The sequence below is a fragment of the Tenrec ecaudatus genome, chromosome 11, assembly GCF_050624435.1.
Source record: "Tenrec ecaudatus isolate mTenEca1 chromosome 11, mTenEca1.hap1, whole genome shotgun sequence".
Lineage (NCBI taxonomy): Eukaryota > Metazoa > Chordata > Mammalia > Afrosoricida > Tenrecidae > Tenrec > Tenrec ecaudatus.
In genome coordinates this window covers 51,287,868-51,359,466 of record NC_134540.1, presented here as the reverse complement: position 1 = coordinate 51,359,466, position 71,599 = coordinate 51,287,868, and the positions used below count along the sequence as shown (strand labels likewise).

The following is a 71,599-nucleotide window of genomic DNA, read 5'->3' as shown; positions in this document are numbered from 1 at the left end:
AGCTAAGGCTGCTGCCGTGGACCTACCATCCCAAAGCAAGAGACGCGAGAACTAGAAAGGTGAGGCTCAAGGAGCCATTTGTCCCTCCATCCTTCAATTAACCCCACATGTGTTTATCAGCCAGGTTGACACTAGAAACTGACTACCTCAACTGCCTAGTCCTGCATCATCGTCACAATGTGCCCATTGTCTCAGCCATGGTGTCAGTCCATCTCCTTGACGGCCTTCTTCTCCTTTGCTGCCCTCTTCAAGCAGGGTGTCCTTCTCCAGGGACTGGTCTCTCCTCACAACATGTCCAAAGTATGTAAGACAAACGCTTGCCATCCTTACCGCTAAGGAGCACGCTGGTCCTACTTTTTCCAAGACAGATCAGTTTGTCCTTTTAGTAGTTCATGGTACTTTCAAAATTCTCCTTCAGCACCACAATTCAAATGCATCGATTCTTCTTTGGTTGTCCTTATTCAATATCCAACTTTCACATGCACATGAGACAGCTGAAAATACTGTGGATTGGGTCCTCAAAGAAACATCCTTGCTTTTCAAAGCAAAGTAACACCCCAGCTTTCCAACACCCTTACAGAGTTCTAGTCCAGCAGAACTCCCTAACGCAACCCTTCTTTTGCTCTCTTGACTGCTGGCTGTTTCCATGAGCATTGACTATGGGTCTGAGCAAGACAAAATCCTTGACAGCGTCAATCTTTTCTCCATTTAGCATATTACCTGTTGGTCCAGTTGAGTTGTAATCCATACTGAAGACTATAACCCTTGACCTTCATCAGCAAGTGTTTCAAGTCCTCCTCACTTTCAATAAGCAAAGTTATGTCAACTGCATATCCTCCAATTCTGATGCCACATGATTCTTCATATAAGTCAGCTTCTCTTGTTATTTGCTCAGAACAAAGATTGAAAAAGTATGGTGAGAGGATACAACCCAGACTTACACCTTTCCTGATATTTAACTATGCAGCATTTCCTTGCTCTGTTCATACAACTGCCTCTTGATTTATGTACAAGTTCCACATGAGCACAAGGAAGTGTTCTGGAATACTCTTTCTTCTCAAAGTTATCCATATAGTGTGCTATGAGCCATACATTCAAATGCCTTGGCACAGTCAACAAAACACAAATAAACGTCTTTCTGATAATCTCTGTTTTCAGTCGAAATGCATTTGACATCAGCAATTATATCCCTTAATCCAAATCCTCTGCTGAATCCAGCCACATAGTGGAATGCTTGGCATAGTCAATAAGATGCAAGTAAACATCTTTCTAGAAAATTGTCTAATTGTGGTACATTTACTTCTTATGAAAATCTATTTTCAATTAATACTTCGTTGCAGGACATTAGAACTAAATTCTAGCCACTTTGTATCTTGAGCCTTGAGTCTTGTTTTCTATTGCATTTTAGTAGAGAACAAATCAGAATCACAAGAAAAACTATGCTCAGAAAAGTCTGAGAATGCCTACACTGAGTGGTAGGTTAAAACAAGTTCTCCATATTGACATTGAATTCTACATGCAGTTGTGGAAAATAAATATCATTCATGCATTTAACAGTCATCAGTTGAGTGTCATGTACCATGCTTGGCATAAGGGAAAATATGGTTTTGTTGTGAGAAATTTGAAGTATATGGAAAGGAAAGAAAGAAAATAAGGCAACAACTGAAGAGGCAGGATTTTGGAAGGCTTCTTGGAGAAGCCTTGAACTCAAACCTCTAACCCTTCCATTAGCAGCCCAGGCATTTAATCATTGAACCACCCCCACCAAACACAAACCACTCCACCATGCAAATTCAACTCACTATACCCCGATATATGTACGTAGGCTTCCAGCATTGACAGGAGTTGACAGCCTCTTCTTTCTCCTGCAGATAGGCTGGTAGGTTTGAACCACCAATCTTGCAGTTAGCAGCCCAACGCCTGCATAGGAATGGTGACCTGGGACCTCGGAAGAGAACTTCCTGGAGGGCTCTGAGCACAGAGAGGATGGAGTAGACTGAGTGGGACCTGGGGTGGGGCAGGGTTCTCTCTGCTCAGAGTCCTCCAGGAAGTTCTCTTCCGAGTTCCTAGGACTGAGCACATACAATTGTCAATTACGGAGAACTTTTGTTTCAACCTACCACTTATGAACCTTGATGTTCACAGTCAAATGCTTACTCTTTGGTGCCAGGGACTCAGGTTGTGCAATTGTTTGCCAAAAGCTCCTCCTCCAGCTTCAGAGCCTCACTGCCTTTTCCTAAGAGAAGAGGGAAGTGGTTCTCTTTTTATGCTAAGTCCTGGGCCAGGCGGTGGACAAGGCGGCTTGACCAGTCAGGACCGCCTCTGCCAGAGACAGGGATCTCCAGCCGGCTTCTTCCTGCTCCCACCAAGGCCTCCCTCTTGCTCTGCTGCTGGTAGCAGGTGCATTAGCCTCCTTCCAGTTGAGAAAGATCACCACGGCACTCCTTGGAGTCTTCGATCCCTGGCAGTCCTCCAAAAAGCTTTCCTCCCTGATCTCAGCACAGCCAGCTCTCTTCCTGTGTTCTCGGTGAAGGTCTACACAGCAGACTCAGTTCCCATCTGAGAGTTTCTGTACAAATGATTCGGTGACAATGGTCACCTTGTATACCAATGTGTCAACATCCTTTTAATTTTTTTTTCTTGGTCAACATCTTTTTAATCATGTTCTGGCTGCTCCATGGTTTTCCTGCCCTTCATCTCTGATCTCTTCTTTAGAGCATAGATTCCCAAATTTATGGCCTACCGCCTCCTTTATAGGAAAAAATATATATATTTTCAATGACCCCTGGCCATTAAAAAACTTTTGTAGGATAGCTTATGATCCAGGATAAAGTGCAGGCAGCTGCTCTTATAGCTGCCACTGTACAGTTGCAGGACGACACATGGGGCATTCTCACCCGCTTTGGGAATCGCTGTTTTAGAGTTACTATTTAGTTTTTGGTCTCATAAATTTTTTTAGGGAAAAAACCCCCCAGGGACAAGGGAGCAACAAGTGATCTAAAATCCATGGCGAGGAAAATGTAAGATGCCTGGCAGAGCTTGATCAAGGCCAATGTAACCGAGAGAAATTACTGAAACTCACATGAAGGCCAAACATGATAGTGGGACAAGAGGAAAGTAAAAGGAAATAGAGGAAAGAACTAGGAGGCAAAGGGCATTTATAGAGGTCTAAATACAGGCATGCACATATGTAAATATATTTATATATAACAATAGGGGAGTAGATCTCTGTACATATATTTATATGTTAAGTATCAAGGTAGCAGACAAACATTGGGCCTCTATTCAAGTACTCCCTCAATGCAAGAACACTTTGTTCTAATAACCTGGCATTTCATGATGCTCACCTTCCTGACATGCTGAAGACAAATGGGTGCATAAGCAAATGTGGCGAAGAAAGCTGATGGTGTCTGACTATCAAAAGATATAACGTCTCAGGTCTTAAAGAATTGAAGACAAACAAGCGGTCACCTATCTCAGAAGCAACAAAATCCACATAAAAGAAGCACACCATCATGTGTGGTCATGAGGTGTCGATAGGATCATGTCTCAGCCATCAAAGACCCAGAACAAAAAATCATATCGATGTGAATGAGGGGGACCATGGAGTGGAGACTCAAAGTCCATCTATAGACAATTGGACATCCCCTCACAGAAGGGTCACAAGGAAGGGATGAGCCAGACAGGGTGCAATATAGCACCGATGAAACATACAACTTTCCTCTAGTTCTTTAATGCTTCCTCCCCTCCACTATCATGACCCCAATTCTACCTTACAAATCCAGCTAGACCAAAGGATGTACACAGGTACAGATCAGAGCTGGAAACACAGGGAATCCAAGAAAGATAAACCCCTCAGGCCAAATAATGAGAGTAGCAATACCAGGAGGGGAAGGGGAAGGTGGCGGGAGAAAAGGGGAACCGATCACAGTGATCTACATACTACCCCCTCCCTGGGGGACAGACAACATAAAGTGGGTGAAGGGAGACATTGGTTAGTGTAAGACATGAAAAATAATAATTTATAAATTATCAAGGGTTCGTGAGGGAGGTAGGGTGGGGGGAAAGGGATGGGGGAAAATGAGGAGCTGATACCAAGGGCTCAAGTAGAAAGAAAATTTTTTGAAAATGATGATGGCAATAAATGTACAAATGTGCTTGACACAATGGATGCATGTATGTATTCTGATAAGAACTATATGAGTCCCCCAATAAAATTATTTTAAAAGCATGTTTTATTGACATATGTTATTCAATAGTTCAAGCATATTAAGAAGAGTTGTATGGTCATCACCACAACCAATTTTAGAATATTTTCTTCCTTTTTGGACTCATTGTTTTTAGTTCCCAATTTCTCTCCAACCTCCTCTGACACCCCACCCCACCCCCAATTAAAAACAAAACTTTGTATTGTTATTTGGATGATGGCTTACAGAGAAAATCTGTTGTCCATTCAACAATTCCTCCACGTTTTGTCTCCTCGCAGTGTAACATCATTTCTCCCACGGCAGGGCAGTGAGTTATTTAATGTGGCTCTTCTAGCTGACGTCTCTTAACTCCCACCAAACGCCTTTTTCCTGCATGGATCTGGTCAGAAAGGAAGTCATTTTTTGGATGTGGGAGCGCTGGGGAAAAAAATGAAACAAAAACTTTTCACATATAGATTCAGGGCTTAATAATACATCCTCGATTCCCACCGTTTGAGAGCCCAAGCAATTGCATAGGCACGCTGCTGGCTGGGAAGCCTGTACCTCCCTTTTGCCCTGTGAACCTCTGTCTCAACCTCGCCCTCTAGTGGGAAAGCAGTTAAACCTGAATGACAACCAGCGAGCTGGCGGTTGAGAGGCAGGAGCCCTGCAAAGCAGGGGAAAGCAAGCTCCAGGAGGAAGGGCTTCTCATTTAAGACACTGAAAGGAAGCCAGTATCACAGGAGCGTCCTGTTAATTAGACGGCCATCTACGGAGCCACCAACCGCTCTGTCATGCCAAAAAATTGACTGTGCTTCTCCACAGTGAAGTACAACTCACTACCTGTTGACTGAGACAAACCTACCAATGAATGAATGAACCAGTGGATTAAGATGTAGCTTTGACTTAAGAGCCAGAGACTTGGAGAAGGGCAGCTATCAAAGCACAGAGAGGTGTTGCTGGTACTTTATTGATCCATCGACACATTCACTTCTTCAACCAGTGTTTCTTGACTATTCCCACCCAGAGCTGCCTGAGAAGAGCCCCATAATCTGCTTCCATGAGATCTCAGGCCGGAACGCCCCATGGTGCCCGCTTTCCTCTGACGCCCAGGTGCTGCCTGGAGTTGGAAGCAGTTCTGTGGCTACTGGTTCAGTGTTCGCACGGCCCCAGCAGTCAAACTAGATGGAGAAATGCCCCCCTTCCTGCCCCCTGAGGCATTAATCATCTAAATGGAGCGCTGTGTAGGAAACAGGAAAACAAACAGATCCTTATTTTACAAAAGGTCAAGAAAGTCTGTCTCAAACTGACTTGACGTTAAGACCTGGCACGAGCATGCAGAGCAGGGAGGAAGCTCCAGGTGGAAGGTGTTCTCATCAGAGACACTGAAGGAAGCCAAGGGTGGTTACTTGTGGGGCTGCTAACTGCAAAGTCTGTAGTTCAAAGCCACCAGCTGCTCCACCAGAGAAAGGCGGGGCTTCCTGCTCCTGGAAAGTGTTACCGTCTCGGAAACTCACAGGGGCAGTGGGCCCTGTCCTGCAGGGTCACTAAAAGTTGGCATTGACTCGATGGCAGTGAGTTTGGTTTGGTAAGGCAGACATGTCATGTGTAAGGAGAGGACTGAAAGGGTTCTGGGCAACCAATGGCATGTCCCATGGACTTCACATGTGAGCCGATCAGTAGTTCTGAGAGCGAGCCACTAATCCTGTCCTTTGAATTTCAAGATGAAAAACCGGAGGCATGGGGTTTTGCCCAGGCTTACCTAGCGAGTAAGTAGCATGGTGGTTCAGTGGTAGAATTTTTGCCTTCCGTGCGGGAGACCAGGGTGTGATGAGTACAGCTGCCACCCATCCATCAGTGAAGGCTTGCAAGTGGCTAGGATGCTGAAGAGACTCTATGGCAACTAACAGGAAGTCCATCTTCAGCATCTGAGCTCAATAATCACCCAATCGTCCATTCGGCTGTAGGCAATGTTCAGGAGGGTCTGTTGTCTTCTAAGTGCAGTGGGGCATCTTTGTGAGCTTTCAAGCAGGGTCTCTGCATGACCGCTTATGTTTGAACAAGATGGCATTGACTGCTAATTGATACTAGATTACAGAGAGGCAGGAGTGGAAGGAAGGCAAGTGCAATCATCTAGCAGGGACTGGTGAAAGGATCTGAAACAGGAGAGGGGGGTGGAGATGGATGTGAGGTGGGAGTGTGGACGGTGTCGAAAACGGCACCCAAGCTCAAGAAGCTGAGTGCTGGTGGGGCCATTGACTGAGATGGGGGGGGGCGTGGAGCAGGTTGAGGAGACTAAGCAGAATTTGGGTTTGCACACCTTGAGTGTGAGGTGCTTGGGATCCACATAAGTGAGGTTGTCACATTTTCTGTTGGATAAACCACAGAACCTCCCATTTAACAAGAATAAAACAGAACTCTTATTTCATCCTGCATTTGAGAGGAGGCAAAAGGCTCACAACACAAATGTATCGTTTTTCGCATTACTTAAGCGCTATGTAAGTCATGGGAATGGAGGTTACCACCTAGGGAGGGACCGTAAACAGAGACGAGTTCCAAAAGGCAATCCCCAAGGAACTGGAAGGTATGGTGATTGGCTGTGTAAAGAGAAGACGTGTGTGTGTGTGTGTGTGTGTGTGTGTGTGTGTGTGTGTGTGTGTGAGAGCAGCTGACAGAGTCAAGGAGGAAGGCAGACAGGCAGGCTAGGACAGCGCTCACACTGCACTCTAAAAAAGAGAGTGCTCAAGTCTGAGACCGTCTGAACAACCCAGATGCTTGCTTTACACCCATTGCTCTACCCTCGAGAACCATAAGGACCCTATAGGACAGGGTGGAACTGCGCCAGGAGTTTCCGAGACATTTATAGGAGGAGAGAGTCTCATCTGTCTCCCTCAGAGCAGCTGGTAGTTTCCAACGGCTGACCTTGTTGGATCACAGTCCAGTGTGTAACCAGGACGCCACCAGGGCTCCCTTACTCCAGAAAGTAGTAGGTAAATCTTGGGAAAAAAAACCCAAAAACCTGTGGGCACTGAGTTGATACCAACCAACTCCTGGCGACCCCCTATGTTACAAAGGAGAATTGTACTCCATTGGGTTTTCTTTGCTATAATCTTGAAGGGAACAGGTCGCCAGACAGGTCTTCTGTAGCACCCCTGAGTGTGTTCAAGCTTAGATTCCTATCCAATAGCAAACCAATCACACCACCCAGGGGCCAGAAAGTAGAGGTGCACCTCAGAACAGCCAGCGCTGTACCCCAGCACTTTCCCCTGTACTCCTCAGCCTCCTGTTGGGCTCACAGGGCGATTCCACAAGTAGAGCGTGTGTGTCAGCTTCAGTGAAGATACCTAAAACAATCTGGGAGAGAGATTTCATTAATGGGAAGGGCAACTAAGGCATTCTTATACTTGTTGTCATTTCAAGTGGCTGGATTTTTTTAAATTGCATCTTGTCACTGTCCCTGATTTCATCCACATCTCCTCTTTCTGCTTTCCACTGGAAGCATTATGTGCAGAGTAATCATTTTGTCCCCATTGTAATCCCAGGACAATAATTCTGGTTATCAACTAATATGCTAATTTAAATGTTCTCTTTCTAATTCTTTCTGGGTTCTTGAGAATCATTGTCATCAACATTACGACTTTTTTGACTCCATATCCGTGAAAGGAAAGATGACCGCTAACCCTAATGGTCAATAATTTAGCAAAATGCTCCCCGACTTCTAGTCTGATGACCCAGAAAGAAGGGTCACCACAGGGAGCACCGATGGCATAGTGGTTATGCTTTGGGCTACTGGCCGTGGGTCAGTAGTTCAAAACCACCAACTGCTCTGCAGGAGGAAAGTAAGGCAACCGCAGAATGATGGCTAGCCCAGTTGACACATAACCTTACCCATCACATGGCTCTGTTTCTTCCTGCCCCTACCATGACTCCAGTTTAGAAAACCATAGGGGCAGGTGGGAGGAGGGACAGTTTCTCTCTGTCACACAGCAGTTCTAAGTCAAGAATTAGCTTGAGTTAATCTGGGTAGACTAGAGAAACAAATTCATAGACACTCATGTGTGTAAGAGAGAACTTGATATCAAAGAGCAATTGTATATTAAGAAAATATCCTAGCCCTGTCCACATCAAGTCCTATAAGTCCAATATTAGCGCATATGTCCAATACCAGTCCATAAATTCTTCTTTAGATTTATGCAACACAAGCAATGATGCCAAATGCAGGAAGATCACAGGTCAGTGGGTGGAAAGTCTAGTGGATCCAATGGTGGTAGAAGCATCTCAGCACTGGCATGGGTCTCTACATGGCTCCTCCAGTTCCAGGGCTCTGGCTCAATCAGCGTAGCTCCATGTGGCTTGTCAACAGGAAGAAGCAGAGCGTGTCTCCTGCCTCCAGGAAGGTATTAATCTCCCTAGTGGCTCCAAATGAGGTCATCAAGCTGCGACCTGCTTGACAGGCTGAACTGCACCCCTTCATCCTTTTGTTTCAGGTTGACAACAGATTATGTAACTACCACATGGCTCAACTGCATAGAATAAATGATGTGAGCAAACTTCCAATCAGCATTTAGAGAGTTAAGCTTTGTGTTGTTCCTGGACTTAACACTAGGTTTACGGACATTGCTTACAAACCTACTTCTATGGACATATCAAATTGACACGTGAGCAAAACTGCACGTTTTCTTTTAAAAACTTATTTTCATTAAAAACAACATGAGAATATACTATTAAATTATATATGAAACTATATGATATAAATTTATAATACTTAACATGATACAACATTTCAGATAATGGGCTTGACGTATCATAAGGGTCACTTGGGTGAGTTAGTATGACAGTCTTCGTGGCTAGTTGTTTGTCTTGACTGTTAATGTTTACTTCCTAAGAACGTCTTCACTATGTTTGTATTTATTCCTGAAGTAATGACTTCATGAATGAAACTAGCTCACTGGGATTAATACTCATTACATTTGTTTCAACTGGATACATATTCATAGAGATAAGTATACCACACACAATTTCAAGATTAGAAGCCTTATAAGAAAATGAATTTGGATATATGTTTGTCTCATTAAATAGATATAAGTCAGCATAAATAGGAGGTAGATGTAAATAATTTCTGTAATTTTCATAGAAGAAATCAAAATGCTTCAAAATGGCATGTCCCATAAACCTCAAGGCGCCCAAGAACAGAGGAATGAGACCCGCCAATGAGGAACGATAAGGTGGCCACTCAGTCGATCTAGGAGAACGGGGTTGCCCAAAGCTGAGGGGACAGAGTTGCTGACCCAGTGGGCCTGGAAGACAGCGCTGAAGCCCAGGTTCAAACGGCCTTCACCTAGAATCCAGAGAGCATCACAGACTCCCAGATTCTGGAGGGCAGGGCATTGTCCAGATGGTCTTAGCGAAGAGGTAAGGTAGTTCCTACAGCCGGATTTTACATGGTGCCCATTATCCCCGCCCCCACCCCCACTCCAATTTCTCCCATTTCTCATGGAATACCTATCTACCTTGTACCTTTCCATCATTGCATTTGGGAGCAGACAATTTTTATTCTGAATTCACAGATGAACAGTAATTTTGTCTCAGAATCTCATTTAGGGCTTTTGAGATATGCTGGGGTGAGGCTTGAATGTCAAGCCTCAAGTTGCAATATTGAAAGATTCTATGGACAAAATATTGAACGATTCAGGAAGCATCAATGAAAATGGAAAGAATTCACAGAATCACTATACCAAAAAAAAGAACGAATTGACATCCAACCATCTCCAGAAGCATATGATGATCGAGACCCAATGGTACGAAAGGAAGAAATCCAAGCTGCACTGAAGGTATTAGTGAAAAACAAGGCCCCAGGAATGGATGGAATACTATTGAAATGTTTCAACAAGCTGGTGAACTACTGGAAGCACTCACTTGTTTCTGGTAAGAAATCTGGAAGACAGCTCTTGGCCAACAAAGTCACACCCTCTTCTAGGGTAGAGTCTCAGAGATGCAAGGAAAAGGTTCTGGATCGGCTCACACCCTCTACTAAAGTCAGGTTTTAATTCCATCCTAATCCTGTCCATTAATACAGTAGAAATGCCCTCCAAAGGCATGTAAAGGCATGTAAAGTCCAGAATTATAATACGTGTACATCACACAAAGAACTGTGGCCATAGGGGCGACATTAATTGACTCTAGCTCACTCCTCCAGGAAGGTTTTCATAATCAAGATGCTTCTGCCAAAGAAGAGCAGACAATTTCTCAGAACACAGCTGACTGGCACGTAAAGCCCCACCACTTATCACTGATGCCCACTTTGCCGCCCGAGTTAGGTCTTCCTTGAGTTACACTGAGCATCGCATGCATGTTTTACCTCCTTATGAGTTCATAGGCTTGGGAATGCTAAGGCAACAAAGAGGATGTTGTTTAAGAAAGAAAAGTACCCAGCAAGGAGCAGCAGAGAAGTATATTTCCATGTGCTCATCCGTCAACATATGTGTTTATTTCACAGTGATAATATTCAGCAAATTCTACACCCTGGATGACCACAGCCTGGCATGGGCCCAAGCCTACATACTCACTGCTGTCTGCTTGCCTCTCACAGGCACACACAAATCTTTCTTATCCTGTGTTTTGGACCTCTTGAGCAGCCCCGATGACAGCCCAAAAGATCATCCCCTGTTCTCAGTTGTGAGCAATCGCACCACTCATAGGCAGACAGAGGATTTTTTTAAGCTTTTTGTGGATTGGGTGAAAGTTTACAGAGCAGTATGCGAGCTTTCCATTCAACATGCGGGCAGTTTCCTCACATTGATTGCAATCCCCTCAAAGCGTAAGTGGTGACTCATCCCACTTTCTCCTTGCTTCCTGTTGCCATTCTTACTTCTTTCCCAACTTTCTGAACTTTGTCCTTGGGTCAAGGCTGCCCTTTAGATCTTAAATGACTAATTATTCTAAGATGTGCGTACCTAAATCGTGATATTGCACCCCCGATAGACTTGTCAGCTATTTGGCTGAAAACTGAACCATGGGAGTGAGTTCACTTCTAGACTTAAAAGGTGACTAAGGGTCATAGTCTTGGAGTTCCACCAGTCTTTAGCCAACTAGGAAACCTGGCTTATTCCCATATGCCTCCGTGTATCTAATCAGGACCTTCCAATGTGACCCTTTTCAGAAGAGTTGGGAGTGCTAGTTGGTCACCATCTAGTCTGCCTGCTGTCAAGGTCATGAAGGTTCAGGTTCCCATGGTCCAATAGTCCTTTACACTAATTGTCCCCATGCGTCTTCACTCTTCTTTGTTCCAGATAGAGAAAGACGGAGAATTATTACACCCCAAAGCAGGGCACTCTTCAGGTTGCTGCTAATTACTTACATTAGGGGATGCTTTAAATCAGCACATTTTGATATTAAAATGTGCCACCGCTATGCCCAGTGGAGAAAACTAAATGAGATATGCTAAGAAATTAGCATCTACACCTTCCGATTGAATCAAGTGAGCTTTCTAAATCAATGAGCTGAAGAAGTGTTTTATGTATCCTTTCATGAGTTAATGAGCCAAACTGGTTGGCATTTGTGTGTGGGTGTGTGCATATATATATATTTGGAAGGATTCCTGGTGGTGCAGTGGTTAAAGCACTCCACTGCTAAGAGAAAGGTTGGGGATTCAAAAGTACCAACTGCCCCACAGGAGAAAGACGGGGGGATCTGATTCCAGAAAGACTGACAGCCTTCAAAGCCCATCAGGGCAGTTCAAACCTCTCCTGGAGGGTTGCTAGATAACAAGGTCTGTTTTGTTTCATATCTATATCGCATATATATTTTTGTACATATAGAGACAGACAGATAAGGTTGCTCAATGACAAGATGGAATGTTTGGTACAGGGCCATCACCGTCACCACTTAGAGACAGTGGAACCATCTTTTTGCAGCTGGGTCAGTTTCCTCGTTCCAGGATGAAACCAGCTGTTGCTTAGGGCCCCGTTTGGGTTAAAACACCGAGGGCAATCCCTGCGCTTTCAGGCACAGGGATTCTGCCCAGTTGGGAGGCTAAGAGCAGGAGCACTTAAAGGGGTTCACTTTAATTGTTGGGAGGCCCCTTCTGCCTAGGCTCCCTAGAGAGGTTGAGGAGGGTTGTATCTCGGCTACCATGAGGAGAGTGTACAGGGGACAAACACTTTCTCGGTACGCTGGGCTCATTGGTTACACGTTGGGCTTCAGTTGCATGGTCAGCAGTACAAAACCACCAGTCGTTCTGCAGGCGAAAGACTGGCTTTTCTATACCCATAAATAGTTACAGTCTCAGAAACCCACAAAGTGGGGGGGGGGGTCACTATGAGTTGGCATCAACTCGATGGCAGTGAATTTGGTTTGGTTTTGGAATCCATTCATACCCAAGAACCCTCTCAGCTACTTTAAGACATGTGTGAGGATAAGCAACCATGGGTTCAAGTCTCTCTCCCTAGGGCTCTAGGGCCTTCTGATGAACTAACCACTCCCAAGTATTGGACGTAATGTTGGCGCAGCTAAGCCGTGACCATGAAGTTTTGTATCCACTTTGGGTTAATCGATTTAACAGAGCCATGGTAGCCTTGTGGCTCACTCTCAAAAGGTCCACCAAGAAGGATGTTCTCTCCAGGTGTAAAACAGTGTGTAGTGCTGTTTTAATGCCTCTGGATAGGAAAAATGACTCCGGTTTTGAGCAAGGGTCTGACGAAACAAGTAAGGCATCTCTCATAACCCTCTGGGAAGATGGTCCAGGTGAGCCGGGAACACTGGTCAGGGAGGTCTTCAAATGCACGTATAATCTGATTGTCCAGGTACAATGGAATACAAAGGAACAGGTCTCTTAGATCTAATATTGTGAGCCACTGAGTTCCCTTGGGGACAGAGAGAGCAGAGTATAGGGGGTTAGGACTACTTGGTATATGGCAATCACACGACTTCATTTGCCCATCTTCTGATCCTGGACTAGCCACCAACTCCCATTGGGTTTCTGAATTCCTAGGACTGGGGTATTACAAGGGCTATTGCAGGGTCCCACCGGACCTTACACAATACGTTCTCAATTCTCTCGGACAGGCCTTGTCTTGCTTCCGGGAATAAAGTGGGCCTCTTAATTTAATCAAGGCAAGCAGAGCATTCCTGGCTTTCCCTATTTGTCCCTGAACTGCCCAAACCTCTGGATGGATTTCTTCCTCCACTACAGGCACACAAAGGACTGGCTTTGAGCCTGCATTCAGATAAATGGTTGTCTCAAACTTGGATAAAAATCCCTCCCTAGGAATGAGGTAGGGCTTTCTGACATGATCAGGACTGCATGAGAAGACAAAACTCCCCAAACACAGCCCAAAGGTTGAGAGAAAAATCAAGTCAAGCTTACCCGACACTCCCCAGACTGAGGTGCTATTTTTGAGAGACGACTGGGACAGGAGGTGGCACTCTTGTCAAGGACAAAATCAATTTTGTTACCCTCAGTATTTAGGCACCTTCAGGGCTCCCTGAGAGTAATGTAGATACAAAACTCCCCCCACACACACACACACGCATGCACACACACACTCCTCCAATCTGCCTGCTGCCTGGACCGGTTGGAGTGGTGAAGTCAAACTAGGCTGCCTGCACTAACTGGGGCAATCCTTCTGCCAGTGGTCTCTGCATTGGGAGCACGGCTAGGTGGTCCCTTGGCGCACTGGAGGCAATTCCTTCAGCAGTGGCCCTGCTGACCCTGTAAGTAACAAGCTTCAGAAGCTGTCAACTGAGGGCAGCCCCCCCACCACCACCCCACCCCAAGAGCTCCCGGGTGAGCCTGCTGGTTCGCCATGGCCAAGGTTGTCTTTCTCTGATCTCTCCTTTTATCCTGGTCTAGGCTGTAAAAGACCGAGGTGGCAGTCTCCAGGAGATTGTCAGGGTCTGAACTGAGGACAAGCTTCTGTCCTTTCCTCCTTATGCGTCCAGGTGATAAATGAATACTCTAATAGGACCTGACACTCGTGAGTCTGGGGAGAAGCGATAGGCTTCTTTAGAAACTCCCTTAATTACTCCAGAAATGCAATGGGATGTTCCCTTTTCTCCTGAATAATGATGGAAAGCTTAGCATCATGACGGGCTTTCTCCTGGATCTTCTGAGGCTCACCATGGTCCGTGCTAGCAGGAACAGTATCTCTCCCAGAAAGGTCAAAAGTCTGGGCCAGTCCTGGAAAGTGTCTACAGGCTCTTCAAAGCCATCTGATAACTTGCCCTGGTCTGTCTTACTTTGCCTCGGGTCAGGGAGGGGAGAGGGCACATGTACCCCGGTGACAAAGTCCCCTGAGCCCACCGCCAGAAGAGGGCACTCTAGGTTCTAGAGCACTCGTCTTGGCTCTTAAAAGGGACTTTGCTTTCAGGAGTTTTAGTAGCTCCGATACTTAGAGCAGCCGTTCTCAACCTGTGGGTCCAGACCCCTTTGGAGGTTCAATGACCCTTACACAGGGCTCGCCTAAGACCATCAGAAAATATGTGTTTTTCATGGTCTTAGGATGTGAGACACTGATCTGGCTGCATTGCGCCTTCTTCCGTTTCCAATAACATCTCTTTGTGAAACAGGGCTTTCCAGCTTCTTTGTTATCGAGTCTAAATACAGAAGCAGACTTATGGAAGACGATCTTCATTGTGCTCTTGCAAGGACTGCCCACGAATTTCCTATCTGGTGAGAAAGAAGCTGTCTCAGCCTTCTCACTGATGATGGCTGCGACCCATACTGTCGCAAAATGTAACAATGTAGTTTACTGTTATTATATTAAGACTGTTACCCATACTACACCATGCTGCAAGACAAAATTTCATTCGTCAATAGAAATAAATATTTCACAATATATAATGACATTGTTTGGTGATCAAGCACAGTGCTTTAATTATGTTTAATTTGTAACCATGAAAATGCATCCTGCATATCAGATATTTACATTACGATTCATAACAGTAGCAAAATTACAGTTATGAAGTAGCAACGAGAAGAATCTTATGGCTGGGGCCACCACCACTTGCCTTAAGGGTCGCGGCATGAGGAAGATTGAGAACCGCTGGCTTAGAGGGTCCATAGATGAGGAAAAGGAAGGCTCACCACAGGTGCACCGGGAATTCTGGTTGGTGTGGAGGAGGTACCAGGGGCTTGAAAGAGGACTTAGTTTTTCCAGCTGCTAAGGCTTTAAGTAGAGCCCTGTTTAAACGGCAAGTTCTGCATAGCTTCTGATTACCAGGAAGGGCAAAAAAAGGCTTGCACACAGGAAACTTTAGACCACTTACCTTCCCATTCACAGAATGACTGAAGGATGGTGCTGTGATTTATGCTCCCTTCAGGGGGCGCTGTTCTCCATCAGAAAGTTTATCATGGATCCAAGCCTTATTACAAAAGAAAGTTTTTTTTTCAAGGTCTGGAGGGCAAACAGGGTCCGATTTTTTGACATGCAGGTCAGCAGAATGTTGTCAGATGGGAGGGATGAAGCAGCACCCATCTAAGAGGAACGCGAAAGTAGTAGTTCTGACCGTAGAGCGTCCGTGCTGCACGGCCGGGCCGTCCCAGTGTAGCATGAACCCAACACTTGCTCAGGCTGATACCTGAACAACTCCCCTGGAGCTCATGGACCTGTCCTCGTGGGGGACCAGCGTCCCCACACCCGAATGGGTCTAAGGAGTGGGTGTGTAATTAAGGGGTAAATTAAAGAGACATCAGAACCAATAAAGCACGCAAGGGCTCACCTCTCAGTCATGACTTCAGGAGGCAGGTTTGAGCAGAGAGACACCGTAATGTAACTGCATGAGTTTATGTAATCGTGGGCACACAGGCCCAGCAAGCACATACGCAACAAGAAGGGGTTGTACTTGGTCACACATGTGACAGGAAGGCACATACTTAACAAGATGGGCGGTCTCCAGAGTCAAGATGGCACCTAACCTTGGTTGTCCGAGTTGACTGATTTTCGGTGCCTTTGAGCTCTGCTGTAGGGGAACAATCCATGATCCTTTCAGAAAGGAGTGGGTCCTACTTAGGGTGGGACAGACCATCGTGTCAGATTGCTTTTGATGGCAGACAGCCTGCAGGCAGATAAAACCTTCAAGCCGTTGACCCTCAAGAGTATAATGAGCGATCATGTATTTGCTGACAGCACCTTAAATTGAGCCTTATTATGGGGGGACATCCAGGGGAATAACTTTTACTTAGGAGAATGTGAGCTGAGCGGAACCCATCTCCAACCCACGAACACGAAGGTTTCCTCCACAGGAGTCTCAGCCTCCCAGACTCCTTAATGTATGAATGTTGAGAGTTTGCCCACATACACTCTCTTCCTGGTTTTCAGTTTCCCACATGGCCCCTGAGTCCAATAAGAGAAGAGGTCGACTGCTGGCAGCTCAGCCCTGCCTGCACTCCAGGAAAATTTTTGCTGAAAGTGCCATTGAGCTCCGAATAAGAATCTAATTAGGAAGCGGGAGGGAGGGGGGAAATGAGGAGCTGATGCCATGGGCTTAAGTGGAGAGCAAATGTTTTGAGGATGAGGGCAACGAATGTACAAATCTGCTTCACAGAATTGATGTATGGATTGTGATAAGAGTTGTATTAGCCCCCAATAAAATGATTTAAAAGGAATCTAATTAATAGGAATCAGAAAACTAAAACTTGTAGAGGGACAACTTGTGTCCCCTGCAGTTGTTTGGAATAAAGTGTAATCAACAAGGTTCTGGCTCCCCATTTGCGATCAAGGTCCTAACTGAGCTCTCTGCAAGCCTCTCCTATCTGCGCAAACCAGACTTCTCCCAGGGTGCCATTAGTCCTGGCAATGGGTAGCACTTAAAAAGACCCTGGGGCAATCCTTTACATTCCATGAATAGCTAAAGAAAACCATGTTATAATCTAAATTTTCACTTCCTATGCCCCTTTATAAATTCACATGAGCCTGGGACTATTGCAATGAATCCCACTTCCGATAATTGTGATAAAAGGGCATGGAGATGTTGATAAATGTAATAAATCTGCTGCCCTTCTCTGGCTTCCCCGTTGCCCCGAGGCAGGAGGCAGAAGTCCTGCATGGTCCAGCCTCCTTTTCCTATTCTGACTGTCAGGTTGCTTTGGCCACAGAAAGAAAGAAGGCAAAGATAGAAAACAATTTTGTTTTGTTTTGTTTACAACTCTTATCACAACTCGTCACAATCCACACATACATCCATGGTGTCAAGCACATTTGTACATTTGTTGCCATCATCTCAAAACATTTTCTTTTTACTTGAGCCCTTGGTATCAGCTCATTTTTCCCTTACCTCCCCACTCTTCCCTCCCTCATGAAACCTGGATAATTTTATAAGTTATTATTATTTTGTCATGTCTTTTTAAAAATCATTTTATTAGGGGCTCATACAACTCTTATCACAATCCATACATACATCAATTGTGAAAAACACGTTTGTACATTCATTGCCCTCATCATTCTCAAGACATTTGCTCTCCACCTAAGCCCCTGGCATCAGCTCCTCATTTTCCCCTCCCTCCCCGCTCCCCACTCACTCATAAACCCTTGATAATTTATAAATTATTATTTTGTCATATCTTGCACTGTCCAAAGTCTCCCTTCACCCACTTCTCTGTTGTCAGTCCCCCAGGGAGGAGGTTATATGTAGATGTTTGTAATCCGTTCCCCCTTTCTACCCCACCTTCTCTCCACCCTCCCAGTATCGCCACTCTCAGCACTAGTCCTGAGGGGTTCATCTGTCCTGGATTCCCTGTGCTTCCAGTTCCTATCTGTACAATGTACATCCTCTGGTCTAGCCAGATTTGTATGGTAGAATTGGGAATGGTAGTGGTGGGAAGGAAGCATTTAAGAACCGGAGGAAAGTTGTATGTTTCATCCTTGCTACACTGCACCCTGAAGGGCTTGTCTCCTCCCCAAGATCCTTCTGTAAGGGGATGTCCAGTTGCCTACAGATGGACTTTGGGTCCCCACTCTGCACTCCCCCTCATTCACAATTGTGAGAAACAGAAGGATTTCTCCCAAGACATCTCCCCCAAATATATGACAAACTTAGCTGCTTGCGAATGACTATACACTTGGAGGTCATCAGGAGTAGATCAGGGGTCATTCTCCCTAAGAGCTATCAGCCATCTAGAGCAAGCAGTCACCACTGTTTATCCTACAAGTAGGGCCCACTCCCTCCGGATAAGGATAGTAGTTGTCTGTTTCCTTGTAGGACACCCCAGAGAGGTCAAACCCGCCCAAGGATGACCAAGATTAGGCTGCCATCCTGACTCTAGGATCCACCCATCTTGTCACATGTATACCCCCAACCCCTCCTCTTCCTATTGTGTGTATTTCCCTAGACTACCCCCTCTCATTACTGTATTACCTATAGCACAACCCCTTCCTGTGACTTATGTCCCAACCTGTAATGAGGGGGCTTGCATGTCCCCAGAGAATATAACAGCCTGGGCTAGCATTAAAGGTCTCTCTCTCTCCCTCCACGTGGACCACCAAGCAGGGCTGAGGTGAGCATGCTACCATGAATTGTGTCTGACTCCATTTATTTCAATATTTCTCTTCTATCTCTCATGCTCTGTATAACTTTACTATGATCTTTACTTGTTATCGCTGTACAATTGTGCTTATCGGACCCATAAGGATGTGTTAGGCGCTGGCTCACAGTGATATGATTTTTTGTTCTTTGATGCCTGATACCTCATCCCATCAACACTTCGTGATCACACAGGCTGGTGTGCTTCTACCATGTGGGCTTTGTTGCTTCTCAGCTAGATGGCCACTTGTTTATCTTCAAGCCTTTAAGACCCCAGATGCTATATCTTTTAATAGCCAACACTATCAGCTTTCTTCACCACATTTGCTTATGCACCCATTTGTCTTCAGTGATTGTCTTGGGAAGGTGAGCATCATGGAATGGCATTTTAATAGAACAAAGTGTTCTTGCATTGAGGGAGTACTTGAGTGGAGGCCCAGTGTCCATCTGCTACCTTAACAACTAAACCTATAAATATATGTACATAAATCTATTTTCATGTCATCAAATATAAATATATTTACATATGTACATGCCTGTATTTAGACTTCTATAAATGCCCTATCCCTCCTAGTTCTTTCTTCTATTTCCTTTGACTTTCCTCTTGTCCCGCTATCATGCTCAGCCTTCGTTTGGGTTTCAGTGATTCCTCTAGGCTACATTGCCCTTGATCAAGCCCTACCAGGCCTTTTACACCCTCCTTGCCACTGATTTTGGATCACTTGTTGTTCCCTTGTCCCTGGGTTTGTTAACACCCACTTCCTTCCCCCCACTTCTCCCTCTCCCATGTCCCCCAGGAGCCATAGGTCCCGTTGTTTTCTCTTCCAGATTGTTTATCCTGCCTATCTTACCTAGAAAGACCTGCAGAGATAATAATATGCACAAAAACAAAACAGCAAAACAAAGCAACAAAAAACACGTGACAAAAAAAGATAGAAAAGCCTGTAGATAGTTCAAGGTCTGTTTATTGACCTTAGGAATGTTTTCTGGTCAAGTCTGATGGGGTGCCAAGCCCTGTCCCCACGGTCTATTTTTGGTATTCCCTCGGAACTTCCTTGCTCTGTTCCCCTTGCTGTTCTGTTACATGCCTTTAGTGTTTTGCCTCAGTGTGGTGGGGTCATATTGGGTGCAATTTCCACCCTGTGTCTCCAGTGTTGTCCCTTGTAGGGCTATGGGTCAGTGCGGGATGTCGTGTCTCATAGTACTGGTCTAGGGTAGGGGCAGTTTAGGGAATTTTCCATTGTGGTTTGGCTATTCTGCAAGGTGGGCAATTAGAAGTCTGTAACAATGTAACAATGTAACAATGTAACAATGCTATGGGAGCGGCCATCCATCTGCGTCAGCGCTTCAAAGGCCATCATCAGGAGTCAGTGTGCACTGTTGAGCCCTGTCGTCAGGGTATTGCTCCACTCTCTGCCCCACCAGTTCCTGTTTCTGCCTAACACGGACACCATCCATTCCTCCAGCACCACTCTCAGATATGCTGGGTTCGTGGCAATATTGCAATGGCCACACAGAACTCATGGACATTAGGGTCCCACAAGTCAGAATCAACGGTCAGAATATAGCCACTGGTCCTCTCAGCCAGCAGCCAAGTCTCTCAGCCTTTCCACCAAGTGATAGTCAAATCTCTGTTTCTCATTCTCTCAGCCACACAGTCCCTTGACCTTTGCCTCCATGGGCCACAAAGCCAGCCCACCTGGCACTCTCGCACATTTTCAGAGTCAGATAAGGAGCAGGTACCCCATGGCCTCCGTGCTGCTCCGCTGAGTCTTCGTGCCACAGTCGGCGGGGCATCTGGTCTTTGCCTCTATCGCTTCAGACAGAGACTTTGAACGGGCTCTTCCAAGGTCCTCCAGGCTCCTCCCTGCTCTGCTGCTTCAAAGGCGGCTCACCGGGACAGCCAGGGGGGTGATGATGAAAACTAGGCAATCCCCTCTAGTAGTGCCACACATGTCCTATTGCATAATCCCACCCAGTCCTTTGGTGGGCGTTACAGAGACCAGGATAGAAGATGCATACTCTGAAACTTCACTCCAGTGAGGATAAGCTGTGTCTACAGCTGGGGGCTGGGTGCAGGAGTGTTACTCAATTGGTGAACATTTATTAAGCTATACTACAATATGTACCATTTCTCTATGCATGGTATACTTCAATATAAATATTTTTAAATGCCTTAAACTCTTAAGATTTTACTTTAGGAGTCGGGGGAGGGTGGGGTGGAAAGGGGGAACTGATTACAAGGATCTACATATAACCTCCTCCCTGGGGGACAGACAACAGAAAAGTGGGTGAAGGGAGACGTTGGACAGTGAAAGATATGACAATAATTTATAAATTATCAAGGGTTCGTGAGGGAGGGGGAGCAGGGAGGGGAGGGGAGGAAATGAGGAGCTGATGCCAAGGGCTTAAGTGGAAAGTACATGTTTTGAGAATGATGAGGGCAATGAATGCACAACTATGCTTTACATAATTCATGTATGCATGGATTGTGATAAGAATTGTATGAGCCCTAATGAAATGATTTTTAAAAAATATTTTACTTTAGGAAACTATCCAACACTTACTAGGCTACTGGAGTGAAAAGACTTCATACCAACCAGTCAAACTGGAACTATAGTAATGTCCACGCTTTAACTGTCCATTACAGGAAACTGCTCTGACTCATCAGCTTGCTTTCCCTGGACTGTAGTAATGATGACACCTGTTTGAGGACCAACTCAAACTCACCTTTCCCAAGAGCCTCTCAGCACCTCCGTCCAGCAGGTGTGAGGAGAAAGCGCCTCACATTACATTTAATTATTGTGGAAAAGTAAAATTTCAGAATACAGCTCTGAGATCCATGTCTTCTATACACATGTTTAGGTGGGACCACACAACTAAGATGTGTGAGACACTAATGGCAGGGATTGGTCAGTTTACCATTCCCCCAGTGACCTAAGTTCTTGCTCGGAAGCAGGAACACAGAGAAGGCCAGGACCATGAAAGGAGGACCCCCATTGGAATGTGTTTGAGATCCCTACCTGAAGTGTGGAAGGCAGTAGAGGCCAGGCCACGTCCAAACCAGACTGAGGCAAGGAGACCACGAGACAGAGCAGAGACACAGAGCTGAGCCTGTGAGGCAGAGCAGCAAGTGGGCTTCAGGTACAGAGGCCAAGGGACCACATGGCTGAGAGGATGAGGACCACAGACTTGGCTGTTGGCTGAGGCGAGGTGTTGCTGTGAACCAATGACTACTGTTACTGTTTTCTGATCCTGGTTTGTGGTAACTGTTTGGGTCGGGTCTGGACCTTGCAGCTGCCTCCCCCAGTTCTCTTGAAAGATAGCCTGCTGGACTGTGCAGCCTCTTCCCCCGCCCCTCAAGGCCAGAGCTGGACTGTGCAGTCCCTGCCTCCAGCATCCCGAGTAGCTTCTCTCTCTGGCCAGGTCTGTACAGGTCCTTCCCTCAGTGTTCCAGGACGATTTACTCACAGACCACGTCCTGACTCAGACCCTGCAACTGCAGCACCAGAAGGCCTTCCTTCCCCTCATCAGTACAAATGTCCATGGCTCAAGCCTGAAATATGTCCCACTGCCTCACTGCCAGACGCGATTTCCCTGACCTAACTCCTTGAGTCTCGGAACCTGCCTGGGGGCTCAAGATGCCACTGTCCCTTTCTCTGCTCTCCCTTCCCTCCCAGGAGTTCTTTCCCTGCCTCAATACACTCTTTCTCAACTTCACATTCCTGGCTAAATTCTATCTTTGTTCTGTGCCTCTGTCCCCAACCTCTCAGTAGCCTGTTAACTTCCCTAACACACCCTTAATTATGTGTTGTTTGAGTTCTATATGGCCACTGCAGTGATTTGTCAAACCCAGCAGAAAAGTGGCGTGTAAGGGAGAAGCATGGGGTAAAGGATGGAATGTGTGACCTCTGCCTTAGGGCACAGGGATTGGCCTTGGACTGTTGTGGAGATGGATTCTGGTCCCTTGTGAAGCCAGAGGTCAGATGAGGCCTCTCTGCTGTGTTCTCTGTTCTTTTACACTTTTAGAGAATTATTGAAATCCCCAAGAGCTTTTGTTTCTGTGAGCGATATCTACTGATATTGACTGCACAAGATACCAAAACTTAGAAAAACTTGGGACATTTAAATATTTAAAATAACAGTAACCCATTATATAACTCATACATTTCTAATGAGAAGTGACTACATTGCCCCAAACAAACAGTGAGAAGCGTGGTATTGCTTTGCAGGTTTTCGACGATCTCCCGAGGCTAGATCTCATTCCTGCTTCTGCACTCCATTTACCACACCATTTAGCCTTTGGAAAACCCACTGGGTATTGGGAAAGAATAAAGATGAAGAGGCTAAATAACCCCTGGGTGTTATTATGGAAATAATTATAACAGAGTAGACTGCTGAAAGTATCATGGCTATCACTTTGAGAACCACTGTGGCAGGCAGATAACATACTCTTAAGATATTAAAATGCTCTTATCTCCAAAGCCATGTTTTTTTTTTTTTTAGCCTTGTTTCTTAGTCTGGCTAATTTTTGTCAGGCCTTGGAGGACAGGATGAAATATGAATTTGTATGAGGCTTGTGGTTGCTAGCCTGAGCCTCCCAAAGATCATCTTCTAGTTCAGAGGTTCTCAACCTGTGGGTCGCAACTCCTTTGGGGGTCGAACAACCCTTTCACAGGGGTCGCCTAAGACCATCTGAAAACACATTTCCAATGGTCTTAGGAACCAAGGACACTGCTCCTCTGTCTCCAGGGGGGTATAATTACATATTGTTTTTGTGATGAATCACTATGCTTTAATTATGTTCAATTTGTAACAATGAAAATACATCCTGCATATCAGATATTTACTCTACGATTCATAACAGTAGCAATATGACTGTTATGAAGTAGCAACGAAAATAATTTTATGGTGGGGGGGCTCCCCACAACATGAGGAGCTGTATGAAAGGGTTGCAGCCTAGGGAAGGTTGGGAACCACTGCTCTAGTTGATCTACTTGTCCCAAAGAAAGGATCTGTGTTCTTCGAACAGGATGTGTTAGATCTCTCATGTGGAAGAAATACCTCTGGCTTCGCACAAGAAAGAATTCACGCCGAAGCCTTGATTGTGATCCAAGTGAGTTTTATGAAAGAAGAAGTTTCGGGTTTACACAGGTACTTCGAGGGCAGCACACACACAGACACACCTCTACCCCCACCGCACAGTCTGCCGAGAAGTTGCTCCAGAGCTGGAAAAAGTCACCCAGTGGGCTGCGGATCCCACCTTTTCAGTTGCTCCACCAGGAGGCTGAATTGAATTCACCTGGCCCAGATGGGCCTATCCAGGTGTAATGCCCACCTAGGTGTTTGAGCCGGAAGCTCAAACGTCTGAGCATGCACAATGGACACCCTAGTCCCTGTGCTAGCTCCCTAACAGATGCATTCTTTCTGCAGCCCAGCCAGGGTCTCTAAGCAACTGCCCGTGCTAACAGGTGCCCCTTGTCCCTCCCCAGTAAGAGTCAGTATTTGCAGACCTGACCTGAGTCCACTCGTGTAATTCCAAGAGCTGGTTCCTGTTTCAGATCCAGAAATTCTACCACTCCCAGGTTCACGCCTCCTGGGGATTTGGCTCCAAGAACAAAAATATTCCCCAATTCTTCAGAACATTTTAGTCCTAGTTCCAAAGTTCCCCGCCCCCAGCGATTGATCTTATTGGGGAGGCATTGCCTGGTAGTTAAGCTTTACCCAAATTGGGCCAACCAGTGACTGATAAAAATCCCAAGAACTTGATGTTTAGATGGGGTTTACTGGTCCTGCGATAAGAACCTCCCAGACCAAGTAAACCTGCAATAGCGACAAAGGCCGTGACTGTGGTGGAGGCTGATGTAAAGACAATACGCCCAACCGGGCAGTGGCGGCACTGTGTGCAGACCGGGCCCTGGGGGAAAGCACAGGCGGGAGCTCCAGTCAACAGCTGAGCTGCCAAGTGATATCATTGAGTTTTCTGCTTGCACGTTTCCTGATGAGAGAGAATAAAGCATGAGTTTTCTGGAAACGTGAGCAGGTCTCTTGAGAAGTTGAGGCTCTGAGCTGAGCCCCTGTCCTGATCCTAGTCCTTTACCTATCCTCATTTCCTTTTACGCTCTTCGTGAGCACGCCTCTTTGTTACCAACGTTGTTATTGCAGCTCAGGTTGTTTCCAGGAGTTCTCAGTGACAATGCTGATGAATGATCAAATCCAGTAAATCAAGAGTGCTGTGGGGGGTTGACTGGTATCAGAAAGAGCAGAGTTTCAATCCTTTAAGAATTCAATCTGTACAAAGCAAGGACTCAAGGATTCCTGTTTGCAGCTGGACTACACTCCCATAAACGCCTCTTCTCAACACTACTTTACATTCTGTCATTGGACGAATGATGGTGTCCCTGCAATCGCCTTCTACCCCAAGGGGATAAGAAACAATGTTTTTCTTTTGTTTGTTTGTTGTTGTTTAGTGTTTTGGTGGTGGTCATAAAATGATAATATGACCACTAAAGTAAACCAGTCTTTCATAACCCATAGACAAGGGGATGGATTCTGGGTTCCCACTTAATTCTAGCCCCACTCCAAGAACAGTTGTTATTAAATGCTCCCAATCTATACCTGCCTTCATGAAGACATCACTGAAGAGAAGGGAGCTACATCAACGTGTGAAGAAGAAAGCAGATGGTGCCCAGCTATGAACTGGAATAATAACTGGGGACTTAAAGGCTTGTATTCAAACAAGCAGCCATCTAAGTGAGGTGTCAACTAAGTCCACCTGGAAGAATCCCGCCAGCCTGTGTGCTCCAAAGATGGCAATAGGGAAAAGTATCAGAGCTTAAGTTGTGAACACTCAATTTGTAGAAGTCTATGAAGGACAGTGGGACTATGTGGAGCACAGCAAATTATAGGTAACACGGCGAATAGGAATTAGAGAACTTAATTGTGCCATGCAGAATGTGGAAATAAATCAAGAGGCAGTTATTTATACAGAACAAATGAATACGGAGTGGTTTAAAATCAGGAAAGGTACATGTCACGATTGTAGCTTTTCATAGTTATTCCAGTTCACAGCCCTTGAGTTATAAATTATACCTCAATATAAAACAAACACAAAACCCTTACAACTGGACCAAGACACGACATCATAATAAAAGGAGAAATGACTGAGGTTGCCAAGTATTTCATTTAGTTGAATCCATAATCCATGCCTATTGAAGCAATAGTAAAAAATTTTAAAATGTACTTGCATTGGTCAAATATGCAGTAAAAGCTCTTTAAAGTGTTATAAAGCAAAGCTGGCATGTTAAGGCCTTAGGTGCACCTGCCCCCAATCATGATATTTTCAAGGGCTTCATATGCCTCTGAAAGCTGGATGACAAAGAGCTAAATATTGAAGCCATTGGCCCCCAGTGTTGGTGAAAGATGCTGAGCATGACATGTACGGCCCAAAGCGGGAACAAATCTGTGCTGGAATGAAGAAATAGAACCAGAATGTCCCTTGGAAGAGACGATATTGAGACTTCATCAATAGAAGGACATCGATAGAAGGGCATCAGCAAAAAAAGGAAGACCCTCCACAAGACTGATTGACACACGGGTTTCAAACCAAGCCATAATCGTGAAGATGGTGCAGAACCGGATGGTATTTTGTGTACATAGGGCCACTATGAGTTGTATTAGAGTTTAAATTCGGGGCACCCCTTTTCATGGGATTATGGCTGGCAGCCATAGTCCAAAATCCATTCGCAGGGTGCCCACAACGATTAAACCTCCCTTGAATTCTTTCTCATCATTAACCAAGGATGTAGATAATCTTGCCCTCCGGCAGAGTGCCTTGCTAAGTCTTCTGAGGACTTTCTGTAGCGGGGAAACTCACACGGCAGAGAGTGCTAGCAGGGGCGAGTGCGCAAGGGGAGAGGCAGAATCTCTCTAAGACACCTCCGTGTATTTACATTTTGGGGACAGTAAATTTTCATTTAGAATTGTCCTGATTGGAAGTTTTAAGTAGGGGGAAGGAACATAGCCCTAAGTAGACATCTCTGAATCCTCCTGCTGGTGAGGATGACGTAAGGGCCCTGACCCGCGGAGTCCGGGCTAGAGAGGCCGGAGATTCGGTAAACAGAGAATGAGGACACTTGAATGTGGCTGGAAGGGATGGCTTTGGACCCCAAACTTTGGATCTCAGCCAGTTGTGAGGCAGGACCCCTTTGTTCTCCCTCCATCGGAGCCCTGTTTATTGAATAGAATGTGAATGCTAGGCATACGTTGGAGTATGTTGTAAGGAACGACCCAGGACACCCATTAGTAAGTGTGTTGTGGGGCTTTCTTGAGTCTAAGTCACACAAGGAGGGTCCATGAGAGAAATGCCTTACATGTCTTCTTATTGAACATTAAAAAGGGTTTTCCTAGAATGATTTATTCTATAAAAAAAATAATGAAGACTACGAGGGGCTGCCCCCAACCCCAACTACTACGTGGACACCTGCCCCTCCCCGCAGAAGAATTTATTTCAAAGGACGCCACTGAATCTGCAGCTCTGGAAGGGGACATATCTGATCAGAGCACATGGGAGCAAATGATGATGATGATGAGGAGGAGGAGGAGGAGAGAGTGGAGCACATCCTGGCCCACCAGGTCCTTGAAGGCAATGTTCCCAATTAGAGCAGCCAGTCCACAGACAGGACTACATGGCCGGCCCCACTATGAGACAAGACATCCGGCACTGACACATATCCCTACAGGGGACAACACTGGAGAAATAGTGTGGGAATTGCGCCGGATCTGATCCTGTCACACTGAGGCAAAACACTAAGGGGGCGGCAGGGGTTGGGGGACACAACAGAACAGCAAGGGAATGGAGCAGCAAGGTCCCCGGGGGATGCTGAAGGTGGACTTTGGGACCAGGGCTTGGTGCTCCAACAGACTGGACTGGAAAACACTCCTAAAGGCCAACAAACAGTCCTGGAACTAACTACAAGCTTTCTTTCTTGTTTTGTTTTGTCATTGGCGTGTTGTTTTGTTGTATATTGTTACTTGGTTTTGCTCTGTCTTGTTTTTGTGTATGTTATCTCTGCAGGTCTGTCTGAATAAGATAGGCTGGATGAACAATCTGGAGTAGAAAACAACAGGACCGACAGTTCCGGGGGCATATGGGCAAGGTGGGGGGAAAGGTAGTGGTATTAACAAACCCAGGGACAAGGGAACAACAAGTGATCCAAATCGATGGTGAGGAGGGTGTAGGAGACCTGGTAGGGTGTGATCAAGGGTAATGTAACCAAGAGGAATTTGAAACCCAAATGAAGGCTGAGCATAATAGTGGGACAAGAGGAAAGTCAAAGGAAATAGAGGAAAGAGCTAAGAGGCAAAGGGCATTTATAGAGGTCTAAATAAAGGCATGTGCATAGGCAAATATATTTATATATGAGGATAGGGAAATAGATATATGTGCATATATTTATAGATTTAGTATTAAGGTAGCAGATGGACATTGGGTCTCCACTCAAGTACTCCCTCAATGCAAGAATATGTTCTTCTATTAAATTGGCATTCTATGATGCTTACCTTCCCAACACAACCGCGGAAGACAAAGCAGGTGAATAAGCAAATATGGTGAAGAAAGCTGGTGGCCGGCTGTCAAATATATAGCATCTGGGGTCTGAAAGCTTGAAGGTAAAACTAACGGCCATCTAGCACAAAAACAACAAAGCCCACATGGAAGAAGCACACCAGCCTGTGTGATCATGTGGTGTCGAAGGGATCAGTTATCAGGCATTATCAGAACAAAAAGTCATATCATTGTGAATGAGGTGGATAGTGCGGAGTGGAGACCCAAAGCCCATTTGTAGGCCACTGGGCATCCCCTTACAGAAGGGTCTCGGGGAGATGAGCCAGTCAGGCTGCGATGTAGCAACGATGAAACATACAACTTACCTCTAGTTCCTAAATGCTTCTTCCCCTCTCCCCATCATGATCCCAATTCTACCTTACAAATCTGGCTAGACCAGAGGATGTACACTGGTACAGACAGGAACTGGAAATACAGGGAATCCAGGGCGGATGATCCCTTCAGGACCAGTGGTCTGAGTGGCGATACTGGGAGGGTGGAGGGAGGGTGGGGTGGAACCAATTATAAGGATCTACATGTGACCTCCTCCCTGGGAGACAGACAACAGAAAAGTGGGTGAAGGGAGACAATGGACAGTGTAAGATATGACAAAATAATAATTTATAAATTATTAAGGGTTCATGGGGGAGGGGTGCGGGGAGGGAGGGGAAAAATGAGGAGTTGATGCAAGGGGCTTAAGTGGAGAGCAGATGTTTTGAGAATGATGAGGGCAATGAATGTACAAATGTGCTTTACACAATTGATGTTATGTATGGATTGTGATACGAGTTGTATGAGGCCCCAATAAAACAATAAAAAGAAAGAAAAAATAAAAGAGAACCTTCAAACTGGAAAAAAAAATGAAGACTCTTATTACTAATTGTACCCCCTCCCCTTTTGCTTTGACTCCTGAAACTCCTGGCCAGATATGGAGTGCACCTCAGCACTGCACAGGCCCTGACAGGACGCAGCTCCATGCCAGCCTCACTCCTGGCTCCATCTTATCATCCTGGTCCCATTTTCACTTTACACCAATTGCCTCTAACCTTTCAAGGTGATTGTGCTGCATATAAATCTCCAAGTTGTTACCCATAATTTCCCCCCACAGGCAAAGCATAAAGAAATGAGTATGATTTACAAATTCTTATCTTTATTCCCACTTCAGTGTTCTCTTCACTAGAAAACGCAGAAAGCAGAAGATAAGCTATCTGCCTCCTCCAGTGTAATGACAAGCATCCATCCACCCTTCTTCATCCACGCCTAAGAAGTGCTAGCCGGCACTTATAACAAGATAACATGGGTCAGTGTTTCTGATCAACATCATGCTAGTTACACTCTGGCAGGCTTATGAAGTGATCATTAAACCCATTACTCGTCGACCGCAGCCCCACAGATATGTATGCCTCTTAGTTTAGTGTATTTCTCTGCTATATTGTCTATTTTATTATTGTTGGTTGCTAGTGAGTCAATTCCAGCTCAAATGTTTTCCAATGCTTTATTTGGAGTGGGGCAAACAGTTAATGCATTCTGCTGCTGAAAGAGTAGGCAACCCAGTAAAACAGAAAAAGAAAGAAACGGTAGGTGTGTCAAGTCTGGCACATAGCTTCGGTGCCACTTGAAGGACACCTCCGGGCAGTTTCTGTGGCAAGGGTTTCCATCACCAGCTGTGTGTCATTCAGCAAGTTAAAATCGGCTGCCAACGGCACGGGTCTCACCTCTGCTCACAGGTGGCTCCGAAAACAGCCCCAGTACTCTACTTCTTCAACAGCAGCCATGGAAAAGGCGCCCTGTGAGCACAGCGCTGCCCAGACGCACACTGGTCACCCCGAGCGGGGCTCGGCTCTAGGGCAACTGCTGCACTGGTCAGACTGCACGGGAACCAGGATTCTTGCTCTCTCTGAGAATAAGAACTTTTGGGAAAATTACACATGAACCCATGGTTATGCTAACATCCAAGCACTAGAATTAGTGCTGACTTTTCCCTAGGCTACTTCTCCCCAGATCCCTGCCTTCCAGAACTAGCCGCTGAGGCCAGTTGAATACATATCCTTCTAGACGCTCATCTGCGCTTTTGCACAAATATGTTGGTCATCGTGTGTGTGTGTGTGTGAGGGTGTTGTTAAATGAATGGCATACTGTGTAAGTGATGTTGTTGGGAAACTGGCTTAAATCACGTTCCTAATGAATCTTAGAACACGGTCCGGCTCCCAGGGCAGTGCTTTCCTATGCTCCTGGCCCCACAGCAGCTTCTAGCCACCAACAGCTGTGTCTCTGTCTTGGCTTTTCACTTAACGGTAGTGCAAAACTCTAAGCTGCAGATCACAAAGGCATTCAGACACTGGCCCTGCCAGCATTTACTACCTCACAAGGCTGCGCTGTGCCTGGAATAGAGCACTAAACCCGTATCGATTCCTGTCATGAATGTCTGGCTGAAGCACATGCCCTAGGCACCGCTTAAGCCAGTGGTTCTCAACCTTCCTCAGGCCGCCACCCTTTCATTCTGTTCCTCGTTTCCTGGTGACCCCCAACCATCACATTATTTTCGTTGCTACTTCATAACTGTCATTTTGCTACTGTGATGAATCGGGCAACCCCTGTGAAAGGGTTGGGACCTACAGGTTGAGAACTGCTGGCTTAGGCACTCAAGACACATTTGTAAACAAAAAATGACACTTCTGCCTCCGTGGCTGTTACAGTTATGAGGGGAGAGAGATGATGAAATAAACCAGTAAAAGAAGCTATGCTGGCTAAGGACAAGTGCTCGAAAAGCAAACAACTGCAGAGAAAGCAAGGGCAGGAAACTCTTGCGTTAGGTATGAAGTGCAAATCTAGGAAAATGAGAAGTCTCCAAAAACGAAATGGAATGCATAAAGATCAGTATTCTAAGCACTAGTGAGTTGAACTGGACTGGTTTGAGGCATCTCAAATCCGTTAATCATATGGCTTACTATGCCAGGAATGATAAGTTCAAGAGGGATGATTTCACACTCATCGTCGAAGAGAACATTTCAAGATCTGACTTGGAATACAATGCTGTCTGTGACGGGATAGCATCTACACTCGTACACCTACAAGGAAGTCCAATTAAGTCCAGCTTTTATTGAAACTGATGCACCACAGCTAGTCATGAAGAAATCAGCGTTACACGAGTTGAGTTTCCTTAGTCCAAAGTTGATCAAGGTGCACTGATAATTTAGGTGACTGGAATGTGGAAGTTGGAAAGAAAGAGGAAGGGACAGTAGCTGGAAAATATGGCTTGGTGATAGAGTCGAAACTGGATAACACATGATAGCATTTTGCAATGTCAACGACTTCTTCACTGAAAATACCTTTTTTCAGCAACATCAACGACTACACACCTGAACTTCACGAAATGGAACATACTGGAATCGAATCAACTATCTCTGTGGAATGAGATTAAGGAAAAATGCAACATCATCCATCAAAACAAAGTCAGGGGCTGACTGTGGAACAGAACGCCAATTACTCAAATGCAAGTTTGAGTTGAAGAAATCGAAAACAAGTGTTTGAGAACGAAAATCCAAACGAGCATGTCCCACCTGAATCTAGAGATGTCAAGAACAGATATGATGCAGCGAATACTAATGACAACAGACCGAGAAGCCGTGGGATGGCATCAGTCATGAAGCAAAATTTAAGACAGGAAAGAAAGACCAAAGTCGGGGTCAGAAGAGACTCTGAAACTTGCTCTTCAAAATAGAGAAACCAACCTCACTGCCACTGGGACACTTCTGACTCACAGCAACAGCCCTGGAGGAGACAGAAGCACTGCTCCTGTGCATTTCTGAGACTGACTCTGTACGGGAGGAGAAAGCCTCATCTTCTCCTGAGGAGTGGCTGGGGGTCCTGAACGTCTGAATATGCCAAAGCAAAAAGGATTGGGGTAGGACACAGGAGGAAATGGGCTAACCTGGCAAAAGGGGAAATGGAAGAGGGAGAAGAGAAATTAAGGAGTGGGTGCAGAGTAAACTATTGGGTGTTTAATTAGTAGTTTCAATTGTGGAATACAAAATTGTTCATATGAAATGTAAACCCCCACCTAATTTACAGTAAAATAAAGCAAATTGGAGGAATGATGAAATAAAAGAGTTGAACAGAGAAGCTTGAGAAGACGAAGTATGCTATTATTATAATGAAATGGGCACAGAACTGGAGTCAGAAAGCCAAACATGAAGAAGACGCTTAGTGTGTCTCAAGCTCAAGACTTGACTAGAAGATTCAAACTTCACGTGGTAATATTGAAGGAATCCAAGAGCAAAATATTGAACAACGCAGGAAGCATAAAAAGAAGGTGGAAATGATACAGTCATTGTCCCAAAAAGAGCTGATCAACATTCATCCATTTCAAAAGGTAGCATAGGATCAGGGACCAATAGCCCAGAAGGAAGAAGTCCAAGCTGTACAGAAAGCATTCGCCAAAAGCAAGGCTCCAGGAATTGACGGAATACCAATCGAAATGTTTCAACAAACTGATTGGCACACAGAAGCACTCATTATGCTCAGAAACTCAAATTCAAATCCAACCGAGCGACTGGAAGACATCCATATTTGTATCCATGTCAAAGAAAGGGGACCCAACAAAATGCATACATCATAGAATATCATTAAAATCACATGCAAGTAAAATTTTGCTGTAGGTAATTTAAAAAGAATTGTAGGAGTTCAGTTCCAGGGAGCTGCTTGAAATTCCAGTCAGGTTCAGAAGAGGACGTGGAACAAGGGATATCGTTGCTGGTGTCAGATGGCTCTTGCCTGAAAGCAGAAAATACCAGAAAGATGTTCACTTGCATTTTATTGACTATGCCAAGGCATTCGACTGTGTGGATCATAACAAACTGTGGGTCACATTGAGAAGGATGGAAATTCTAGAACACACCATTGTGCTCATGTGGAACTTGTACACGGACCAAGAGGCAGTTGTTTAGAGAGAAAACACCGCAGAGCTTAAGATGAAGAAAGTTATATTCTTTTACCTTAAAATGGAGAAAGGTATATCTTTTCACCGTACTTATTCAGTCTGTAGGCTGAGCAAATAATCCAAGAAGCGGACAGTATGAAGGAGAGAGAGGCATTAGCATTAGAGGAAGGCTACCAACCTTTGATCTGCAGGTGATGCAGCCTCGGCTGTTGAAGTGAGGAGGACTTAAACTCTTGCTGCTAAGAAACCAGTGGCTGCAGCCTGCAGTATGAATTGCTACTCAGTATCAAAACAAAACCCTTACAACTGGACCAGTAGATAATAATCACAATAAACAGAAACGCTTGAAATCACCAAGGATTTCATTTTACTTGGATCTACAATCAATGCTCATGGACACTGTAGTTAAGAAATTAAATAACATACTGCATTGGCCAAATCTGCAGCAAAAGACTTTTTTTAAGTACTGAAGGGCAAGGATGCCGCTCTGCAACTACGGTGTACCTGACCCAAGCCATGGTATCTTCAGTGGCCTCACATGCCAGTGAAAGTTGGGCAAAGCCTAAAGACGACGGAACGAACGACTGGCCCAGGGGAAGGACGGTGCTGGCCGAGAGCACTGGGAGCTGGACTATGAGCTCTTAGTAGTCAGTCCCTTGGTCCACACAGAACGATTTGCTTGTATCGGATTCTGACTGATTTTGAGAATGCTATTAACTTTTATATACATCATAAAGGATATATGAATACAATAGAGCGTAAGACAGAAGTTGATCAATAAAGGTCATACATTCATGTTCCCATATGCCACATGACTTTAGTTCAGCTTCTCTCCAAGTGTTTACATATCTGATAATTCAACACCATCAACACATTTATTCTGAAGTAGTTATAATTGTTTCCCCGACATGCCTCACCTGAGGCTCTACGTCATAAATACCAGGAACTGTCCAGTTGAGTCCAACTTGTGGTGCCCATGTGTTAGAGTGGAATGACTCCACAGGGTTTTCTTAACTGAATGATTTATGGAAGAAGGCCCCAGGCCTTTCTTCGATTCCAGATGTTCATGTGTGTTTTCAAGCACAAAGCATTTCTGCTACTGAGATCACAACCAAAGGCGACCGTGGAGAACAGTCCTCCCGACACACACGGGGTGGCCACTGTGTCGGCATTGGCACTGACTTGACGGCAACAGGTTTGGTTTGTGTCCTTTGCTGTCTAAAGGATGCATCGCATTTCCTTCTCCAAGGTTAACATTGCAGTGATCCTCTCTAAGGGAGCCTTGAAAACTGTTACCATGCCAACAGCTGACGGGGAAAGGGTCTGTTTATGGGTGTTCCCTGCCCTCTTTATTTCAACTGTGTGATAAATGTCAACGCTGCCTCCAAAATACACTGGGATGTATTTTCACTTCTTTATCCATCACTGCCTATAGCCTAAATACATGAATTAGGTTAATTTGTTCTGAAAAGTTTAAGAGAGATTAAGAATAAAAAGCATCCAGCTATATTCAGCCTTTTACTCATTCATATATTCAACCCAAGTACCCACTGGAATCCCCTTGCCTCTGCCATTAGCTGGGGGGCAATCACTCACCCTACTTGTGTCAGATGTAAGAATAAAAGTAATCCAATCCCCAAAGTCTCAAAGCAGAAATGAGAAAAATTCCTCTTCATTTCTGTAAGGGTAATTGTAGACCATAAACCACACTCTGCAGAGAGGAACTGCCCCACAGGTTTCCAAGGTCATAAATGTTTACAGCAGCAGGTCGCCACATCTTCGTCCCGCAGAGCTACTATTGGGTTCAGGTTCACCTCCCAGTTAGCAGCCACCAGGGCTCCTCGAGGGAGGCAGAAGCCGTCGTGCTTTCACCGAGTTCGCTGGCAAACTTGAACTGGATCACGCGTTTCTTAGCAATGCTATTGCTGTATAAAATCTGAATGGATGGGAAGCACTGAGCTATAAGATCTAATTATAAAGTACTATGTCAAACATGAAAAACCACTGTGAGTGAGTCAATTCTGACTGACAGTAACCTGTAGGACAGAGTGGAACGTCCAGGAGTAAGCTTCCAAGGCCTTGAGCCTGTGGCTGGTGGATTAAAATAGCCAAGCTCTGCTTTAGCAGCCAGGCCCACCACCGCTGGGAGCCAGCATTCACTCCTAATGTTCATGTCGCACTGACTAGAACAGCTTCAGTACAGCTATTACACAGATGGAAAGAAGAACTACTTTCAAGTAACAGAGTTAATAAGTTTGTGACTATCTTGAAAAATTACTAAAATTTGAAAATGATGTATTCAAATTCAATCACTATTTATTAATCATGCATACTGACCACCTACAGTAGACAGAACTCATTTAGTTCACAAAATCATTAACATGCTATTTTAATTCCAAACCCCAAGAACAATTAGTTCTTATAATGCAGCCCTTCTCAGTACTTGCCCTCAGAGATCACTGCAGCTATGGATGCTGTAGCAGTGGGTGGAGGAGAAATCAAATGGTGTCCAGCTATCAGTAAGAATTGCATCTGGGATCTAAGACTTGTCTTTAAACAAACAGCCATCTAAGGGAGCTGTTAGCTAAGTCAACACAGAAGTCCACCAACCAGCGTGCTCTACGAATTATGAACAATAAAGTCCAAGGTGGATGTGTATGGGGACTGTATCAGAGCTTCAATTCTGAGCGCCTGGTTTGCAGGCTATTGATGGCAGACAGGGAAAGCACAGAATCCATTTACAGAGCCCAAACATGGACCAATCCCTACTGAATTCCTTTGGTGACCAAGGACCTGAATATTCTTGCTCGCACACAGAGTGGTGGGAATATGGATTACTGTAGATGCCATTAGTGAAATTCCACATTTTACCATTTTTCTTCTGAACCCATTTTCAGCTTATTTTGAGCTTTTATTGCATTCTGTAACTTCCGGGTTGAAGTGCTTCCGTGTTTTATTGTTGTAATTGTTGCTGTTGGTTTCCTACTTGGAATGATTTTTTTTATATGAAACTCAAAATAGGTACATCTATAGAGGCAGTAGCTAGATTAACTGATTTCCTACAGTTATGATAAAGGAGTCTGGGGGAAAACAAGGAGCTAATAGTAATGGATGTGGGAAGGATGAAAATCTTGTAAACTGGCGTGAATGCACAACTCTTTAATATACTTATAGAATGAATTGTATGACATATAAATTATACATCAATGACACGGTTGAAACATTTATAAAAGGAAAAACAAAAAACTTCATTTTATAGGTAGGCTCAGGAAGTCTGATGTTCCCAAGCCCAGTGACAATGAGATAAAACCAAGATGTCACCGTAGGTAACTGCAGTGCAACTTTAGTACTTTTTATCACCATCGCTGCTGTTTTAATTAAATGAGGGTGGGACAGGGGCTTTTAATTGAGCACAAAATTAGAGTGTCAAGGGAGTAACATTTAGGGGTACGTACAGATAAACATGTTTCTGAATAATTTGAAAGTGCTATCGCGGAGGGGATATACCCCCTGTAAGAATCTGTTCCACTCACACATCCTAGAACACATTTAGGCAATTTGAGAAGTGGTTCATCGATCATGACCCAGAAAGTATCTGTTTTGTGTCTCGCTTCTTGTGAGCTGTCCTGTGTTCCTGGGAGGCCTCATCTTCTGTCTGTATTTCCAGTCTGCCTTCTCCACCATCTTTATTCACAGTCCTGTGCCCTCCTCTTTCACAAGGGGTTGCTGGTACTCGCTTTTACTCTATGAATTGGCTTAGCACTTAATTTTTGAAAAAAGTTTATGCATATTTACGTGATTCTTTGGTATCTTAGAATGAAAATGTCTATAAAATATATTAGTTTAACTTCTGAACACCCTCATTTGCAGGTTATGGATGATAAAGCCCCAAATCCATTTACAGTCTCCCAGTGGGAATTAAACTTCCAGTAAACTCTTTCTCACCCTTCAGCAGGGGTGGGAGCAGCTTTGTCCTTGGGCAGAATGCAGTGGAAAGTGGATTACCTCCATTCACCCTTAGGGGCTTGCCTGGGTGTGGATTTGAGTCATGTCTATGAGTCGCAGCCCCGACTGCCTTAGTGAGAAGATCCCTGGACCAGTAAACTCTTCCAAAATAATCTGTGTCCCAATCATGGTCCTGTTCTTGCTTCTGTAGTCCCACCTGTCACTGTGATATATTCATCCCTGAGTCTTTACTCTCTATATCCTATTTAAATGGGTGTGTAACTATGGGTCAGAACGGACTCATGGCACCTAACAACTAATTGCCACGAATCCTTGGATACTATTATGATCTCATGCTGACAGTCTGTCCCCCTCATCTGGAGTCTTTGTCATGACTTGGGGGTGTTTTTTGTACCCTAAAACAAAAGCTAGAGCTGAGTCTAACGTGCTCATAATTGTGCCCACTGTGGAAATCCCAGTGTAGGAACAAAATAAAACAGATATTTGTGGATGGAAGAAGTTCTCAGGTTTCCTCACTCAAAACTCACTGCCACTGCGTCAATTCTGACTTGTGGGGACCCTATGGGACAGGGTAGAACCTGTCCTGAGGGTTTCGGAGACTGACATTCTTTAGAGAGTAGAGCCTCATCGTTTCAGTCAGGTTTCAGTGGCATACATTTTTTATTTAAACTAATGATTAAAAGGGAGGGTGTTTTTGCTTTTGTTGTGTAAGTACATTTTTAAGTGTGAAGTAATCGGGCCTGAAGTCCTTCAAATAACACTTGGGCAGGTGGGAAGCTCGTACTTTGACGTCACCGCTAACACAATGGGCTCAAACAACAGCGATGAGGGTGGTGCGGGAGCGAATGGTGTTGCGTTCTGCTGTACGCCGGGTCCCCAGTCAAGCCGACTCCACAGCACCTAACAGCTAACCAGAGGCCACGTGTCACTGGAGTGAGTTTGACTGTTTTGATTTCCCACCACCTGGGACAAAATCTCAACTTTCATCTTAAAGTGACAACATCTCGCCTCGGCGTCCCGCCCCCCTCCCCCGCCGCTTTTCAAACAAAGGACATAATTCAAGGCCAATTGCCAAACAGAAAGGGGAAGAGCGCATGAGCTGTCTGCCAGAGAGATAACCGCTCTTCCACAAAGGCCCCCGATAGAAATCTGGGCCCACTTCCTCCTCCAGCCCGGCCCACTGACCCTCCTCCCTCCCCCGGGGGCCGGGAGGGGACCCCGGTCCCTCCACCTGCCCTCAGCCCCGCCCAAGGGCAGCCCCTGGGGCCACAGCCGTAACGTTCTCCGCGCTCCCCGCAGGCCTGGGTGCCCGGCACTCCCTACCCCTATCTGCTGACACGTGGCAAGGCTGTGGGGCTGCTCAGGGCCGGGAGCCGGGCGGCATCTTCAGGAGGATTCCGCCAAGGCCCACCCAGGACCGGCACAGCCGGCGCCCCCACCTCCCCTCGCGCGCCCGAGGGCCCGGGGCCCTCTCACCCCCGCCCGCCCGGCTCCGGCCCGGAAAAGCGCCGCGGAGTCCCCGCGCTAAGCGCCCGGATGTTCCATTCCCTCGCCTTCGCCCACGCCCGCGCCGCGGCCCCGCCCTCCGGGCGGCTCTGCGTTCACGTCACCGTTTACGACACTTCCGGAGGCGCAGCGGCCGATGACGTAAGGGGACGTGCCCTCTATATGAGGTTGGGGAGCGGCTGAGTCGGCCCTTTCCGCCCGCTCCCCCCTCCCCCCGAGCGCCGCTCCGGCCGCACCGCGCTCGCTCAGAGCTCCGGGCTCCTGCTAAGCTAGCGCCGCCGCTGTCTCCCTTCAGCCGCCATCATGATCATCTACCGGGACCTCATCAGCCGTAAGTGCTTGCCGGCTGCCCCTCCTGCCGCGCGTTGGGCCCGGGTGGGGGCGAGCCGGGGCTGCTGTCGCCGCCTCAGGCCGGGCCGCGGCGGCGAGCAGGAGTCGGTGCCCGCGGCACGCGCCGCGTTCCGGTCCCTGGAAGGCCGGGGCCGTGTGCAGCCGCGGGGAAAGGGCTGGCCTGGTGCCCGGGCGCCCTCTGACTGGCTGGTTTTGGCCCCCACACAGATGATGAGATGTTCTCCGACATCTACAAGATCCGGGAGATCGCAGACGGGCTGTGTCTGGAAGTGGAGGGGAAGGTGAGTTGCCCGGGCCGTGGCGCGGGGGGAAGCCGGGCCGGCTCGGGTTTCCGCCGCTCCCCCGCCCGGGGTTGTGCAATCCTCCCCGCCGCCTCCAGGCGGAGGAGACGCTCTTTCCGGGCTTCGGCATTTCTAGAAAAGTGGAGGTGGAGCTGAGCCTTGAATAGGTCCGCACCCCTCCTCCAGGCGTCCCGGACGGGTCTGTTCGTGAGCGCCCAAACCCAGGAGTTTGCCCTCTAAGATTCCCCATCTGCCCTTGGAAATCGTGTCCCCAATTGGAAACAATGGTTGTCGGAGGTGGAGAATTCTTACTGACTTAACATGTCAGTGCCTTCCACCCGCCAACTAGTGTAACTTTTAACTAGAACCAGGAGTGGGAGATGAGCCCGGGTATAGGGTGATTTCTTTTTTGGGGGGAAGTTCATTTGTCCTAAAGTTGTTTGCAACTAAACCGCTTTTCTTTCATGCAGATGGTCAGTAGGACCGAAGGTGCCATCGATGACGCCCTCATTGGGGGTAACGCCTCAGCTGAAGGCCCCGATGGTGATGCAGCAGAAAGCACCGTGGTCACTGGTGTTGATATTGTCATGAACCATCACTTGCAGGAAACCAGTTTCACAAAAGAAGCCTACAAGAAGTACATCAAAGACTACATGAAATCGTAAGTGTGTGTTAGGGGGCAGTAGCACCTTGCCGACTTCAAGAACAACTTCGGGTTCTTATACCTGAAGATAGAACCTTGTGGCTGACTTTTGAGGCCCTTGATGTTGAGCTCACAGCAAAGGTGGTTAGTCATCTCAACTAAATGAGCACAGTGGAGTCTGCCATCTGTTATTTACATCTTTAGAGTCGAAGAGCACGTTAACAAAGAAGTCCATAATTAATTAAGTGGCCTTTTTCTGGGAATCGATGCCCCTTGACTATGTATGGCACAGTACTTTGCTTATTGAAGGTAGATGGCTGCTTCGGGTTAGAGAGTTGTATTTTAACTTCTGATTGTAGTTTGGATTCTTAATAAAAGAAAATTAGGGTGACTAGGCTCAGGACTCAACACTTTAACCTCTTAACAAAATGCTGTTTCAGAATCAAAGGCAAACTTGAAGAACAGAAACCAGAAAGAGTAAAGCCTTTTATGACAGGTGCTGCAGAACAAATCAAGAACATCCTTGCAAATTTCAAAAACTACCAGGTAAATTCAGGCATTTGGGTCAAAGAAGTGTATGGTTTAACTGGGGACTAAAGTGACCTGTTATAGGAGTCCTTTCCCCAGGTGTTGAGATACTTTGTAGCAGGCTCAGGTGGCCCAGGTCCCTATGCCCCCAAGGATGTCCAGGTCCAATTTCTTTTGATATCAGAGTTGCACCCCAGATCCCTTTGTCTTTACAGTTCAGTGTTAGTTTATGGAGTGTTCTGACACATCAGGATTTAAAGTCCTGGTTAGAAATCATCAGTGGTTTCCTATGACCTTTAAGGTTGATTTTTTTTTTATATATATAACAAGCAGAAGTCTGGTTCTATTTTCATAACCTCAGGCCATTCGATAACTTTCCCATATGGTATGTTCTTGCCTCCTTCAGCCTTCCTGGGCTGATGTGAACAGACTTCTGTGGTTAGGAGTTCACTATCTGGGTTGAAAGTAACACGTACCAGCGATTCTAGTGTTCTGGGTTGCATGGCACTCTAATTTGGGGCATAATGATTTCATCAAGTAACCAGATCTTTGAGGAGTGAGTTCTTTTATTTGCTGAAATTTTTTGAATTCGCTGTGGAGAGGGGTTCTGAATCTGGTTTGATGTGTTGCTTTGCTTCAGTATAAGGCAGCTTGTCTAATTCCGGGGGTGTGTTTGCTTCCCAGTTCTTTATTGGTGAGAACATGAATCCAGATGGCATGGTTGCTCTGCTGGACTACCGTGAAGATGGTGTCACCCCATATATGATCTTCTTTAAGGATGGCTTAGAGATGGAGAAATGTGTAAGTATGAGGAAAGTGGTGTCTGTTACTCATGGACATTGCTATTTTTCCATTGTGGCTGTTTCATGCCACTGAGCTAGTAGGGTAGAATTAATAGTCCCTTTTTAATACTTAGATGTGTTTTCTCTTGGAAGGAATGTCTAAGAACGTTGAAGGGTTTTGGCAGAGAAAGGCTTGAATGTACGAAGTTCTGGCTAGGGTGGCATAGAGCAGTGTGAATAGCAAGCTGGGACTGAGCACTGATGTTCTCCCCAGTGGAGTCATACTGCTTTCTTCGTCATCCCACATATGTCCCACATATGCTTTGGTTTCACACCATTTCACTTTGGTGTCATACCATTTGGCCCTTGGTCAGGTAAATAACAGTGCTGAGTGCTGGCTACATAAGTGGACTCATCCATGGGTGCTGTCTGCTTAGAGAGAGACCCTGTATAGGGTCAGGCTTGAACATGGGTAAGCATGGCCTTATAAAGGTACAAGATGACTTGTCAAATTTTGGTTGGTAGAGGAAAGATGGAATGGAACTTGCCCGTTGGGTTGTGTGTTGAGCATCCTCTGATAGACCTGGGACAATTGACCATTGTTCTTCTGGTTTGCACTAGGATGCGAAAGAATACAAAGTCCCTGCGCTTTCTGGCTGTCTTTGTGGCAGGCCCAGATTGAATGAGGGAGTACATAGCCAGTCTGGGAGGTGGGTGTGCTCCCACACAGGGCTCCCACCAGTACTGATGCAGTCTTCCTTTCTCCACAGTAACACAGTGGGCAACTCACGACCGATGCCTCATCCCGACTGGCTGCTGTTCATCCACACAACACCAGGACTTAGACAAACGGAACTGATATCATCGTGAGCTCTTCATTTACTTTTGACCCTGATTTATTTGGAGCGGAGGCTTTTTTTTTTCTTTTAAGGAAAAAAAATGTCGTGTAGGTTGTCTAAAATAAAATGCATTTAAACTCACTTGGGAATGCCTCCTGGTTGACTATCCGTAAACTAAAATCACCGTGTAGCGCTCCTGGAGAAGCTAGAGCCGCGTGTACAGTGTGAGGCTGTCTCCAGGTGCCTGTTGCAGCCAAACTACAGGGATCCGAATAGAGACAAGAATCCAAAGGCTTAATTTTGAGTTTAAATAAAGGGAGTGACCATGTTCTTAACGGTGCTGGCATCTGAAGCATTTCATCACCTAAAAATGGAAGAGATTATCAAAAGAATAAAGAGACTAATACAATTGGAAGCGGAGTATTGTCTGAGCTTATTTATCGTAAACGGAGTAGAACCACGTTTTAAAGGAATCTAGGCATCTTCTGGAAAGAATGTCAAATCTCCCTGGAGTCGATGGTTAGAACTGTGGCAGGGCAACCTGGCCTGACCTGCCACTCATGCTTGTGCCTTGTGGGCTGAGGTGGGTTGAAAAACAGATAGCCTTGCACGTGAAGAGGTCCAGTGTCCAGCCCTGGGGGGCACAGCTGTGCCGCGTGCGCAGCAGCGGGGACAGTTTTGTCGAGACTCCCGGGAAGATGAGAGGGATGGCCGAGGAGGCTCACTGTGTGGTTAACTGGAAAAGACCTAACTTTCCAAATAGGAAAAGCATCTATTGACAGACCTGGAGCAGTTACTGTCTGCTCTTAAGGTTTCCTACAGATGCAAGAGAGAATGTCCTCGCGCTTTCTGCCTGCCTGCCTGTGGCAGCCATGATTGAATAGGGGAGGACAGTGATGACCGAGAGAAGCAAGGAGAAAGTTCCAGGAAAGGACTGTGATGTCACACAAGTGTTGCATCATTTGTCCTATAGCTGGTCATTTAAAAGCAGAAACATTTACGCAGGTGAGAGGCAGGCCAGTGAGCCCCCTTGAGTCTGGCATAGTGTGAACAGCGTGAATTAAGTTGGCATTCTAGAATTTGTTCTGGGGCTTAAAAGTCATACACCACCGAAGTCGAACAGATCAAGAGCACCAGGAGATGGTTTTTGATAAAATTGTCCTATAGGTACCCAGTTTGGGGATAAAGTAGCCACTAGGTTCTTAAATCTGTTCACTGCAGGTGCCAGTAACAGAAATTACTGGGAGAGTCAGGTTGCTATTGAGCCAGCCATTTTTGAACTTTTGCTGTGGTTAAACCTTAAAACGAAGGTTCCTGACTTGGAACCTTGTCTTCGCCATGCCACAGGTTAGATGGCATGAGGACATTTCTTGTGTTTCCAGTCAACAGCACTTTGAATCTGCTCCCACCATTGTTGACAGCTCTCTAACCTTTTGACTGCCCCCTACATCTATGCTCAAATGACACTTGGGTGCCATTGAGTCCCTTCTGATTTAGTGAATTGGCTGCCAGCACCTCCAGGGCCCGTTAACATTCAGACTCACTGCCAGGTTGTTAAACTCCATTGACAGCCTGACAGGTCAGAGTAGGACTGCCCCAGCCCCTCAGCCCACCAGTACTTGTGTGAAGAATCTGCCTTTGGTTGCAGCACATTGGAGTTGACCCTCTAATGACCAGTGAGCAGGTCCCTGTACTGGAGAGCAGGAGGATGTTCAGTCCCTGCCCTCTGCAGAGGACAGCCCCTGGGGGACTGGGAGTGATGACCAAGCTGCAAGCTTAGGTCAGCTGGGGAAGGGGAAGAGCAGTGGACGTAGAAATGAGTTGAATCTACCTTTTTTTAAAAAAGAAATTTCACATTGTGGCAGAGCTGAAGACCTCCACCCCACCCCAGTTTTCCTCAAGCCTTAAAGCAACATTGTCCGTTGTGAAATAACTCCCTATTCTGGGTCCACCCTGATGTGGGCTTTATTTAGTTCTACGTGGATTTGGACCAGGTGGAGGGCTTCCCCTTAATTTCTGGTGTTACACTGGTTTGCACCACGAAGCTTGACACAGGTCTCTGGACCCCTGGGCACCATGAGCTGGGCCATGAGAAGTCAGGGTAGTCAACGTGTCATGTATTTCTGGTTTCCACTGGTTCTGTGCATTTAGACTCCAGGTCTAGCCTTCACAGCCTCTGGTTCAGGACCTCCCACCCCAGGAAGGTTTTCCAGAATTAAGTTCCCTGCCAACTCAAGGACTCCTAGGGAAAGTTAGGACTGCCTGGTGAGTTACCAGGACTGCAGAGTAGAAAGCAGCAATCCCGCAGAGCAGCTGCTGATTTCAAATTGCTGGCCGTTTGGATTGGGTTCCAGCACAACCACTAGGTCTACTTGTGTAGGATAGGAACGGGGAAAGGTAGAAACAAAAGACTTCACTGTGAAAGAAAGGATGGTGCCAAGGGCCCTGTGAGATGGAGACAGCGGGCAGGAAGGGGTGGGAAGCCAACGTTGGGGTTGGGGCAGATTAAATTGTAAATACATTTACTTAAGTGACTGAGTTAGCAGTTGGCCGTGGGGGTAGTGTGGGAAACCCGAGCGAACCCTTCGTCTTACAGGTGGGGGCTGAGGGACGAGGAGCAGTCATGTGGGGGGACTGATGGCCGGGCTGTTGTGCAGGGATGGACCCAGAATAGGGGGCATTTCACAACAACCCTTAGGACACATTTGGTCAAGGTGGGGGGTTAGCAGAATGTTACCCGTCAACCATCTCTGTGTGAGTACATGACAAGTGTGTGATGACATTTGAATTGGGCATTCTGAAAGCCCAAGTCACTGATAAAAAGGCCTTTGATGTCAATTGCTTGGGAGCTGCATACAGGAGCCCTTGGGTGGTGCAAATGGTGAGTTCTGGACTGCTGGGCACCAAACCCTGCCTGGTCCTGCCCCGTGTGCAGTTTGAGCCCACTGTTGAAAGTGCCGGGCCTACCCTGTCACGGGTCTTTCCCTTTTCACTGCCTCTACCAAGCATGATTCCAGGCACTGGTCTTGACAACAGGTCCTCTCGCCATCCTAAAGAGGATTCTGGCTGTGCTTCAAAGACAGGTTTGTTCTTTGGCAGTTACGGTGTTTTCAAGGTTCTTTGGCAGCACCGTAATTCAAGTGCAGTTCTGTGTTCAATGACTGTGAACCAAAGGGCGCACACTGGTAGGCCCAGGAGATCCTGAAGGTGCCTCAGCAGTCTGCTGAAAGGTCTCAGGCCAGAGACCCTGTGGAGCACAACTGTACTCTACATGGATCGCCAGTCAGAAAGCGCTAGAACAATACTCAACCAGCTTGAGTAAAACATCCCAAGTTTTTGAGGTGCTTATGTACATGGAGTTGGGAAGCCTTGGCTCGCAGCCAGAATACTCAGTAAGTGGAATGAGGCTTTTACATGATACATTTTAGGGACTTGTAATTCACACAAAGATCACTTGTGATTCACAGTAGAAGACCCTGCGGTCCCTGGGAACCTTGATGCCCTAAGGCAGGCATCCTCAAACTACAGCCCGCTGGGTGTTTTTGCCACATTTTGGTTTTGACTTCAAAATAAGATGTGCAGTGTGCATAGGAATTTGTTTAAAAAAATTTTTTTGAAACTATAATCTGGTCCTTCAATAGGTCTGAGGGACAGTGAATGGCCCTGTTTAAAAAGTTTGAGGACCCCTGCCCTAAGGGTTACAAGCTGGGTAGCAACATTAACCATGAGATCAGCAGTTCAAAGCCAACAGCTGCTGTACAGGACGAAGATGGGGCTTTCTACTCACATAGAGTTAGAATGTAAAATCCCAATGGGCAATTCTGCCCTGTCCATTAGGGTCACTGCTGAGGATGGGTGGGAGGGTGGTAGACTCTCACCGCCCAGGAGAGGAGCCCTGGTGGTGTGCTGGTTACGAGTCAGGCTGCTAACCTGAAACTCAGCCGTGTGGGACTGCAGGCCTTTTCCCATGAAGATTTATAATGGAAACTCCGTGAGTTCTGCCCTTTAGGGTCACTGTGAGTCGGTTGACTACAAGAGGCGTGTGTGTTCTTGCCTGGCACACCTGCACTATTACCATGAGGCTGGGCAGTGGAAGAAAAGCCTGGTGATTTCCCAAAAGTCAGTTGGTGAAACCCTGTGGAGCACAAGTCATTTCAGAGCTGGTCGCGAGGGTGGAGAAGCACGCAAGGTTCATTTTGCAAATCGGTATTAGTACCACATAGCCCTTAATCCTAAGGTGCAGTTTACAGGCCTTGGGGGTCTGAACCTTGCCACGGTCCAGCCGCAGCGGGTTTGGGTCCCCCGCTAGGTGGGTAAGGCTTCGATGCGTGGGAGGCAGAAATCACTCAAAGGTTGCGGTGACTGTTCCAATGTTATTCATGTAAAGCTTCAACTTATATATTCTTTTTCTTGGCTTAAAGCTTATGGCCTGAGATCATACATTAGGAAATTCTCAGGCCACAAGACCGTAACAAGTTACATCAATCACATCATGATTCTTAGTTAAAAATTAGTACATCTTGAAACAAACTCATACAAGGGTGACAGACATAAACCTAACAATAACTGAGCACACTTCATCCAACTAGGGCGCATTATTCTATGAAATCAATAAAGCATTAATACATTTCATTATCAATCACAAAAATTACTTGACAGGCTTTGGCTGTTCTTTCTTAGCCTGTTCCTCTAGGGCTTTCATTTCTTGTTCTTTCTTTTCCACTAAGTTCCCATAAATTAAACTCCCCAAAGTATATCTGCACCAAGGCATGAGTTGCCTCACAATAGTAGCTTTGCTTCAGTGGACTTCAAACATCACGGAGGCCCTCTTCTTGCTAACCGTTCCATAAAACTTAAACTACTGAAAGGAACTTGTACACCTTCTTTGTTAACTATTCTTTTGCCATTTTCATTGTAAGCCCTCGTATAAGGTAAATCAGGGCCAGGAACTCGATTCCTCTGTGGGTTATTTCCCGGAGGGGGTGCCGTATTTTGCCCCCTATGCGGTAACCAAGAGAAGGAAAGGGGAAAACTGAATGATAAACTTTTTTAGAATCTTGCAGAAAAGCACTCCAAGTAATTATGGCGAGGCCAATCGTCCAAATGCATGTCGAGAGCGGGTTTGGGCAGCCACCTCCCACCGTCCAGCTTCTCTGAAGCCGGGCCAGGCGTCGTTCCACTCTGTCTTCGATGTCACGCGGCAGGACTGGTCCCCTCAGAACTGTCTCCCCAAAAGAGCTGTGTGTGTCCCTGTGTTTTCAGAGTTTGCTTTAGACAGCTTTGTGATCTGCCAGGGCTATGGGCCACACTGGAAGCTACTAGACCGGAAAACAGTTTTCTCCTTTTTGCATAAAATGGTCAGCTGTTCCTTTTCATAACATTTAGTATTTCATTATTCCAAAGGAGAGCCACCTCAAGTGCTCAACATGTGCGGCTAAAGATAAGGTGCTTCCATTGAAGTTTGTTGTTTTTTTTTCAACTTGTAGTTTCAGGCAAGTTCAGATAATGATAAGCCTATTGCCACCCAATTGACTACGACTCAGTGTCCCTGAAGGACTGGGCAGCCCCGTCTGTTGGGTTTCTGTACAGAAATAGACTGCCACCTTTCGTCCACAGCAGCTGGGGGACTTGCGCCCATCGGCCTGTAGGCCAGCTGCTGAGTGCATTAGCCACTACCACCAGCGGCAGATGGCTTACATGCTGGGCTGCGAGCCAGAGTCAGCAGTTCAAAACCACCAGCCTATCCTCGGGAGAAAGAGGCGGCCTTCTACTCCCAATAAAGAGTTCCTGTCTTAGAAGCCACAGGGCAGTTCTAAGTTCTACTCTGTCCCACAGGATCACTGTAAGCTGTTCGGTTTACATTGATTCCTCAGTTCCTGCTGGTCCATCCCTTGTTCAATGCACCAGTCGTCCGTTTTCTCACCTCCCACGTGTCTGCAGTCCACTGGAGGACATGTTTTAACGGACGCACCCCACCTTATTTTGGTGTGGTATATAAATTATGGATTTGTGCTTCTGTGTATGTTTTGTTGACTGGCATTTACAATTCCTCCCAGGAGAATCTCGGGAGTGCAGGTGGGAGTCACTCAGGGTCTCCCTCGGTTGTTCACTCCCCTCCTAGCGTCCACTAGCTGTCTTTGTTCACTGAGGGGAGAGTGTGCTCTTTGCTGAGGGACATGGAAAAGCAAGGAGCAGGGAGCACACGTTGGGGGGTGCTATTGGGCTGAGGTGGTTGGAAACCACCAGCCACTTGCTCCACAGGAGAAAGACACAGTTCTGCCCAGTCCAACAGCGTCACAAGTCGGCCAGACCCAGGGGTAGTGGGTTTGGTTTGGGTTTTGCCTGTGGGAGCCAAGCGGAGAACGCAGAGTGGGAACGTCAGGTGACTGTGTGCTCAGCCTATGGGAGAGGACACAGTTTATTTGACAGTACGCTAAATGTACGTACACTTTAATTTCAATAAATCATTTTATTGGGGGCTCTTACAGTTCTTCCAACAAACCTTACATCAATTGCATCAAGCACATTTGTTATACAGTATTTTCATTTGTTATACAGTATTTTTGAGTGTTTTAAAACTTATTTTATTGGGGCTCATACAACTCATCCCCATACATACGTCCATGTGCCAAGCACATGTGTACATTGGTTGCCATCATCATCCTCAAAACATTTGCTTTCTACTTGAGTCCTCAGTATCAGCTCCTCATTTTCCCCTCCCTCCCGCTCCCCCTTCCCTCTGTACAGTATTTGTAATTGAACTGTGAGGCTAAGATAGTGGAAATCTAACTGCATTCTTGGCGATTTCCCTGTTGGGTAAAGGCGGCAGATCGGCGTCGCTGGTGGCGTAAACCGTTAAACTGGCTGCTCCCGGGGCCTGGTGATCTGCTTCCGGTTGGTCGCAGCCTTGCACATCTGTGTGGAGTGCTTCTGCACACGTGGGACACTGACTCTTGGGCAGCTCGCAGGAGCCAGTGAGCTGCTGTCGGCTCATGGCAGGGGTGATAATGACCTTCCCCAGCACATAATTGACTATCTCCTGGGGTTGGGGGTGATGAGGACGTGACTGGCACATCACAGACAAAAGGGAACGATTCTAAAGAGTGCTATGGTCATTCCCCTTTCCCTTGTCATGTAGGTCAAGTACCCAAGTGAGCATTCGGCCCGGGAGAAGAACCTGGCAAGTGAAATGGAAAACCTGCACCTGTAATTCCAAATGAAACTCCATGCCTATTGACAGCGCTGGGCAGTCATGGACACGGTACAGAATGAAGGGCTAGGTGGGCGTCCGTGCTCGTGTGACCCATTCGAATGTCTTCCTCCCTGAAGAGTCCCTTTCCTGGCGGTCCCCCCAGGAGTGATGGGATGTTCATTTTGTGGAGAACAGGGGCTGTGTGTCAGTCCCCCGACTGACCGCCACGCGGTGAGCAATATGTGTGGGTAACAGAAGTAAAAGTGATTGAGACTTGACATTTGGTTCCGTAATATGCAACTTGTTCTGTTCTTCTCTGTAGTTGAGGGAGAAGGAGCAGTGGGTGGGAGAGAGGAACATGAAAGTAGCAGAATTCCCAGCCTCCCAGAGCAATGTTGAGTCAGTCCTGGCTCGCACCCCTGCCTACAACAGACGACATCGATGCTGTGTTGTTGGAGCCAAATCATTTTATGGGGGGCTTGTACAACTCTTACCACAATCCATCCATCTTGTCACAAGCACATTTGTACATTTGTTGTCATCCTCATTCTCAAAATACTTACTTTCTATTTGAGCCCTTGGTATCAGCTCTTCATTTTCCCCCTCCCTTCCTGCTCCCCCTCTCTCATGAACCCTTGATAATTTATAAATTATTATTTTGTCATATCTTACACTGTCCGACGTCTCCCTTCATCCACTTTTCTGTTGTCTGTCCCCCAGGGAGGAGGGTATATATAGATCCTTGTGATCGGTTCCCCCTTTCTACCCCCCTTGCCCCCCAGTGTTGATCCACTTTTCACCACTTCCCTTTTTCCTAGATGCCTGCTTCGACAGTCCAGTTTCCAGGCATCAGCAGACTTTTGAATCTAGAAGACCCTGAAGACTCCACTCCCACAGGCTTTGCTGGACTCGCGTGTCACGCTGGCTGACACCTCAGAAATCAGCTCTCCTCAGTCACATTTCCAGTGCCCTCTGACCCAAGGGTCCCCCTCCAGCACCAGCTCCAGCGAGGGTCTGTTACCGCTCTTCAGGCCTTCAGTCTCTGACAAGGTTTCAGAGCTCTGGGAAGGTTTTCAGCGGCTCCTCCTCCAAGGGGGGAGGGAGTTCTTCCTTGTCTGTTCTTAGTTAAAACCTGTTCCCTTTGGGTGGCCCTGCCGGCGTTGGAAATACCAGTGACAGTGACATATCCTCCAGCATCACAGCCACACACAAGCCACCCCAGTACGACAAACAGACAAGTGGTCCGCTCTTCAGAATGTCCTAATTTGTCCTTTTTTTCGTTTGCATGTCAAGCACTCTAGCGGGGCAGAGGCTACACATTGGGCTGCTAACTGCAAGGTCAGCCAGACCAGTCTCAGCTCTGCGGGACAAAGACAGGGACCTCTCCTCTTGTACAGAGAGGCCGGCTCAGAAACCCCAAGAGCAGTTCTCCCCTGTCCGGTAGGGTTGCTGGGCATGGGCTTGTGGTGGGGGAAGAGAATTTTATTTGTATGTAAAGTTTCCGGTAAGGTATTAGATATTAGGTAGCTATTCTTACACACCAGCGTGGCTGCTACTGCAGAGCTGCTAGAAACTGCTGTAGATCTCCTTTTAGGGGATTTTTTACATGTATGTACCCTATGCTGCCCCTCCTTTATCTGATTCTGCCTTAATTTAACATTTATCTGCCAGCAGATTCTCCCACTTCTGAGGTCCTTCTGGCAGCTTCAAATATTAGACCGCTTTAAACTCAGCCTCTCCTCTCCCTGTAACCGACCTGAGAATCCTCTGACTCTTCACAGGTCCTCTTCATCGTCACAGGTCCGGTAGGCACAATTGTACAGCGATAATAAAGATTATAGTAAAGTCATAGCATGAGAGATAGAAGAGAGATTGAAATAATGGAGTCAGATACATTTCATAGTAGCATGCTCACCTCAGCCCCGGTGGTCCACATGGAGAGAGAGATTTATTGCTAACCAAAGCTTTTATATTCTCTTGGGACATTCAAGCCCCCTTATTACAGGTGAAAGCATATGTTACAGGAAAGGGTTATGCTACAGGTAGTGTAGTAATGGGAGGGGGTGATCTAGGGGTATCCACACAATAGGAAGGGGAGGTAATGGGATACACGTGTGACAAGATGGGCAGATCCCAGATTCAGGATGGCAGCCTAACTGGATGTCACTGAGCCGGTGTGACCTGTTCTCTGGCTCACTATAGAAACCATTATCAGCAGGGGGTAAACCCACCCTGCAGGGACCAAACTGAGGGCAGCAAGCCTTTAGGGAGAAATAGCCCATTGTCCTTTACTGCAGGGAGTGGGCCCCTCGTGTGGTGGGACCAGACAGTAGTCCGGCAACTGACTGCCTTCAGGGAGGTAACTTGACAGTCATTTACCATTAGCTGCAAGGAGTGTCCTAAGTCTCACACATATTTGGGGGAGAGGACTTGGGAGAAATCTGTTTCCCACAGTGACTTAAAGGAAACTCCTTTGATAAACCCTGGCTCGGTGATATTGGTAGAGGGCTCTTAAAGCCAACTCCCAGCATCAGTCTGGTAATGCTGGTGCAGCTTCTACCACAATCCTTGAAAGCCACTCAGTTCCCAAAGCTACTTCAACCAAACAAGTAGACGCCACCACTCCTTCCTTGACCCTGCAAAGCTGCTGAAGACAAGTGTTTGGGTGATCTGCCGAACTGCAGTCCCTGCCTCCAGCATTCCAGGGAGCTTGTCTCTCCGGGCAGGGAGGGGCCACACAGCCCCTTCCCCACCTCTCAAGGCCAGAGCTGGACTGTGCAGCCTCTTCCCCCACATTCCAGAAGCTGGTCTGTGAAGGACACGGACTCTGCAGCTGCGCACTGGGAAGCCTCCCTTCTTATCAGCACCAGCACCAGCAGCTCTCTCCACCTCGTTTGCATGCTTCTCTGACCCAAATATCCCACTGCCCCACCGAGTGGCACGATTTCCCTGACTTAATAAAGCCGCTCTTAACCTTCGTTCTTTATCTCAATCCTAACTCCTCTCATTGTCTCAGTGTTGACCTCTCAAAAAGTCCATGAATATTTTTATACATTTTAAAGTGTGCATTTTAAGTTATCATAGGCAGTTACAGAAAAAAAAACAAGGTTTTAAACATCTGATTATACCATGTAAAGTTAAATTTTAGTAGTAGGCTTTCTAAATGCCTGGTTGCCCCATCCTGAAATTGTTCTTAATAAAATATGGGTACACCAACTGAAGGGAGTGCCCCAAACTGAAGAAATCGGAGGAAATAATTTTGCTTGTGCATCTGTTAAACAGGCTGTCCCAAATTAGTCCTTTCACCAGGCTGGGCTCTAGAGGCTGCCAAAGTCTACGCTGTGGGTCAGGTATCAGGCTGGAGGCATCTCCTGACTTGTCACCTGTCACCGCTGACAAATCCTTGGTCAGCCGGTGAGACAGCAGACCACTAGCTGTGAATCAAAGGCTGACAGGTGAGACGGCAGCTGCTGATGCAGAGGCTCGGGATGCACGGGGTTGGGAGGCAGTCCAGCAGGCCACTGGCTCATTTCAACTCGATACAGTCAGATTATGACACGCCAGATACTGGCTCTGGATCCAGCAAAAGGGCAGGAGAGCTTGGCCTGAAAGTTCATATGTGTTGGAAGCAGGTCAGGCCCCTAAAGAAATTCTCTTTCCAATTGACTGGCTGCTTATAGTATATTTCTCATCACGAACGTGATTACCTTGTGCCATATCTCTTCTTGGAGGATGACAACACCATATCTGCCAAACCACGAGAACCGTGTCCCAGCCAGGTTGGCATTACAACCTTCATCACTTTATACCAAAGGGACTTACAGAGGGGTGAGTAAATAATTTATTTCAAAGGAATCGGAACAGTGCAGGTTATGATGAGACAGAGGTTAAAGACGTTCCAAATTGCTGTACCACTCTATGCTCTGTACCATCGACTCCTCCTGGTCCCCTCAGTACTTGCCTGCTCATCTCAGGGCTCAACTGACTGCAGCGTTTCACAGAAGTCACACATTGACAAGGAAATGGCGCACGTGGTTGTGGAGGTTAGCAGTTCCCAAATCCGGGGTCAGGCATTAGGCTGGAAGCTCCTCCTGACTTCCCGTGAAAAAGTGGAACGATGAACTCCAGTTGGCAGATCACCTGTCAGACTGCTGGCTTGTTGGCTGTGGGAACTGGCAAATCAGGCCAGACAACAGGCTGCAGACTGGAGTTCTCAGAACCAGAATCAGAGAACAGTGAGGCCCATGTAGGACGCAGAGGAGGCGGAGAGCGCTTTGTCTGAATCTGCATAGATGTTGGGTGCAGACCACAGCCTCAGGGAAACTCCCCTGAACTTGAGCAAGGCGGTGCCAGTGTGACTTGTAGGGATGGTGACCCGGGTAAGGGTGGTGATCTGAATCATATCTCCAGACATTCGGCTGGTGGGTGGGTGGGGAACACGGTATTTTAAAGATGCTTGCCTGTCTGCTCTTTGGCAGTGTCCAATCTATCCAACGGGAAACATAAAATAGACGCACACAGTAGAGGGACTGCTGGCGGCTTGGATGCGCCTGCAGACAACCTAGAGAAAATGCACAGAGCACTGTTTTAGGCTCACATCCTAAGAGCCAGGAAAGGCGGATGTCTGCCTGCGGGGATGGCAGGGACCTCCCGAACGGTGCCTTTGTCTCCCCGAGGCCTGTGGGTGGGCGCGCTGGCAGGAGAGCCACCTTTAGGACGCTCCCTCACCTCATGGGGGCTTGGCCCACCGGCCTGTGCCACCTGGGTGCCCACCGGGACTCAGACACCCAGCATCTTCCCTGCCAGGCCAGGACGCTTCGGGACCAAGCTGGCTTCCCTCAGGGCCGGCGGTCTGCAGCGTGAGGACCCGCCAGGCCTGGCCTGGGCTTGTCTTGGGCGCTGCCCAGGGCTTCTTCCAAGCCGAAGGCAAATGTTGCCCCCGCAACGCCTTCATCTTTGTAGTCCCTCCGCCACGGCCTTTTCCTTTTGGAATGTACGGGAACTTGATAGTGTTCCTGTTTATTTCCAAAAGGCCTCCTTACTCCTCTCCTCCTCCTCCAGAACCCTACGATCCTAGGACTGCACGAAGCGGCACAGGCCGATCCCGCCGCAGAGGCGCTCACTGGCCTGGGAAAACCACCGCGGACTTTCTCACGGGTGCGCCGGGTCTCCCCCTGGGGCTCAGACCTCACAGGTGCGCCAGGTCTCCCCGTGGGGCTCAGACGAGGTATCCCCGCGAGGCGCCGCCTGCGTGCGGACCGGTTCTCCCAGGTACCCAAGCATCCGTCCGTCTGCGGGATGGGACGCAGTGCGGACAGGGACAGGGAAGAACAGCGTGGAGTCCATCTTTTTGGTACTCTCGGGCCCTCGGAACCAGAGAATGGAGCAGACGCTGTTGTACGAGGGAAATTTACAGAGTTCGTGGGGGAAATGGAATGAAAAGGTGATGGATTTTTTCCCCACGAACTTTTGGAAGTCCTTCGTGCTTTTACAGTCCGTGAGAGAGAAGCCCACGCGTGGCTCGTTGCTTAGCAACGTAGAGTCAACGGATTAATAGAACCAACAAGGACACAGTAAAGTGAAAACGTACAGTGAGAGGCAGGTGGTGCAGAGCGCGGGGCGGCTGCTCGGTCTTATTATCGAAACCCTTGCCGGTCGGTCGACGGAATCCCAGCGAGCGTGCCCCTGGGGATGGACGTGAGCTGTTGGTGCGCTCAGTTCAGCCCGATTCTGTTCCCCATTTACTGTGTGGACATTCTGACACGACCGGCATGGTTTGCATGGATTTGTGGTCTACTCTTTCAACAGATACGCATTAGGCCCTCATTGTGAAACGCATCTAAAGTGATCGTCTATTTTAGGGGCCCTTGGTAGCTGACAGTGGGTTTGGAGTGGCTGCTAACTGCAAGGTCAGCAGTTTGAAAGCACCGGCTGCTCCTAGGAAGGAAGACGTGTCTTTCTACTTCCTTAAGACATAGCCGCTGCTCTACCCTGTCCTCTAAGGTCACTGTCACTGGAGGGGTCTATGGCAGTGGGTGAGACATATTTCAATTTTTAAATTGTGAATTAGGTGGGGGTTTACATAGCAGATCAACATTTTTTTTCCAGATCAACATTTTTACATTCCACATTTCAACCCACCCCATGACTTGCCTGATCCCCTCTCTCCCCTTTTCCCACCTCCCATCCCCATCCCCCAAGGGGACACCCTCTGACCTGTGACTTTTCCTTCCTCCCTCCCCTCCCACCACCAAAGTCTGTTACTTGGGTATGGAAACCTTTTCTTACATGTGTGGGTAAAATGTCATTGGGCTCCTACAGTGCTGTCCTTTTGTGATGACTCACTTCACTCTGCACCGTGCCCTCTGACCCCTGAACACACCCTGAGGCGTCTCAGTGTCATCTTGATTCTTCGTTGATGTAGGATCCCGTGGGGTGTAGGTACCAAAGGTCCTGGATCGTCTCCCACCTGTGGGCCCTGAGGTTGCTTCCGTCTCCTGCCGTGTTCAGCGTCCACTGCCGTGTTCAGTGTCCACTGCCGTGTTCAGCGTCCCTCATTTCTGAGGGCATATGCCAAGTAGAGGGATGGAGGGAAAGCCCGGCCGCTTTCCACAGGGGATGTCCGATTTTACAGCCCCACTAGCGGTGTGTGAGAATTCTAATCTCTCCGCACCTCCTCCAGCATTTGTTCTTTTCTGCTCTTTTGAACTTTGCCATCAAGTCTTGGGTGAGGTGTTATCACACTGGGCTTGGCTTTGCACCTCGCAGAGGGCTGGCAGTAGTGAGCATTTCTTCACGTGCCTGGATGTCTGCTTTGCTGAACTGTCTGCTCATGTCCTCTGCCTGTTTTTCAATTGGGTCACTTGTCTTTTTCTTGCTGAGGGGTTGACGTGTTCCAGATTACTCTCCGGGCAGATCATAGGTTTATATTCCATAACTCCTAAGCATCTGATTCCACTTAATCACTACAATCTCCTAGATGTACCATCGCTTATCGCCCCTCTTGGTATCTCCATCCCTCCTCCTTTGCTAACCCTTGGAATCTTGGCGTGCAAGAAATACTGCCCTTGGGCTCTGAAATGAGCGCTTACCTCACCGTGGGATTGTCTTTCATAAAAATGTTTTTTTCATTTAAATTGTTGTTGAAAGACTACAGAGCCGCACACACGCCAATCCAACAATTTCTCCGTGTGTGCTTCAGTGGCGTGGCTTACATGCTTCGATTTGGGCAAAGAAGCTTGCCCCCTTTCCGGCACTGAACTGGTCCGTTAGCATGAACTCACTGCCCGCTAGCCTTCCTTCAGGCCTTTATGGTTGCTATGAGTCTGAAACGACTTGAGAGCAGTTGGCTTGGTTTTCGTTGTCCTTTGATTCCTGACAGTGTGTTGTGCTCTCTACCTGGCTTTCTCTCTTCCCACACTACCCTCCTGGAAGAAAAGCAACACTCTGGAGAGAAGAGGAGGAGAGGGGGAAGAAACCTGAGACCTGGCCCAGGTCAGTTGATTCTGAAAGCAATCAACTTGACAAACAGAAGCGGAATGGAATCCATCATTCTTGGAATTCTAAACTATTGAGCAAAATGTAACAAACTTTGCAACTATATCTCCAAGACCTCTCTCGGGAGAAGGAGACTGGGCTGTGAGCATCTACCTGCTTCCTTAAAACCTGTACAGCCAACAACCCTAACCCTGAGCCAGACTCCTGCTGATGTACGCTAACTGTGAGAAAGAATGAGAAGCAGCACAGCTGCAAAAAATATACAGGTAACGTCTATCTTCTTAGAAATCACACTCCTAAATGTGGCCTTAGAAATGTATGTATAGGCCTTTCCCCGGCCGGCAGTTCCTGTGAAAGTCTTGAAGCTGCAGGAGTTTGCCAGAGCGCTGGCAGCCTGCCTCAGAACGTCTGGGGGGCTGACAGTCCCTGAATGGGTAGACATGGTCCAGACAGCCAAGCATAGACAATTTGCTCCCTGTGACGAGAACTGGGTCCACACGAGAGCTGCCTCCACAGCATGGCACCTGTACCTTCAGGGTGGCACTGCGGTCAGCTCCATGGCCAAGATCTAGGGGGGTGGCAGAGAAACGGTATCACACCACTTCAGCTGGGGCTCCAGGAGCGTGGTCCGCCGTGTCCTTCAAGCCCTGGGGGTGGGGAGGGGGGGACTCAAGATGGTGGAGAAGGACCAAGACGGCAGCTCAAACTGACACCTCAGAGACAGAGGGATCTGGACAGACTCGCCGGACAGCTGACAGCTGCCAACAGGAAACTTTAGAACAAATAATGCTGGGTTAATACATTTCCTCGTTCATTTAAAAAACAGATGTATGAATTGCTGGAGAGACGAGTGTGGAAGATCAAAGGCATAAATCGGACGCGGGCAGTTAGAAGTCTTGTCAGTTGATCTCGTCTGGGATGCATCATGGACCTGATCTGGGTTTCAACATTTCCTGTGTTTTTGTTTTGTTTGTTCATGTTAGGGTGTCTCTCGGAGTGTTATGTCATTGGAAGCTACCCGCTTGAAGTTGTGTGACCTGTTTTTCTGTGTTTTTTTAAAAACATTTTATTAGGGACTCATACAACTCTTATCATAATCCATACACACATCAATTGTATAAAGCACATCTGTACATGCTTTGCCCTCATCATTTTCAAAGCATTTGCTCTCCACTTGTTTTTCTGTGTTTTGTATATGAGAACCAGGATTGATGACCCTCTAGGGACAGCAGGTAGGATAAGGGTTTGGATGGGTGGGTGGGGGTTGGGGGGGTGCAGTAAAAGGGAGACGATGTCAAGGAGTCCAGGAAGAAAATGAATGTTTGGAAACTGGTAGCAAATTGTACAATTCTGCTTGACATGATTGGACTATGGACTGATATATATATATACTCCCAATTAATAATAAAGTTTAAAAGAAAAAATGTATGACTAAGAAAGGAAATTTACCCAATGAACTCGTTTATTGCCAATTTAAGGAGCCCTGGCGGTGCAGTGGGTTGTGCATAAGGTTGGCAGTTCAGACTCACCAGTTGATTGGCAGAAAGACCAGGTTCTGCTACCGTAAAGATGTACAGCCTTGGGAACCCACAGGGCAAGTTCTAATCTGCCCTGGGGTCACTATGCGTCGGAATGGACCTGATGGCAGTATTTGTTTGTTTGTTGACGGGGGTGGGGTAGTTCTATTCAATTAAAGAAACGCCTAGATGACACCGGGATGGTGCAGTTCACTAAAAGACCACCAGACGGCGCCCGCCCGGCCTGTTTTCTGTGGAACGCCAGCTGCCCTTCAAATCTGCACATGCTCCACCACCCGACGCTACATGGCGGCCAGGCGGAGTGCAGACGCAGGACTAAGAACCTGGAAGCCCGGGTACGTGGGCAGAAAGATGGCTGGACTCCTGTTCCAGGTTAGACTCCAAAAGCCCTGACCTCACCGTTTTGAGCTGTGATTTATTGCTGCTTTCGGAGGAAGGCCGGTTTCCCGCTCTCTTCACCGGCGTCGCTCCTGGGGTTTGTCGCACAGGCAGTTCCTGCAAAGTTCCTTGTTTGGAGCCATCAAGTGGCTGCAACTCATAGGGACCCTGTGTCTAACGGAAGGCCACTCAGCGGGTCCTGCCCACTGTCAGGAACCTGGGACGGTTGCAGCGCGGGGTCCACCTTCTCCCTGGGGCGCTCTTTTTCACTGTCCCTCTGTGTCACCAAGCACACTGGACTTCTCTGGCCATTGGTCCCCTGACCACGTGTGCTCCAGCAAATGTCTCCAGCCTTGTTTCTAAGGAGCACCCCTAATCTATCAATCCCACTGAGATTGAGTCCCTGTGAGATTCCCAGGTGGTAAATCTCCATGGGAGTAGGAAACGTCCTCTCTTTCCTGTGGATCAGCGCGGGTTTGAACTGGTGACTCTGGGGTGCTAACTCACAGCCCCCCAAAGGAGAACTTAGAATCACCCGTGGGCATTCCTGGCGGAAACTCTTTACAGGTGTAGAAAGGCTCCTCTTTCTGCCCGAAGGCCACGGGGAGGGAGGAACAGGAGTGAAGCCAACCACACCTGATCAGGACCCTTTGTCCCAGGTCCTCAAAGGTTAACTTTCTGAACACATCCTGGAGCCTTGTTTCAGTGAAGCGTTTGTGGGAGCCTCCTTCACCCTGTTCATGGTGACTCTGTGCTAGCTACTGCTGCCTTATAAATGACCCCACATTCAGTGCCTTCCAACATCCACACACATTCACTGTGTCTAGTTCCTTGGGTCAAGAGTTTGAAAGCAACTTAGGGAGTTTTTGTGTGGGTGTCTCTCAAGGTCAGTCGTGAGCTGAAGGCCCGGCGGGGACGAGGGCGGTGTCCACACAGACTGTAGTTCGATGCCCCGTGTGGTCCACATGACACGGCAGCTGGCTGCCCCTGAGCCTGAGAGCCAACAGAGGCAGGGGGAAGCCCAGGCCTTTCAGGACCTAGGTTGGAAGTCCCACAGCATCATTTCCATGCCTCCCTGTGGCCACGTAGGCCATTGCTATTAAACGTGGATGGGGACGGACAGGAGGAGGAGATCATCTGGGGAAGTACCAAGGACCCCACTTTCAAAATGCATGTTTAAACCTCTTTTGAAAGTATATTTTACCTTGTTTATAGCTATTCCAATGAGCCCTGGGGGTGTAGTGGGTTTGGGACTGGGCTACAACCCCCCCCCTACCCCCAGTTTGAACCCAGCGGGTACCCCACAGGAGAAAGATGAGGCTGCCCCCCCCAACCAATGACAGTCTTGAACCCCCAGGGCCAGATCTCCTCGGTCCCATGGGTGCGATGGGGTTGAATCCACTCAGTGGAAGTGAGTTTGGAGCCTTTTGCTTTTCTTTTACATTATTCTTCCTTAAAGAATGTAGACTTTAACCACTTTTAACATGTGTGCCCTAAATTGATAGTTTTATGAGTACAAAGGCCTGCCTCCTCTGTGGATCAGAAAACCCTACCCGAAGAGGTGGGTTTGCTGGGGGCGCCCTCTCTTTAAACACACGCGCCACCCCAACACCGCCATATGTACCAGAAGGTAAGTCCAGGGTGGCGACCCTGTCACAACATAAGTTTATTCCATGCAAAACCTGTTTACACGTGTCTCTGTGACCACGGGACGGCGGCGGACAAGTCCTCTCACTCACAAACTTGTCTTAGTTTTGTCAGGGAGCCTTCCCCCCCAAAATTCCAGTCAACAGAGTGGCTTCTGAGGATATTTGTTGGGCAAATTCAAGGCAGAGAGTCAGCTCAGAAGGGGAGGGCAACTGTTGTTTGGGTGGGGTCCCAAAGGCATCATTTTGATAGTTCTTGAGGGCGCATGAGGGTCGATCGTGAAGGCGCGTTTCAAACCCTGAACACTGCCGTGGTGAGAAAGAGGAAAGAGGGCTGGCTGCACAGTGGCGCAGAGGACAACACGCTCGCTGTACGAGGGAGCCAGGCTGTGCATGGAGTCTCCCTGGGACCTGGGAAACCTGGCCCCAGCTCCCCCCCCCCCACAGTTCTCATCTGGCGCCTGCAGACTTCGCTTTGTTTCCCAAACTCTAAGAACATGGAGCAGGAACATGACTTGTCCCTCCAGGCCGCAGAGACTGTCATTTTGTCCTGCTGTGAACGAGAGAGCCAAGAGTCCTCCAGGGTAGGGTTAGAGACAGAAACACAGCCGTGGGGACACACAGACGTCGAGACAAGAGCTTCACAGTTTGATATTTTTGTTTAACCAAGGTTTCTATGATTTTAGAGCCCTGATTTGACTTGTACACATATACAAGGGCACTTTTTAAAGTCCTTGGAAAGATCCATGATCTCTTAATTCCATTTCTCCTTGAGCTTTTGAGGCTCCCTTGTGTGCTGTGTGTAATACAAACCCCAGGAAATAGACACCGATGCCAACCCGGGAACCCAGAGCCTCACAGGAACAGATGAAATAAAGGAGGGGACCAAAGACAAAGGAGAAGAAGAAACGGACGGAAAAGAACGTAAGCAGGAACCGGCCAAGCAGCGCAGGGCGCCCGGGTTTGAAGTACTGCGCGCAAGCAGCTGTCCAACCGGAGCGGGGGCAGAGAATTGCTCCACTCCCCAAACTCTGCACCCGCACCCGCACAGGCAGTGGTGGCCAGAGGTGCGACTTTCCCCCTCCCGCTGTGCCCCTGGACTGCCCCGCCCCTCCTACCGACCAGCGCTGGACTGCCTTGTGTTGTTGCTTAGTTTTCTCCCTGTCCCCATTTCCTTTCCTTTTTATCTTCCTTTATTTTATCCCTCTTCCTTGACAGCTAGTCACAAAGCAGGTGTTCCCCGTCCCTGCCGTCCACGTGGTGAGCAGGGCCTGCCCCTGCCTCTGCCCAGCTGGAGGTGAGCATCGCGGAGCAGCTGGAGGAGCAGGTGTGCTGGGCACGGCTGACTGTTCACTGGCTCCCAACTGGTGGGGGCGAGAGGAAAAATGGGGAGGGGGTAAGAAAACAAGAAAGGGGGAGGAAAAGGGGAGACTTAAGAAGACAGAAAAATAAAAGGATGGAGAATCCATATCAAGTAAACGGAACAAAACCTCAAGATCATAAAACAAAAACCAGATTTACAGATACATCTTCTGCCTCATGGATGCTGGAGCATCCCTGAAATTATGGCTCTCAGACTACTTTCACATCTGGAATTGAACGCATCCCCCTCACTCCACAGAACCTCCCATTGTCAACTCTCAACCAAATAATACCACCAGGAAGGTAAACACTCCTCAGAACGATCAATCAATCAATCGATTAGTCAATCCATCAATCATCCCAAATGAAAAGGGCAGCATGTGCCCAGAAATAAAGCTCAGAAGGCAGGTGGGAGAGCCCAGCAAGAAGGACAAATGGAAAACAAAGGGCGGGGGCACGTAGGAGGATCTGTTACACTGTGGGGCTTGCTATCAGCATCACAAAGCAAAATGTGTGTGAATCGGTGAAAGGAAAATCAATTTGCTCTGTAACCTTTCATGCAAATAACAATTCAAAATCTAGTTTATACTTTGTAAATAAATAAGTAAAAACCGGAACTCACTGCCATCGAGTCAATGCTGGCTCATAATGACCTGCTGTGGGTTTCCAAGCTTGTAACGCTTTCTGTTCATGGGAGTAGAAAGCGCAGTCTTTCTCCTGAGGAGCTGCTGGTGGTTTTGAACTGCCAACTCAGTGGATCCCAGCCCAACACAGAACCATGACAGCACTGGAGCACCTTTAGATGAAAGACAGAGACATCTAAAAAATCACAGTCTTGGAAATCCTATAGACAGTCTGTTCTATTCTGTTCTACTAAGCGCCCTTCGAGTTAGAATCAATTTAATGGAAATTAGTTTGAGATTATGTGAGTGCATTTATATACACATTCAAATATTACAGAATATATATATATATCTTCATCTGTGATCACTAGAAAACCCAAACCAGATATCGATATTCAGAAAATGGCTCACGCACTGGTAGAAGTGGCAAGTACAATTCTAGGCAGGTCCCAATTCTATGGATCCTGTGTTCAGCTGGAGGTGTCTCCTGACCCCCACAGCTGCAGTGGTGCTGACTAAGGTCAGCAGGCAGGATGGTAGGCCCCTGGGTTGGCAGGTGCCCTTGCAGGACATTTCCTCAAATTCAAAGAACCTGAGGTTTGATGAGTCAGATGCAGACACTAGACCCATAAAAATAAAAAAAAAATCCCCAGCAAAGTTTTCCACAGCATTCATTTATTTTGGAAGCAGGCCATGGTATACAAGATCAACAAACAAGTCTATTGGACTGCTCTACACATCAGATAAGACCACAGAAGAGGAGATCAAAAGGGTGGTACCCTACACAACAGCCAAGCATAAACTGAAATATCTAGGGATATACCTGACTAAAAGAACAAAAGATTTGTATGGGGAAAACTACAGAACACTATTACAAGAAACTAAGAGTGACCTCAACAAATGGAAGACTATCCCATGCTCGTGGATTGGAAGACTCAATATAGTAACGACGTCAGTTCTACCCAGGGCACTATGTAAGCTTAATGCAATCCTGATAAAAAAATACCATCCGTTTTATTCAAAGAAATGAAAAAACTGATTACCAACTTCATATGGAGAGGGAAGAAACCCAGAACCAGCAGAGAACTCCTCAAGAAGGACAGAGTGGGCGGGCTTGCTTTACCTGACTTTAGTACATACTATACAGCCATAGTGGTCAAAACCGCATGGTATTGGTATAATCACAGATACTCATGCTGATGGAAAATAATACCAAGAAAAAAAATCATCAGCATGCAGCCAACTTACCTTTAATAAGGACCCCAAAAAAATCAAATGGGAAGCAGATGCCCTTTTCAACAAGTGGTGCTGGAAAAATGGATATCTACCAGCAGAAAAATGAAGCAAGACCCTCATCTCACTCCATGCACAAGAATAAACTTAAGGTGGATCACAGACCTCGAGGTAAAACCCCAAACTATTAGGGCCATCAGTGAGGGAATTGGGACCAACCTGAGAACTTTGGCTCAGGGAATACATAGGCTATCAGGAATAGGGAAGGACACAAATAGAGATGAGTTGCACTTGGCAAGTTGGATATACTGAAGATAAAACACCTGTGTACATGGAAAGACTTCATCAAGAGAGTAGTGACAGAGCCCACAGACTGGGAAAACATCTTTAGCAATGACACATCAGACAAAGACCTTATTACTAAAATCTGTAATCTCTGCTAGCTTCCAAAATGAAAAAAAAATTAATTGCCCACTGAGGAGGTGGGCAAAGGACCTGAACAGAAGTTTCACAAGGGCAGAAATCTGAATGGCCAACAAACATATGAAAAAATGTTCCTGATCATTAGCCATAAGAGAAATGCAAATTCAAATAATGAGATATCACCTAACACGCTCAAAGATAGCCCAATTAAAAAAACAGAAAGCAACAAGTGTTGGAGGAGCTGTGGGGAGACAGGAACTCTCATCCACTGCTGGTGGACCTGTAAGTATGTACCAGTCACTATGGAAATCGATCGGGCGATATCTAAAGCAGATGGAAATAGAGCTACCCTATGACCCAGCAATCCCCCTACTGGGCATCTACCCAGAAGAGGCAAGAAACAAACCACGGCCAGACATCTGTGCTCCAGTGTTCATTGTGGCACAGTTCACAGTTGCAAGGCGTTGGAAACAACCCAAATTTCCATCAGCAGATGAATGGATTGAAAAACTGTGGTACAAAAAAAAAAAAAGAGAAAAACTGTGGTACATACAAACAACGGAGTACTACGCAGCCCTAAAAAGCAGTGATGCAAATAAAATAAAATAAAAAGCAATGATGAATGCATGAAGCAGATTGCTGTATGGGAAGAACTGGAGGAAATTATGGTAAGCGAAGTAAGCCAAGCACAAAAGGACTAATACAATATAAGTCTGCTGAGGTAAGCTTAAAAGTACAAAAGGGGCATAGGGAAAAAGCTACTATATACAAACATTCCTGGGGTGAGGTCCAGGTTATATGGCAGGGGCCAGACCAAATTCAGGGATACATATGGTAGCCAACTGTGTTAGTCTAGGTACTTTAGAGAAACAAATCCATAGAAACTCATGTATGAGAGAGAGTTTTATATAAAGTGAGCCTTGCCAGTAAAGCGGGGAACTGGCTAAGGCAGCTGCATCCTGGTCCAACCATCAGAAAACAAGAGACCCTGGAACTCAAAAGGCTCACTTCCTCCAAGACATCCCTGAGGAGAAGCCACATGGACTACCCTGATGCAGCCCTGGGTGCTGGAGCAGCCGTGTGAAGACCCCTGCCAGCACTGAGATGTTTACACGTTCACTGACTCGGCTTTCCTCCTACAGTAGGCATCATTGCGTGTGTTTTGTGAGATGGAGGGGGACTTTGTGGATTGGTGTTGGACATAAGGGCCAATGGGTTAATGTTGGACTTGTGGGCTTGGCCAGTACTGGGTTGGGATGTAATCTTTATATAAAACTCTCTCTTATACATGAGTTTCTGTGGAGTTGTTTCCCCAAAGTACCCAGACTAACACACCAACTAAAAAGGAGTGGGGGGGGGGGAGATATGGGTAGCGGGGGCACAGGACACTAACCCGCCCAAAGGGAGGATATTGTTTATATCTCCACAGGGAAAGAGGGGTCATACTTGAACCTGGTGCTCATTATGTGAATACCAGCATGGAGCAGGGAACCACTAGGTAGGTCTGAGGGGCCGGCACCAATCCACCTACGTGGACAGCACACCGCCCCCACCCCTGCAGAAGAATTCACTTCAGAGGACAGCACTGTAGCTACAGCTCAGGGAGAGGGACATGTCTGATCAGAGCACACAGGAGCAAATGAAGGGAGAGGAAGAGAGAGTGGAGCACATCCTGGCCCCAGGGATGATATTCTTGCTCAGAGCAGCCAAAGCACAGAGAGGACCATATGACCGGCCCCACTACAAGACATGATGTCCCTCACTGACCCATAGCTCTATCGGGGACAACACTGGAGACAAAGTGTGGGAATTGGGCCCGATCTGACCCCACCACACTGAGATGAAACACTGAGTACAGCAAGGGGAACAGAGCAACAAAGTCCCCAGGGAATACCAAAAATGGACTTTGGTGACAGGATGTGGCACTCCATCAGACTCAACTGGAAAACACTCCTAAAGGTCAACAAACAGACCTTGAACTATTTACAGGCTTTTTGTTGTTATTGTTTTTCTTTTGTTGCTTTGTTTTGCTCTGTCTGGTTTTTTGTGCATATTATTGTCTCTGCAGGTTTGTCTAGTTATGATTGGCAGGATAAACAATCTGGAGGAGAAAACAAGGGGACTGACCATTCCGGGGGGACATGGGAGAGGGGGAGGTGGGAAACGAAGTGTTAACAAACCCAGAGACAAGGGAACAACAAAAGTGATCCAAAATCAATGGCGAGGAGGGTGTAGTAGGCCTGGTAAGGCTTGATCAAGGGCAACGTAACCGAGAGGAATCACTGAAACCCAAACGAAGGCTGAACATGATAGTAGGACAAGAGGAAAGTCAAAGGAAATAGAAGAAAGAAGTAGGAGGCAAAGGGCATTTATAGAGGTCTAAATACAGGCATGTTCATATGTAAATATGTTTATATATGATGTGGAAATAGATCTATGTGCATATATTTATAGGTTTAGTATTAAGGTAGCAGAAGGACATTGGGCCTCCACTCAAGTACTCCCTCAATGCAAGAATACTTTGTTCTATTAAACTGGCATTCCATGATGCTCACCTTCCCGACACGATCGCTGAAGACAAATGGGTGCATAAGCCAATGTGGTGAAGAAAGCTGATGGTGCCTAGCTATCAAAAAATATAGCGTCTGGGGTCTTAAAGGCTTGAAGGTAAACAAGTGGCCATCTAGCTAAGAAGCAACAAAGCCCACATGAAAGAAGCACACCAACCTGTGTGATCATGTGGTGTCAAAGGGATCAGGTATCAGGCATCAAAGAATAAAAAATCATATCATTGTGAATGAGGGGGAATGGGGAGTGGGGACCCAAAGCCCATCTGTAGGCAACTGGACATCCCCTTACAGAAGAGTAGTAGGGAGGAGACCAGCCAGTCAGGGTGCAGTGTAGCAGTGATGAAACATACAACTTGCTTCCCCCACCCCCACTATCATGATCCCAATTGTACCTTACAAATCCAGCTAGACCAGAGGATGTACACAGGTATAGATCAGAGTTGGAAACACAGGGGATCCAGGACAAACCCCTCAGGACCAATAATGAGAATAGTGATACTTGGAGGGTAAGGGTAAGGTGGGGGACAGAGAGGAAACCAATCACAATGATCTACATATAACCCCCTCCCTGGGGGACGACAGAAAAGTGAGTGAAGGGAGACACCGGACAGTGTAAGACATGACAAAATAATAATTTATAATTTATCAAGGGTTCATGAGGGAGGGATGGTTGGGGAAAGGAAAAAGGAGGAGCTGATTCCAAGGGCTCAAGTAGAAAGAAAATGTTTTGAAAATGATGTGATGGCAACAAATGTACAAATGTGCTTGACACAATGGATGAATGTATGGCTTGTGGTAAGGGTTGTACCAGGCCCCAATAAAATGATTTAATAAAAAAAAAGACGGAAAGCAGGCCACACCCAGAGGAAACCTCCCTTTACTTGTATCAGGGCTATGACTTAGGTAAGGTTGTTGAATTTCACCCTAGTTTTCTTACAACTGATTGGCTGCTTGCTGCAGATGCTATTATGGAGTTAATTACACGGTGTTAGGTTACATACATCACAGAGGCTACTAGGTCAAACTGCCCAAACCTAATGAACACAATATGCACACACACACAAATTGTAAACCTGACGTGTTGAGATGCTCACCTTCTGGTAGGGGATGCTCTCTGCATTTCTTTCTACTTTCAGACTTTCTAGCAAATGGCAAGTTATATTAACAATAAAAATAAATCAGAGAATTACTGGATCACATGTTAAAAGCTCAAGTCTTTTCTGTGTGTCAGGATACTAACCCTGAAGTGTGGCTGGCATGATTTTTTTAAAAAATTAAATATTTTACTGGGGGCTCTTACATCTCATCACAATCTATACAGCTCCCCATTTCTTCCACCTCCCCTTCCCTCCCCTCCTTCATGAACCCTTGATAAGTTATAGATTATTATTTTCATATCTTAAATTGTTCTCTATCATCTTTCATCTGTTGTTTGTCCCCCTGGGAGGGGGTTATATGTTGATCCTTGTGATCGAGTCCTCCATTCTTCACCCACCCTTCCCTAATCCTCCTGGTATCTCTATTTTCATTGTTGGCTCTGAGGAGTTTATCAATCCTGGATTCCCTGTGTTGCAGGATCTTATCTGTAGCAGTGTGCAGTGTAGCAAATTGGTCTAATCCAATTTGTAAGGTAGAATTGAGGTCATGATAGTGGGGAGAAGGAAGCATTGAGGAACTAGAGGAAAGTTGTGTGTTTTCTCAGTGCTATACTACACCCTGACTGTCTGGTCTCCTCCCGCCGCAATTCTTCTGTAAGAGGATGTCCAATTGCCTACAGATAGGCTTTGGGTCTCCACTCCATGCCCCCACGTACCCATTCACATTGGGTATGATTTTGTTCTGAGTCTTAGATGCCTGATAACTGATCCCATCGACACCTCGTGATCACAGGCTGGTGTGGTTCTTCCACGTGGGCTTTGTTTCTTCTCAGCTAGGTGGCTGCTTATTTTATTTCAAGGCTTTAAGACCCCAGATGCTCTATCTTTTGATAGCTTGGCACCATCAGCTTTCTTCACATTTGCTTATGCACCCATTTGGTCTTTAGTGATTGTGTCGGGGGCTGACATGATTTTTACAGTATTTTCTCTCTCTCTCTCTCTCTCTCTCTCTCTCTCTCTCTCTCTCTCTCTCTCTCTCTATCTTTTCAAAGATGAGGGTTCTAAGGCAGAGAGGTGTAAAGCACCTCAGTATGACGGAACAGCAGCAAACTCAGAGTTCTGGCAGTTCTAACCCACTGAGTGATCTTGTGGAACATTAAAAAGAACAGAAGCTTTCTGACCACCACTGAGCTGAGAACTTCCACTTGAATCTGCAACCAAGACTCTGCTCAACTGTCCAATAGCTGCGCTACTGGTCTCGACACAGTGTGGGCGCCGCAACGATCCCAAGAGAGTGGCCGGGCCCTTGGTTTCTAAAACCTGCCTGAGGAGCAATGCCCTTTCCAATGGCCTCCAGTGGGCAAGGGCGGAAATGGTTGTTTCTTGGGAGGATGAGGAAGAAGGCTGAGTGGATGTCGTGGGCTGACTAGCATTCTTGAAAAATCCACGTCCATCTTAAACCTCAGGAGATCCGGCCTCAGTTAAGGATCTTAAGATAGAACCATCCTGGGTTTGCAAAAGGTTCATGGTGGCCCTCACCCAAGCATCCACGGCGATTAAGAAGAAAGAAAATGGCACATGCTGGAGGGCGCAGAGGGATTGGAGCCCCCACTGCTGGAGGGAATGGAATGGCCCCGTGCAAGTGAACGCCCCCCCCCCCCAGTCGGGCCCCACAATCCCTCGATTTGGTGTGCACCCTACAGAAATGAAGAGAACAGCTCAAGCCAAAGGTAAGCTCCGCCACGGTCCTTCCAGCATGATGCGGAATAGCAAGCAGATGGAATCCACCCATGGCGGAAGGAGGGATGAAAAACGTTGGTTCCAACCCACAATGGAATGCTCCACCTCACTAAGGAATCATGGAGAAACATGGATTTAGAGGATATTATGTTTCATGAACTTAATCAGTCACCAAAGGGCAGATATTGCAAGAGACCACTGTTATTAAAGAAGTATGGTAAAGGTTTTCATATGAAAATAAACAGACTGGAATGCTTAAAGTGGACTTTGGGGCCAGGGAGTGGTGCCTCAACAGACTGGACTGGAAAATGCTCCTAAGGGCCAGCAAACGATCCCTGAACTAACTACAAGCTTTTCTCTTGTGAACTGTTTTGTTCTGTTCTTTGTCAGTGGTTTGTTTTTGTTGTTGTGTTGCCTGGTTGTATACTGTTGCTTTGTTTTCCTCTGTCTTGTTTTCATGCATGTTAGTGTTTCCACAGGTCTGTCTGAATAGGACAGGCTGGATGAACCATCTGGAGGAAAAACAACGGGACCGACAGTTCCGGGGGGATTTGGAGTGGGGGGGTAGAGGGGGTAAGGAAGTGGTGTTAACAAACCCAGGGACAAGGGAAAAACATGGGACCCCAAATGGTAGAGAAGGGGGAGTGGCAGGCCTGGTGGAAAACGATCAAGGGTAAGGTTGCTTAGAGAAGAGGTATACTCTAGCCCAGGTGGCGACGAAGCATGGTAGTAGGGCAGGAGGAAAGTCAAGGCAGATGGAGGAAAGAGCTAGGAGTCAAAGGGCATTCATGGAGGTCTAGATAAATACATGTACATGCAAATATATATAGGAGGATGGGGAAATAGATCTATGTGTCTATATTTATATGTCAAGTATTAAGGTGGCGGAAGGACCTTGGGCCTCTACTCAAACACTCCCTCAATGCATAAATACCTTCTTTTATTAAATTGGAACTCTATGATGCTCACTCTCCCGACACAACGGCTGGAGCCAAAGTGGGTGAACAAGTAAATGTGGTGAAGAAAGCTGATGGTGCCCGGCTATCAAAAGAGATAGTGACTGGGGTCTTAAAGGCTTGAAGATAAACAAGCGGCCATCTAGCTCAGAAGCAACAAAGTCCACATGGAAGAACACACCAGCCTGTGTGATCGAGGGGTCCCAAAGGGATCAGTTACCAGGCATCAAAGAACAAAAAATCATATCATTGACTGCACACTTCCATGATAGGATCGCTGAAGACAAATGGGTGCATAAGCAAATGTGGTGAAGAAAGCTGATGATTGCCGGCTATCAAAAGAGATAGTGTCTGGGGTCTTAAAGGTTTGAAGGTGAACAAGCGGCCATCAAGCTCAGAAGCAAAAAAGCCCACATGGAAGAAGCACACCAGCCAGTGCGATCACGAGGTGCCAAGGGACCAGGTATAAGGCATCATGCAAAAAAAAGATATAAGTGTGTGTATGTATATATGTGTGTGTGTGTGTATATATATATATATATACCATATTAAATGAAGGGGGAAGTGCAGAGTGGAGACCCAAGGCCCAAGTGTTGGCCAATGGAGATCCCCCTCATAGAGGGGTTTAGGAGAGGAGATGGGTCAATGAGGGTGCGAGGTAGTACCGGTGAAGAACACAGCTTTCCCCCAGATCCTGGATGCTTCCTCCCCCCAACTACCATGATCCGAATTCTACCTTGCAGGGCTGGATAGGGCAGAGGCTGTACACTTGTACATATGAGGGCTGGAGGTACAGGGAATCCAGGGTGGATGATACCTTCAGGACCAAGGGGGTGAGGGACGATGCTGGGAGAGTAGAGGGTGAGTGGGTTGGAAAGGGGGAACTGACTACAAGGATCCACATGTGACCTCTTCCCTGGGAGAGGGGCAGCAGAGAAGGGGGGAAGGGAGACTCCGGATAGGGCAAGATATGACAAAATAACGATGTATAAATTACCAAGGGCACATGAGGGAGGGGGGAAAGGGGAGGGAGGGGAAAAAAAAAGAGGACCTGATGCAAGGGGCTTAAGTGGAGAGCAAATGCCTTGAGAATGATTGGGGCAGGGAATGTATGGATGTGCTTTATACAATTGATGTATGTATATGTATGGATGGTGATAAGAGTTGTAGGAGTCCCTAATAAAATGTAAAAGAAGAAAAG

The 71,599-nt window shown here is 46.9% G+C and overlaps 1 protein-coding gene, 1 long non-coding RNA gene and 2 other non-coding genes across 4 annotated transcripts; all 4 read left to right on the top strand.

Moving 5' to 3' along the window:
* Positions 1-38,882: 38,882 nt before the first annotated feature.
* TPT1 (tumor protein, translationally-controlled 1) lies at positions 38,883-42,284 on the top strand. The gene is made up of 6 exons (XM_075563049.1): positions 38,883-39,050; positions 39,278-39,351; positions 39,822-40,012; positions 40,435-40,540; positions 41,207-41,323; positions 42,075-42,284. The coding sequence occupies exons 1-6, from the start codon at positions 39,023-39,025 to the stop codon at positions 42,075-42,077; spliced, it is 519 nt and encodes a 172-aa protein (XP_075419164.1). The 5' UTR covers positions 38,883-39,022; the 3' UTR covers positions 42,078-42,284.
* LOC142461992 (small nucleolar RNA SNORA31) lies at positions 41,870-42,002 on the top strand. Its single transcript, XR_012787145.1, has one exon. It is a non-coding gene; the product is annotated as a small nucleolar RNA SNORA31 (small nucleolar RNA).
* Positions 42,285-42,909: 625 nt separating the features above from the next.
* LOC142461996 (small nucleolar RNA SNORA31) lies at positions 42,910-43,039 on the top strand. Its single transcript, XR_012787148.1, has one exon. It is a non-coding gene; the product is annotated as a small nucleolar RNA SNORA31 (small nucleolar RNA).
* Positions 42,932-52,313, top strand: LOC142461272 (uncharacterized). The gene is made up of 3 exons (XR_012786868.1): positions 42,932-43,148; positions 49,282-49,566; positions 50,154-52,313. It is a non-coding gene; the product is annotated as an uncharacterized LOC142461272 (long non-coding RNA).
* The last annotated feature ends 19,286 nt before the right edge of the window (positions 52,314-71,599 follow it).

What these genes read in the sequence shown, in the direction of transcription:
- TPT1 (XM_075563049.1), top strand. Translation starts at nt 39,023, where the DNA reads ATGATCATCTACCGGGACCTCATCAGCC. An exon ending in CTACCGGGACCTCATCAGCC is followed by an intron (nt 39,051 to 39,277) that starts GTAAGTGCTTGC and finishes GCCCCCACACAG; the next exon opens with ATGATGAGATGTTCTCCGAC. An exon ending in ATCAAAGACTACATGAAATC is followed by an intron (nt 40,013 to 40,434) that starts GTAAGTGTGTGT and finishes ATGCTGTTTCAG; the next exon opens with AATCAAAGGCAAACTTGAAG.